The sequence below is a fragment of the Liolophura sinensis genome, chromosome 12 (genome assembly GCF_032854445.1).
Source record: "Liolophura sinensis isolate JHLJ2023 chromosome 12, CUHK_Ljap_v2, whole genome shotgun sequence".
Classification (NCBI taxonomy): domain Eukaryota; kingdom Metazoa; phylum Mollusca; class Polyplacophora; order Chitonida; family Chitonidae; genus Liolophura; species Liolophura sinensis.
In genome coordinates, this window is record NC_088306.1 from 29,892,816 (window position 1) to 29,964,904 (window position 72,089).

Sequence of the window (72,089 nt, forward strand, 5' to 3'; positions counted from 1 at the left end):
CTATCTAGTATTCACCCACAGGCAGCATCGTCCAAATACATTTGTGAAAGGGGATACATTTGTGGAACCTACTTACAGCGTTTATGATCTACCTAGTATTTACCCACAGACAGCATCGTCCGAATTAAATGGTCCTTTTTCACCGGTACCAATCCATGGATACAAGTTTCATATTCCACGATATATATTTACCCTGGGATACAAATGTGATACCCTGAAAGCCGGCTTATACTTACCATATAATCCATATCGACATCTGTTTTTTTTATTAGGGCAGTAGATATTGTTTTCTTCCCGATGTTTTGTTTCCTTGAATACCTGAGACTCGATCCCGATTACTTGGTATCAAGGGAACCTGTAAACTGTTACTGTTCGTTGTTGCTATCACTGAAAGTATCACCCGCATCCTATGTATCCTATATAATGTTTAGTGTTAACCTGCAACTCTAATAGCCTAGTAACCTCCAACCTCCACCATATATAGTTTTAGAGTGTACCTATATCTCATGTCATGTTCGATATGTGCCTGCAACAGTTTCTACCTACCTGTAGTATCCGTCAAGTGTTTTAGAGTGTACCGTTCCAGCCCATTTTCCAACTGTTTGCATTTATTTGCTTAATTGATTGGTGTTTTACGCCAATTCAAGAATATCCACCACGTTGCTGTCAGACCTTCCCACGTTCTATTACACGGAAAAGGACACCTATAAATAATTAGCCCTTGCTGTAAACACCAGTGAACCGTTTATTATTGTTTTATTATGTTTATCAGTGTCGTTTTTGTTGTATAGGTGTCGATTACTTCATCCCAGCGGAAGAGAACTGCAATGTGCAATATATATCTACATATCTGTACAAAATCTTCCTGACCTGACATACTTAAATCCATGCCCGCGGACAGATTCGCATTTCCTCCACTGGCCTAAAAACATAATTACAATTTTATAATGTCAGTATGGCAGTTCTTGGAACAACTGGAACTTTGGTCCAACTTGAGAAGTAATTATAACCTGGGGTTCTTGTTTTGGTTTTTGTCTTTTTTCTTAAATTTGATTTATATCATTGCTGTTTAACGCCATATTTCACAACAATTTGCATATTTTAAATGGTTAAACATTGGTCTTCATTATGTAATGCTATACAAACCTATTGTCTTGGAGTTGGAGCGGAGCTTTACACTTAGCAGTTAACTGTAAGGGGAATAGGATGTAAGACAACTTGTACAACAATGTACTTTACATAAAACCCACAACAATAAAATTGTTGTCACTATAAAAACAACAAGACGTTCTCCTCTATATTAAAAGTCGAAATATAGGCCTAAATGCAAATAAATACTACTAATACATGTAAAACGGCAGAACAGCACAGCACAGTACATTAAAATCAAGGATATGTGGTGACTGTTCCTATCATATGTGACACACTTATTAAAATAAAATACTGAGCGTACTAATCACCCATAACGTAAGACAAACGGTATAATCTGACATTCTGATTTATATGATTCACTGATAAATTGTTCATTCACAATTCCACGCCCATGCTGGCTACTCAACTATATCAGATAGCCAACGGGAATGAGTCTCCATATGTTATCCGCGCTACGATTGGCTGAAGCAGTGCTGCGTCATACGAGTGCTCAGGTTGGACTAGTCACCCTCTGTCAACATGGCGATTGCATGCATGATTTTGACCCAGTTTATTGTAACCTGGTCACTGTTTCTATTTCGCGTTAAGCTATTCTCATAGCAGTGCACTTAGTTTTGAAGATACAGATCCACTTTACACATTACTAGAATATATAGAATGTATCCATATATACCGGATGCCATGAAAACTATCTGAGGACATGTGCATTTCTTTTCAGTGTGAGGTCTGGTTTGATATGTTCTATAATAATAATAATAATAATAATAATAATAATAATAATAATAATAATAATAATAAATGTGGTTTTGCCTGAGGTTTTCCTATTTAATTAGTTAACATCATTTCGGAAGTTGTTACATTTTGGCTTTTGGAATTCGAAAGTTTTACATGGTAAAAATCTGACATCGCTGGAGAGTAAGGTCAAGGCCACCAAAGGTCAATAATCTGACTTTGTGTGTCTGTAAGCTCACTGGAGATCAATTTCAGGTACACACATTTGTTTCCGACAATGTACATGTGTGTTATTCAGAGCAAGGTGGGCGGAGCATTCGTCATGCCAATGATTCGAATAATAAAGCACTCACCTATCACCTGGTCTTTATACGTTAGTTCACGGGATGTTTGACCACACAGTTCACAAGATAAGTTCGAACAGTAAACCAACAAATCGTTCAACACTCTCTTTGCTGATTTAAACAAACAAATAAGTAAATAAGTAAATAAATAAATAAATACACACGCAATGATACAGAGCATCTAATGATTAACATACCAGATTTACGAATGTGTGAATAAAGAATCAGGATAAAGATTATGAAATCACGGTTGAACAATAAATAAATCACAAAATTTGGGCTACGTGTTACACTTTTTAAGACTATAGCTGCCTTACGAATGACAGTACATGTTATAAAATATTATAAGACAAGCACATCAACATTACACCGGCAAAAATCTCTAAATTCAACGAAACTTTTAGAAGTAAAGATGCTCGTTCATTTTTACATATATTGGTCATCTAAAACTAACTAATCCATTCAAATATTCCACTCAATAACCTAGCATAAAAATATTACAAATACAAGTAGGGAAAAAATTGCATCTAAAACAAGTCGGTCCAAACTGTGTACTTATTTCTGCTTCTGTGTAATACGTCACAGTGCCTGTGTAGTTGTGCACGTAAAATCTAGACGTAGTTCACAAGCATTACAGCGTAACAGCAGAGAAGATCTACCTTGGTTAGGCGGGAAAGGTTCCACATTACAGAGCTATGACACTTATTATTATAACTAACTATACCGTTTTTTGCTTTGGGGCGAAACGTTATATTTAACAAGAAAAACTCGAAAAAAACTGAACACAGCCAGATAAAGGTTTGAGGTCCTCTAACATCGCTTAGTGTGAATGAATCAAAATTGAAATGCCATCAATTCACTTTGTAGTAATTTATAAACTATATTAAGCTATAATAATACACATCAATCACCACACAGACATGAAATTGAACAGTTTGATTTCATAAGACCATAAAATTAAACACCTTTCTCTTTATAGACTTTTTACATTGTACTTTCATGTCGTTTCACATGAAGAATATTAAATAGGTTTGGACGGTTTGATGCGTTTAATACACATTTGAGGAAATTCACAACACTTTCAAGCTCTTTTTGTCAGAGCTTAATTCACTAATGCAACATAAGATAGATCACAACTCTCTCAGAGGTGAAAGTTCAACGGGCGGGGGAGGAGGCGTGTCTCTTTCTTCCAACGTTATAGGGGTCAAGGATACTTGACCCTCTGTGGAGGGTCTAGAGGAAACCCCTGTGTTTTTCTCGGTAGCCACATTAGTTGTTGGCGATGATGTCTCGTCGGGTTTACTGTTTTTCGTTCGGCCCATTGCGGCCTTTCGCAGGGTATTCAGGGCTCCAACAAGATCGGCCAGGTTTGCTTTGGATTTGGATTTAGGATTAGCTTCTCCTTCTTTGTTCGTGGGAATAACAGACGCCAAACTGGAAACAAAAACAAATAAATTCATGACAAATAGTTCATAATATGAAAAAAGAAATGATAAAAATAAACAAAAGTACACACACAGACACAAAACACACACATCCAACAACAATACAACAACAAAACAACACCCTAAACTGACCTGAAGATTATGGTTAAAACATGACACATTGAGCTCATTCATGGGAATGTGTTTTCGGACCTTGGTAACTTGTGGAAATGACAGACATTGCATATTGTGAAATTTCCACCTTTGTTCCTTTTAAGAGGCCAAGGGATGGCTAGTCTCAATTGTAGTTGAAGTTACAAATGTTGTACACTACATGAACACGTACATTAATCTGAGATAAAAAAAATCTATAATATCGTTATGGTTTGATTTCTTTATCTATACGTACCCATGATTGTCCTCGCTGAGATTTAAAAAAAAAAGACCACACGAGATTATGTTATTGAATACAAGAATGTTTGTCTCACGACAATGGCCTATCCTTTTAGCCCATAAAAACGGTTCTATTGCAATTCTTGACTAATACGGTACCAATTCATGACTAATACGTCACCAGCTCATGACTAATATACGTCACCAGCTCATGACTAAAACGCTACCAGTTCATGACTAAAACGTCACCAGTTCCTGACTAATACGTTAACAGTTCATGACTAATACGTCCCGAGTTCATGATTAATGCGTCCCCAGTTCATGACTAATACGTCACCAGTTCATGACTAATGCGTTACCAGTTCATGACTGATACGTCAGCAGTTAATGAATAATACGTCCCAAGTTCATGACTAAAATACGTCGCCAATTCATCACAAATAAGTCACCAATTCATGACTAATACGTGAAAAATTCATGACTAATACGTCACCAGTTTATGACTAATATGTTACCAATTCATGACTAATGCCTCAAAATTTCCTTCCATTTTAATTTTCGTGGTTTTCACTTGAGACAACTTTCACCTGAGACAACAGTCTCCGTTTTCAAAAATCTAGTTATAAATAACCGCTAGATGATTCCACAAAGCTAGTGAAATTTGAAAATTCGTCTGAGCACTTAGTGTTTGAACGTTGATGTTAACATTTTGAACATGTAACAAGTGTTTTGTTCTGAAAAATATCTCGCTACTTGGAAATTTCTGAGTAAATTTTGAGCATCGTAAGTAGGTATCCAATTCTGACATAATCACATTTTTCTATCAGGCTGCTCGATTTATCATTTATATGTTTGCCGATCGAGTCTTACCCGGCTTCTGGAGGTGCTGGGAGCGGCTTGTCGAATCCTTCTTTACCCGTAAGCCAATACGTTTTGTGCATTCCTTTGCCCTACAATAAATACAACGAGATGTTACCAGTACAAACATCAACAGCAACATTTCAGAAGACAAAAATGTACCGCACTCCAGACGCTTTATTTAACAGTGCCAAAAAATTTGTCTTATGTTCAAAAGTGTTTTTTTTTTGTTAATTATGAATTAGTGTAGAGGTAAAGTACGTGGCCTTTTGTCTGTTCATGTGTTTTTATGCATGAATTAAGATGGCTTTATAACTTAATCTGATGGACTACAAACAATTTCAAGCATACACTGCACAGAAACCAAGGTCCAATAAAAATTGATTTACTTATTTCCTCGACTGAGGATTAGCGCCATACTAAAGAAGTCTTCAGTTATACGATGGCGGTCAGTTTTATGGGTAGAAAAAAGCGGAGTGCCCGCAGAAAACCACCGATCATTGGCAAGTTACTTGGGAACTGTCCCATCTATGACAGAATCAAATAAATCATCAAACAACTTAGGAACGGTTCTTCGAAACGGTTTTTGAACATTGTCTGAAAGACTACAGAATGTATCTACACTCAAAATTTTATCAAAATGTAGCAATATATGAGGAGAGACGGACAAACTAAAACACCCAAAACCCATACTTACCTTACTGCTCATATTTACCCCGGTGCAGTATGCCTCACCCCCCCCCCCCCACACACACACACACACAAAAAACCCCAAAACAAAACCGGGTGTGAAGACACCATTTTATTGCTTGCCTGGTTTGTACAACGTGCAGCTTTTAGGAACCACTTAAATTTCACTGTTAACATGCCTCATGTTTACTCTTATGCGCCAAATTGTGTATCGACAACTTAACCCCACCTAACATAACAACCAGATACATGTATCACCATGGGATTTATCAATACTTCTTTATGACAGTCCATGAGGTGAAAAGATTAGAAATAATATCTCACCTTAAGTTCCACTTCTCCGCGATATTCTGTCTTATAGCCTTTCAGTTCATCAAGTTTATCTTTGGTGGTTTGACTAATGTGGACCCGAAATGCTTAAAAACGTAAAACAAGACAAAACATAATAGGAGTGCAAGAGTATATATTGTCTGATGTGGTACTCATTAAAGACAGAAGATTAACTCGTGTTAGTTATTCAACTAGAATTGCCTCTGTTGATTCATTAAGTCGGGGGAAATTAAGTTTACTCCTGAAAATGTTTTTAGTAAATAAATCCTCACTTGTTTTATGGACACTAAAAGAGAATAAAGAAAGTAATCTTGGCCAACATGAGGGACATTGATTTATTCCCCGATCAAGTAGCCGATAAGAGACTATTATTTCAGATATCCGCATTTTGACCAGTTGCTAAGACGTTATTAGCACAAAGTTAAAGTCTTCGTCCTGTTTTTTTCAGTGGCATGTCCTGATGATAGTTTTAACATAAATGTATTAAATAAAGGCGGCTATGTCACACAGCGGTTTCGAACTTAGGCTAAAATTGCAACCCGAATTTAATAAACACGTATTTAGTCACTCGGATATACGATACATAGAAATATATATCATTTCGATACAATGTTGGCCTCTGATTCCTTGTTGTAGTAATGCAATTCTAGTCAAATTTCAGCATCCGGCTTCAAATTTTTTTATATTGGAGAGGACTTGAGGCCAAACTGGCTTTGTAAATGCAACTCCAGATGTTATGTTTTGGCTCCAGAGCATATTTGATTGTTGGACTCAAGACGCTTTAAAGGGGAAGAAAACTTAAAAACATACCCTATGGGCTGAAAAGAGCACATTTTTTTTCTGTCTGGTGCATTTCGGAGGTTTCCGATAGCAATTCTCCCCCTAACACAGAAGACTTCAGTAATAGCTCTTAGGCAAAATGAAGTCGCCCACAGTGGATTTTGGCGCTGACTTTATTTATGATTTATCATCTTGAGGTACATATTAGAATTTTTATGGCACACACCTACTCTTTTCAATGGTATTTGTTTGTAGTTTAAGTTTTCTTCTCATTTAACTTTTTAACTTCGCGATCAGGAATAATGGTAAAGGAAGCCACAGCCATTCGCCATTCGTCCTTCGAAACACACATGAGTGAAATGAAAGAAAGCTAGAGCTGATGTCACCACCATCGCCCCGCCCCCTCCTCCCCAATAAAAACCGCAGGGATACTTTCATAGGACGAGCAGCGTGAATGCCGGCAATATCTAAGTTTGCGTTCATATTAATATCCACTAAGTTTTTTTTCTGCCGTTTCCCCTTGGAATTATAGCTGAGGCCATGTAAAGTTTCACAGATCACAAAGGCTTAAACAAAATAAAAAGTGTACGTTTTCATTTTCAAAAGTCACAAACATTTGCATGATATGGACGAAATTTGCCGGGAACATATGTAACCTCTAAGGGTTACAATGACCTATGATATAGGGAGAGGTGGTTCGGTTTACAATCACCACCCCCACTCCCATCCCAAGAACCATGTGCAGGGCATGTACCGCGCTGTACGCTCGCCTTACATCACTGCCACCAATAGCAATTAAAGTCAAGGTCAAGCCCAGAAGTGATGTCAGAAAAACACAAGAACTCTGCCTCAACCTTTGTTTTTATTAATACGTCAAACGCATGAATTCTGTTTATCTAATGTATACCTATGCACAACCTGATTCTAACGGACATCGGATATGATTCTGTGCTACAATACTCATAATAAGTCCGCGTGTGAACAACGTTCGACACACTGGCTTCGAAGGTCAAGCTTGTCTGGTGGTGGCAGTGATGTAAATCGAGCGCAGAGAGAGATGCAAACTCTGTAAAGGGTATGGAAGGGAGGACAAAGTAGTCTGTGATGCAGGTCTTACCCCCTCCTGTAGACTCCATCCTGGATGCCGTGTTGACTGTGTCCCCAAACAGACAATACCGGGGCATGGTCAACCCCACTACACCAGCCACACATGGACCTGTGGATTTGTAAACAGCAGTAACTTAAACAAAATTGGTTAGCGAACAGATACAGTATTGTATCTCTTCTACTGACTAGATGATGGAGGGAGAGTTATGGAGACGCGAGGCCAAAATCCAGAACAAAGCAACGTGGCGGATCTCATGTGGAGAGGTGAATATTAAAATGCCTGAAACTAGCTGGTGAGGCAAGTAGATGGGGAGGCAATTAGCTGGTGAGGCAAGTAGATGGGGAGGCAATTAGCTGGTGAGGCAACACAGAGCTGAGGTGACACAATGGAAATTTGAGGTTTACATAATACAATGTTTGGAAAGAAAAACCACATCATCAGAACGTTTTTTAGTTTATACGCATCGCGTATATTATTTGTAACAAGGTGGCATCTACAAAAGTATTGTCCCTTTCATTGATTTTCATGTATAATTCACATTACGAATTCGTGGCATGGCCAAGATCAGAAGCTATTTCGGGCTGCTTCCTACTCGCGTCAAGGCTTTTCTGAATCCATCTGTGATTCAGATGGATCTACTAAAATTTTCATTGCACGGATCAAAAATAAATTGTAAATCAAAAAGCTTTGTTCAATCGATGCTTAGGCCGGATATTACAGTACTTAAATCGGCTTAACTTTCCACCCACCACTATGAAGTCCAATGCGCAGGCGCAATGGCACTTCCGGCATGTGACGTATGACGAAGGTTCCGCATTGGCTGAGAAGATCGAGTGCCATGGTTCCCACTTCACCCGCGTGCCGATTTCCGTTTCGAGTGGGAAGTCCGCTAACTACCATGTAGGCGTCTCCTATCGTCTCTACCTGATAAACAGATGGTGAAAGAGGGTCGTGATAAAGAAACAGGTGAAATGCAGTAGACCTAATAATTTAATTTAATTCTTTATTTATTTAACGAGGATTTCTCACAGCCTAATGGCTACTACGGAGATCTCCTCAAAGCATCAATTAACAGCATAATAGCTAAAGAAGTGCATACATTTAAATATGAGAATACATATTTCAGATATAAGTTGAAATAAATTAATTATTATTTACAATGTTAACGTCGTTATTACCATTACCATGGTCATAAAAACTTTCTGTATCATTGATAAATTTATGCACATATTGAAAAACAAGTTTATTATCTTCGTAATTTAAATCTTTAGAGCCAAACAAAAGTATATTACATATATATCGTGAACATTGAGGAATAAAAACAGAATAATTTACACCGGGTAATGTCAGAGTATGTAGCATGTGGTTCCTACAACCATTAAAGGAAACGACAACAAGTAATATAACCTTAGTTATTTTCGAAGAGGCGGATGGACACGGATCTAAACGGCTACGTCTACTTTTCACAGAGGCTTGCTTTGTCCATAAATCAAGTATACGATGGAATTTTAACAAGGCCATGAAATGCGCCACATTACTCTAACCGGAAACATGATGTCGCGTCTTCTGTACTCTCCGCACATATTGCTAAAAGGCAGGACTCGCGTGACTTGAAGGATATGAAAAGGAACTTTAAAGCAAACATTTTAGTTTGAAGAGAAATAAAGAAAGTTATGCCAAATAATTTAAAAAAAAGCAAAATTCATATCTCTTAATTACCCCTCTGCTTTCTTCTGTGGCACACTTTACCGATTCTTTTAATATAAGTCTCTGCGTGGGCGTGTGTAAGGGAAGTAGATGCTGTAGGCCGGCTTCATTCTTGATTCTTTTATGTGCCAGTTTTACTATGTATATATTATACAGCGAAGTAAATGTATTACGATTTTAAATGAAAAAAAAAAGTGACTTGTGCAACGAAAATACATAAAGATACCCTGATATAAGCTGGCATCAGTATAGCTCAAAGACTTGTTCTGTGCCATGTAAATGATGCATAATGTATATAAAGAAACTGGGAATTAGTCCCGTTTACATAAATTTGGGGATTAGACTTTGTAATACGTTGTTCCTTTCCGTCTTTGCGATGATGTGTTGCGCCGTGTTGTTGTCTAACTGGTGGCGTAAAGCCTGCGCATTGGAATAAAACATGATCAACTAAGATTGGAAATTGGCGATTACGTAACCGTGATTATTATTCAAGGTGGATTACCTTATGCGACTTATCTGACCAGACAACAACAATAAAATCATTTTGAAAATTACAGTCGTGATATAAACGCTTATTGAATAACATTTCCCACGCAATGGTGATTCGGGTACAAGCCAGACTAGCCCTTGCTCTCCTGTGATACACGAGTACACGTGAGCAGTTTACCATTTCCCACGCAATGGTGATTCGGGTACAAGCCAGACTGTCCCTTGCTCTCTTGTGATACACGAGTACACGTGAGCAGTTTACCATTTCCCACGCAATGGTGATTCGGATAAAAGCCATGCTGGCCGTTGCTCTCCTGTAATACACGAGTACACGTGAGCGGTTTACCATTTCCCACGCAATGGTGATTCGGGTAAAAGCCAGACTGGCCCTTGCTCTCCTGTGATACACGAGTACATGTGAGCAGTTTGCCATTTCCCACACAATGATGATTCGGGTACAAGCCAGACTGGCCCTTGCTCTCCTGTGATACACGAGTACACGTGAGCAGTTTACCATTTCCCACGCAATGGTGATTCGGGTAAAAGTCAGACTGGCCGTTGCTCACCTGTGATACACGAGTACACGTGAACAGTTTACCATTTCCCACTCAATGGTGATTCGGATAAAAGCCAGACTGGCCCTTGCTCTCTTGTGATACACGAGTACACGTGAGCGGTTTACCATTTCCCACACAATGGAGCAAGGGCCAGTCTGGCTTGTACCCGAATCACCATTGTGTGGGAAATGGTAAACTGCTCACGGGTACTCGTGTATCACAAGAGAGCAAGGGCCAGTCTGGCTTGTACCAGAATCATCATTGTGTTGGAAATGGAGAGCAAGGGCCAGTGTGGCTTGTACCCGAAACACCATTGTGTGGGAAATGGTAAACTGCTCACGTGTACTCGTGTATCACAAGAAAATATTGCAGTTTACCATTTCCCACACAATGGTGATTCGGGTACAAGCCAGACTGGCCCTTGCTCTCATGTGATACACGAGTACACGTGAGCAGTTTGCCATTTCCCACGCAATGGTGATTCGGATAAAAGCCAGACTGGCCCTTGCTCTCTTGTAATACACGAGTACTCGTGAGCAGTTTTGCCACATATCCTCGTCACAGATAAAGGCAGGAATGGAAAATTTATTGTCATCTACCATCACAATGATAACTGACATTTGATTTTATTGCTGCAATATTTTCTGAATACAGTATGTCCGTTAGCATTATGGTAAGAGAGTCGAAACAAATCAATAAAATCCCTTGGTGAAAAACACTGTATCACTTCACATGTTCTTTCTGTATATTTATGTTGTGGACAGTTTTTGTGTCATCGACCATCACATTTAAAACTGACATTTTATGGCTTCAATAGTTCACCGATTTCAGTATGTCCTTTAATATTCAGGAGAGCCAGACAAAACAAATCAATAAAATCCCTTGGCGAAAAACATCGTTCCACTTCAACTGCACTTGGACAAAATCCTGGAATGACTTTAGTTTGTTGTCATTGAAAATTGACATTCGACTTTATGGCTTTAACATTTTACTTAATTCAGTTGCTCCTTAGCATTATGGCGAGCAAGACAAAACAAATCGATAAAATTCCTTGGTGAAAATCATTGTACCACTTCAGACTTCAAAATTCCCTCTTGTGTTACATAAACCCACCTTGTAAACGTCGTACATGTCAATTGTGGCGTCAAACATAGTGTAGAGGTCATTCAGAAGGTCTACCACCTGCAGCGGGGTGCTCATGGCGGAGATCGTGGTGAAACCTACAATATCGCTGAAGTAGATAGTCACTTCCGAAAACGTCTCTGCCTCTACTTGTCTGCCAACCTTCAGGCTCTCGGCAACGGTTCTGGGGATAAAGACAGACGAGACGTATGGAGACGTTTAAATCGGCAATCATACACCAGCCGTGAGCCAAAATGAACGTTCGGGTCATTTATGGCAAGACTTATTTCCAAAACATACGGTCATTTGTATACCAGCAGTGAAGCAAGCTGGATGTTTCATTTCAATAATCACACAAAAAAATTTACAAAAAAAAAAACGCTTCAAAGGACCGAAGAACTAGAAAAGTATATAAGGTAAGAAATTGGGACGGATTCCTGCAGGGAGAAGCGATCAACACTTTACAGTGATGATGGAAAGAGGCAAGGAATGTCTGGGCAAGGAATTAAATCAACATCCAAATGGTGTACCATGCTAGCTTATAAGATACCATTAATCAAAATATGTAAGTCATTTGCGCTTTGATTGGAACTGTTTACATGCCCGACGAGGTGGCCAAAAATTCCAGACGGTGGATATACCTCCGACTTTTAATAAAATCCCGTTTGTTCTGGATGCGTCAAGCACTACATGTAATATTGCAATATTCATTTCACCATGGATATATACATGGCTTACATGAGATTTAAACCCTGAACCATGAGTAAGTCAAGATGTACATTATATGATTGGACAAGTTACATTATATAACACGTATCACATTATATCACGTGAATCACATTATATAACATGTGTCAGATTATATAACTTACGCCGGTAACATTCTAAAGAGTAACTGATCCGTTTTCTTCTTCTCTTCCTCCAGCTGGGTTGTCCTGTTATGTACTATCTCCTCAAGGTCACTCGAGTATTTCTCCAACATCTTAAACATTGTGTCCACGATGTTCATTTTTCTGTAAGATAACAGGGGACGGTTCATAATTCAAACACTAGATTGATAGGACGGCCCACTCCCAACTGAAGTAAGCCGTAACAGAGGAATAACTGCATACGATCTTTACTTGTTTCTTTTTTTTGACAATAATACGATATTTAACGTCATACAACAGAATGTTTCACTTTTACGATTGCGGGCAGTTTCATAGGTAGAGAAGTGTCAAGTTAACGGTGATCTTTCCCAGGTTTGACGAACAGATGTGCAGAAAATGTCCTGTTCTACAATAGCAATGAACCCACGACCCATGTGTCGTTGCATCTGATGTATTCCAGGGATTGAAACTCAACCTTCTTCACCACTCGGCCACTGTACACATCTAACTATATGGACAGCATACGTGACAAAATTTGTTTTTGGCATTTATTTTCCAAATGGCAATCAGAGAAGCTATTGGGACATACGATAATCTAGGCGGAGTTTTGCGTCGGCTTATTGTAATTAATTCAATACATAATGGTATTAGTTTATTTTATTTATTTGATTGGTGTTTTACGCTGTACTCAAGAATATTTCACTTATACGACGGCGGCCAGCATTATAATGGGAGGAAACCGAGCAGAGCCTGGTGGAAACCTACGACCATCCGCAGGTTGCTGAGATACCTTCCCACGCATAATGGTATTAGGTACGGGTATACAAACACAGGTCGTACAGATAAGTATTACAGCATAAAAACTCAGCCTTAAGTCAGTTCGTTCTTTTTGGTCTCTTTAACAAGTTTTAATCCTTTAATTCTTTAAAATCCAGTGTACGCCCTATAGACTATATTAAAAATGGAACTGTTATCGTGCGCGACATTATCCACTGCATTTGTATACGTGTGCCTTCCTTCTTTTGCAACAATCAGTTTTTGGTTGTTTTTATAGCCTGCCGTAAAATATTTATTCCGACATTTTTTCACCTGTTTTAATGCTGTTTTGATGGTTTAGAATATCCCGCTGTTGTATATGTAACACAGCTCGTAAGAGATGACCGCATTAAGCGCTGTGTTTTAGATAAATCGGTACGAAGACAATTAGAACTTCGCTGAAAAACAAATATTTAGTTCAATCAGGCAGCTTCAACATCTGACTTTATTAAGTGACTGTTCCACAAAACATATACCCAATCAATTTTTCTCCTTATGAATATGCGCTTTTCATTGGTTGAATACCGACAGCCATGTTAAATAATCCGTTTTAAATAAATCGTTATGACGGCAATTAGCTCTCAACTAAATCAATACAAATATTTACTTTAAACCTTCGGCTGTTCAACTCAAACATTTGGCGGTATAAATTGAGTACTGCAGGAAAAATTCTTTAACAAAACAGCCAACAACCTTTGTGTAGAAATCTAACGATTTCATCTGTCGACATGAAAATGCTTTCAACAAGTGTGGTTGTAATGGTCACATACAAATGTGATCTTTCATAATTCCAACAGTCACGGGGTTTGTTTGTGTATTTATTTCTTTGATTGGTATTTTACTATTTCACTTATACGACGGAGGTCGGCATTATGGCGGAAACAAACCTTACGCAGGTTGCTGGCAGCTTGAGCCTTCCAACGTGGTGAGAGGCTCCTGTGTTATTGTCCTGCACTACCATTTTAACCGCTAGGTCACGGGCTTTGGTTTTGATGGAAACCGTTGACGCTTCAAATCACGACGGAAGACGGCCGTGAGTCGTGTGGCTTACACACTTAACCTTCGGCACTTGGGCCACAGAAATGGGTTCAACACCGTCCTCTGGTAGATTTGCTTTTTAAGGTTACCCTGCTTAGTTTGCAATACTAGGTCAACAGCGGGGTAGTTTTACATGGTTCACTAAACACCATGCACTTACCGTTCACCACTATGACACGTATTACACGTGGGAAAGTTCACCAGTACCTTTCCAAAGGTTGATGGTTTACTCCGAGTATTTCGGTCCCCTTAACCCATAACATACTGGTTATAATGCGCCGTGTATGAGAACAGTTTATGAGTATGATTTTAAAAATAATAAAAACAAATACAAACTTCAAATACAAACTTCAAATACAAACTTTAAATAGCTGGATAAGCAGATGAGGGAAATTCTTGGCGAAAAATATGAAAGAGGTTATGATGTGTTTAGGGGACAGGGACACTTTCACAAAACTTCGTACATCAATTTTGTCGTACAAAACTGTTATCGTTAATGATGTTGTTTTATTACATAGCGACATAAACAGATGTGAGATTAGAGGAATGCTAGGAACAACTGAGTTAGGAAAAGCTTGAATGAAGTATCACCCGACATCTAGGGAGCAGGGCGAAAAGCGGCACTACATCAGATATGCCTTATTGCTACAATACAGTACCCTCCAACTTATAATGTCACTTAAAGAGAAATGTTGTCCTCTTAGCCAGCTTGCTGGCGAAAGTATCAACCAAGGAGCCTTACCAATAAAGAAATCGAGTATTTAATGATTCAAGCCCTCTCAGCCACTTTCCCCCGTTACATGTTGTAAACAGCTGGTAGATATATTCCTCTCCTGGTATGTATGAACCAACTTAGCACACCAACAGAGCCATCAACCATTTCATTACTCTACCCTGAGTACTTACTTGCCGTGGTTGAATGCCTTAAACTGCTGGTAGATATGTTCAACGTCTGGCCTCATGTCGGGCATCTCCGCCCAGCACTGCTTCATCAGTTGTATGTACTGTGGCGGGGCCGCTTGCTGAGATACCGACGGCCGGATCAGAGGTGGGGGCTTTCGGACCTTCTGGATTATCTCTAAGAGGGAAGGGAAAAAAGTTGGCTTTATTTTGAAAAGCAAAAGGAGGTGGAATGTTGATGACGGTGTTTGAATCAAAGTGGGAGATACAATGGGGATTGAGAAACACTAACAGACAGAGAGAAAACCGCAAGGAATTGGGGGACACTTCTGGGAAGTATTCTTACGGCGATAATCCCCCAGTCACAGGTATTACTGCGCAAACAATCTCAACCGAGCCTTAAATTCGCAACTGAAGTCAGATATATATAGTGGCATATTGTAGTGAATCAGAACGCTGTTAACCAGCGGATGGTTGTGGGATTTACCCCCGGGGCTCTGCACGATTTCCTCCCACAGTAGTGCCCGCCGCCGTGGTATAAGTGAAAATATTCTTGAGTACGGCGTAAAACACCATAAATAAATAAATAAAGCAGAGCGTTGTTAAGTGAAAACTGCTGAGAACACATACTGTTTATAGAAGTGAAGCCGACAGTTGGATGTTATAAGCGGCAGTGAGCAGATACCTATTTTCATAAGTGAGAAAGGAAGAAGAAGACCGAGCGATACAGACACGTTGAACACTAACCTTCATGTGAGAGTCCCGTGGTACTGTAAGGACTGCTCCGTAAGATTACCTCCTGCATAATTATGGCAAAACTGAATACGTCGCCTTTCTCGTTACCCCTTTGTATAAGAACGGGGTCTCTTAGTAAATCCGGGGAAGTCCATAACAAATCTGAAAACGGCAGAAACAAACTATTATTGTTGTTGTTGGTGTTTGAGTATTGCGTTATTATACCCTGTTAAAACCACTTGAGTAATCTTTCTGACTGGTCATTTGATATTCTGGGCTTCCTTAACACTTAATCGGAAAACTGGTCCCATAAATAAGCTAAGGGGTGAATAAAGGGTGATATAAAACAGTAATTACTGAATCAATTGAAAAGTAATGAAGGACAGAACTTTCTGACTCACTGATTAAACAAATGAATCATTTACTTATTTAATACCTAACAGTGTTCAACACAGTTTTTGTGAGAAAACTATAAATGGGAACGAATCTTAAACGGGAGGAAACCTTACCTGGGATGAAACCATAATAGAGAGGGAACTATTGATGGGACAAAGGCCTAAATGTGTCAATTACTGCATTGTGACAGGTTCTTCATATCAAGATGTTGTTTGTTGTTTTCAAATATTCAAAACACACGAGATTTTTTTCTCTTAATCCATCAATGAATCAGTTTTACAAGCCGCATAGGAGCTACAACTGACCTCTGGCCTCAAGGTCCCTGCTTAGCTTGCACGTGGCGAGTATTCCCTGCATGCCGTAGTCTGTTATCTTGAGCACCCACCGACTGTCAATGACGCAGTTCCTGGACTTCAAGAACCCGTGGTGTTTTAAATGGCCGCCATGTATATAACGCAGGCCCTGTGGGACAACCATCAATTTCGACATTTCAACCTTTCGGATTCTCTATTGCTCCCGGTGTTTTTGACAACAGGCGACTTGACGTACTTAGAGCTTAAGGTTAACGACAGTCCGATAGTTTAGCTATCTGGAAACGTGTCTGTTAGCGTCAAGCTCTAATTTAGAGGATAGAGGTCGGATTTGGGGAGCTGATTAAAGCTTCATTTCTACACAGAGCGACAGGAGACCTTGACGATGATAGGAATTTAATGCATCACCTTTTTTTTTTAACCTTTCCTACTTTATAGCTAGTGGGCATGGCGGAGTAAGATCTCAACGTCTAAGCGTGTCAGCGTCGAAGAGCCAGCGTATTAAACAATCCCAGCCCCATTACCAAGAAGCGGAGGTTAAATATAGTCCTGGCCTTAGATGGGGAGGAGATTGTATCTTTTCAGCTATAAACCAAGGCTGATTTGAAATCAGGAGGGATCCCTACATCTAGTAAAAGCTACTAGAGGCTTTTTGAGTTCATTCCGAACTCATCTCATGTACATTAGAGATACGTATTGCGACATGCCCATAGACAAAGAAGCTAAAAAAGATAGTGCCACAACCGAAAATACCGAAAAAAAAACTCTGCGTTTTATTTGGGAAAAGTCAAGATGGCCATTTTAGTTGTTATCTGGCCAGAATTCTGAACGAAAAAATCTGTGTAGATAAGCGATATGCAAACAATGCATTTTGCTACAGATTTGACAAAGTTACATGACGACATGGTGAGGCGTTTAGATAATACAAAAGCAAAGATGAATTTCAAATGAAAACCAATTATTCTGGAAAATGTTTTAACCGGGAGTCATCCTGCCACTTATTCAGAAAGGTTGATGGAGTCACATATATATCCGATATCCATCCCAAAAAGACAAAGATGAGTTTCAAATGAAAATCAATAATTTATAATACGTTAAGCTGGAAGCTTTTCTTACACACCGATTATATATACAGACAGATATTCTCTTTGTATATTCAAGATATCAAGGTAAGAGACACAGAATACGGTGGAGATTTTGAAGGTTGTCATTCAATTGTCCAATACACAGCAGGTTAACATTTGAAAAAAAGTGATGAAGGATACTTACCCGGACCAGATCTGTCAGGAGGGACAACTTAAAATCCCAGTCGAGTTTTATATCTTCGTTTTGTATCACATCCTAGAGGAGCAAACAATGGATGGTTTAAAAAAAAAACGGTCTAAAAAAAAGATAGTTCTTTTTACACGGCAATCGGACAAATTGATCCAGAATATAACACGATAAAAAAATAAACAAAACAGTTTTGACATAACGGTTGTCATGGATATGGATTGGACTGAGCTGGTGTTATGATTCATACCGGGTACATAGAGGTGGTGGAAAGGCAGGCCACGTGAGTAAGGCAGGCCACACGAGTAAAGCACGTGAGTAAGGCAGGACACGTGTGTCTCTCCCCGCGTTCATGTGTCTCGCTGCACCATTCAGCTCACAGCAAGTACGAAGACTTTACTAACATCATAGTCACCGTCGTCACAACTACCTCATCACCTTAATCATTTTAGATCTTTACATCATCATTAACAATATGGCTATTTTCATCATTCGCATCATTAAATCATCTTTATATTTTCCTCATAATCTTACGCTATCAATGTAAAATACTCAGTGTCGAGATAATGAGTGAGTGAGTGTTTAGGGTTTAACGTCGTACAACAAACAAAAAAAAAACAAAACAAAAACGCTCCACCCGTGTCATTATACTGATATTGGCCAACCAGCCGTTACACTATCCCTTAATGGTGAACGCCAAGAAAGGCAGCTACAACTTCCTCTTTTAACGTCTCAGGTTGATCCTGGATCTACCATCCTCGAAGCACGCGTTCTATCAAGTGAGCCATCGGGGCGGGTCTCAAGATAATGATAATGATCACTGTCACTGTCATTAGCCACATCATCACCTTTATCGTGAGCATCACCATCATTATATTCATCTTTGTCATCACAAACATTTGGTTAACTATAGTCACTGTTGCACTCAACCTGCATCACTTCTATCACCTTGGCTGATAATCAAACATGGCTACAATGTTGCCAAAGTGGCGTCATTCGAAACTCTCATCATCTTATTCATTTTAATCTAGGGGCTTCCAGCGTTTGCAACGACTCATCACGCTGACACCTACAGCGGCCTTTGAATGCATGGGCGTATAATTTATCTTCTCAGTCATCAAGCCTATACGGGGTTAACAATATGGCGGCTTGACATTACCTGGTCAGAAGCCAAAATACATGAGTCGATGCTGGAAGGAAGCAATTTTCTGTTGTGGCGTTATTTTAAACCAAACTCTTTGACCTAAATTTCAAAATTTGCTTTAATCCGAGGGAGAAGTCAGGAAGAGACGTCAGTGGACTAAATGGATGAGTAAATGAGTGCTTGGGGGTTTAACGTCGTTCTTAACAATTTTTCAGTCATATGACGACGAAGGAATCCTTCTGGACTAAACGGAAAACGAGGATGAGCTGAAAACATGTCCATAAAAGAGAGGCTCCATTGACCAGTAAAGTCTTAAACTGGTTGCCCTTACACGTATTTTATTGGATTGGTGTTTTACGCCGTACTCAAGAATATTTCACTTATACGACGGCGGCTAGCATTATGATGGGAGGAAACCGGGCAGAGCCCAGGGAGAGCCCACGACCATCTGCAAATTGGTGACAGACCTTCCCACGTACAGCCGGAAAGGAAGCCAGCATGAGCTGGACTTGACATTAAAAAAAAAAGTATAACATAAAATACGTTATTTACCAAAAAACACATGCATTGAAATGTTTTTATTACTTTTTTTACGTTATGGAACATACTTCCTAATAATAGGATGATTAAATTAGCCTTACAAACTGCTTGATACAATAGAAATCATTCTTGTGATATATTATGTTTATTAGGTTAACATTTCTTACAATGGTTTAATTATGAGGTTGGTTTCGCTGGTTTTGATGATGAAGCGGGTGTTGAATTGACAGACGATAATACGTGCACGAGAGGCATTAGTCGGTTTAATGTACCGGAAAGGGTGAACAGGAAGATGGACAAAGAGGTATTCTGGGACATCTGGATTATTCTGCTGTGTCATAATCTGATCCTGAAACATTCGCTGAGCATGCCCAGCGTTTCTTTCAATCATGTTTGTCCAAAAGGGCGACAAAAACCAGGCTTAAGTAGCGTGGGGCGTGGGGAAATATTGGCACGCTGGTGCGATGAAGGCTAACATGTAAGTAAATGTAAAATTTTGCGTGGTCTACAGTCATACAATGCAGGCCACAGTGCCTAACAAGGCACATCAAAGCTTTGTTTCCATTTCTCGCGGGATTTCACGTGAATTATTCTCTCGGATCACATTAACCATCATTGCTTATTATGTAGCCGAGTAATCGCGTGAGAAAAGGCGTGCAAAAGTTAACCTCATTGTCAAACAGTTCGTAAAACTTCATTTTCCGCAGCAGGTGCCATTTACACCACAACAAAGCTCCGTTGGGAAATATGAAAGTCTTAGAGGCGAAGTCAAAGACCACATCAAACGGGGAATAGAAGTTTTCAGAACACTGTATTTGTAGCCTTAAAGCTCTTACACATTTCCCTTCTGCCGTACACCTATTTCCTCCGCTTTTAATTTGTCTTTGCGTAAAAAAGAAACAAACTCTGCCGGAATATTTTGAAAATTGTTGAAGTAACAGCCGGTAGATCATCAACTACCACAACATTTTCACAATGCCAAGTGCAACAAGACACCACGTGGCAGTTTTACTATCAAGACTGTCATCCTGTGAACTATAATTTGGAATAAGCATGCGCATTAGCAATTCAGAGTCTGAAATGAAATGGCAAACATGAGTTGGGCAGAACTTTGCTCGTATTTAATAGATTCACGGCTAATTTCGGAATGTCTCCATTCCAGCGCCTATCTTTCTAATGTTACTCATGCAGGAAACTCTTTAAAAAAGTAATCTACCTAATTCCTGTTTAAAGGATACGTGAAGAGGAAAAGGCTATGGTTTGTAGGAAAATGCAGAAAGTTATGCCCAAAACATGAAAATAAAACCCCTTTAAATTTATACATATTTCCCATCCGTTGTAAGACATTTTCAGAAATGACGTCATCGTTACACTTTATTTTGAAAGGCCTCACCATTCGCGTCACAACTGCTCTCTACCTAATTTCCAGACTGGCCACTGGGGCTTTTGGTAAATGCATTTTTACGCCTCAAGAAGGGAGCCGAGAAGACTTTTTATACGTTCGTATAACTTAGGACACATACTAGGCTGCCTATCACAACATAAAAATCAAACGTTACATTCATTAATGTACGGATGTTTTGGGAACGGTTGAAATGTGTACAAAACCGCAAGTAGAGTGATTTTATAACAATTGTAGGGACATTGCCCCAAAATCTTAAAATATGAGTAGATGGCAATAGCTTAATAGTTATAAACTATGATGACTTAACCCACAATTTTATACCCTCCTGAAGCATAATTAGACCATTTTTTCTCCTTTGAAGTAATTTGCAATCACGAAAAGATTTAATTAGTACATGGCTGCTATTAGAGGTTGTCAAAATATGTCATAAAATGTCGGAAAATGTCAATCTAAATTATATTATTGACGTTCGTAATGCCGATTGATTTATTTGGTTTATTGACTGATTGATTGATTACCAAAGTTGTAGTCAAGAACATTTCCATAAGACAATGGTCAGTCTCGGCCACTCTCCTCCAACTCTTTTCCCTTATGGCTTGTAACTTCACTATATCCCAGTGTTCTGCAAACATACTGTCCCCTGGTTTAAACATGTTCTCGTCATGATATGTTTGGTGTACTGCCGACATTGTGTCATCCATTTCAAATTAAAACGATTTCACTGTGCTTATCAACGCAGACGAATCTTGGTGATTAATCTGTCAGAAGCAAGGCTTCGTTTTTCAAACATTTACTTTTTAAAAATATTATAAATAATATTTTTGTAGTCAAATGTTGCTAGGATATGTGTTAGCAGACATCTGTGGCTCCAAAAACTGCAAAAAGGAAGTACATTGCTTATTTGATGAATTAAGTTTGGAAATTTGTGAGCCAGACAGAATGTGTACACCGAAGAGAACGCGTATTATTGATAAGGGCCATGTCTAACCGTTGACATGATGAGCGTATAACAAAGTAAGCTTCTACATCTGCTACATAACCGATACTTTTCAATACACGGCTTTCGCGCCAAGAAAAAAAAACAACTTCACCGCAAACTCAAAATAAATTTTTATTACTGGTTAGCATGAACTTAGTCCCAGCTCACGAGCAGTGACGTAATAAGCAAGACACCTGCGTTGTGACAGGAATTTCTTCGCTAACGCCCGGAAGTCAAGGTCAAAAGTCAAAGTGTGCAATGTTGTAGCACAGTCAAAAAACAGCCTCTGCTTTTGTGTGTCCCGGTAAACGAAGAGCATTCCAAACCGGTGTCTACTTTATACTAATTCCTTTCCAAATAAAGCAACGAGTTAGCTTGCTTGTTAGGTGGCGCCGATGGTCATGTCAGAACTCGAACAACACTTTGTCATATGAGGTGACTGTACCTAATGTCGAATTGTTTAAGGTCGGTTCCATGAAAATTGTCTTCACATTGAAGAAACACAGAACACTACTGAATGTTGCAAAGTGTAAAATCGGGTCCCAGCAATATTTCTTCACATTTGCATAAACACAGAATACTGCAGAATGTTGAAATGTATAAAATCGAGTCACAACAACATTTTGTTATATTGCACAGAACGACTTCTGAAGGTATATACTTGATTTTTTATAGCTCTGTGTTGAGGTTTTAGTGCAACCACACCCAGAACATGCTTCCTGAACGAATATTAACATTGTGCAGAGGCATGGTTGGGTGAGCACATTTCAACATTTGATTTCACGCCCGTTAATGACTTCTGACGGTGTCTTCGATGCCCTCAGTTATCATCTTTATTGCCTTAGCTGCAGAATCGACCAGAAGGCCATCCACCGTTGTGCGAATCAGTGATCTTCATTTCTTCGTCCAAAAGAACGACCAAATCGAGGCCAAAAAACCAAAACACTTTTAGTCCCCTAATTCTCTGGCATTCAAGCCTATGCAGGAAATCAGACTTCCAATAGAGTCAATTTACTGATTTTGGGCCAGGAAGAAAAAGTCCCGACGGCAAATTGGTTGATAAAAGGCTACAGACATGTTAAGTGTTTCTCAGAGGACTGGTGAAATGAACTGTGCATGCGGCCTCCCCTCCCCTTCCACGCACAAACGTACGTGAAAAAAAAGAGACGCTTCCATCCCGACCATTTCCTAGCGGCATCTTTCTGCTCTAATTGACTGGATGCGGTCAAGAAGAGCTCACAATGACCCCAGCACTGCAGTCTACCGCAGTGCCGGTCGAGAGCTAATAAGCGAATCCGTCTTTGGATCATGATCGACCCTCTAAACGTGGGGTTGTGGTCTCGAATAGCTTCCCGCAACACTCATCGGAATTACCACAGCCGAGTGAAACCAGCTCGTGTGAAGGTGCGGAAAAAACACTGAGCCGCACCGAGTGGCAGTTCGGATCGAGAACTGTGGCACGCATGTGGATTTATTTTATCGTCAGATCAACAATTGTGAGCCTGTTTTGTTTGGACTTGTTTGAAAAAAATCAACAACATAAAAAGAACGAAACACAGTCGTGATGTGATCCAGTGAAGGCCACTGAGACCAATGAATTAAAACTTCAAGTGGAAAACCAAAGAAATCAGTAAAAACAAATGATTTGAAACAGATGACAATAAAAATGCACTGTATAATACAAAAAATCTATTATGTACAGTTACAAGAGATGGTGTTTCTTGATAACTGTGTAATGGACAAGAGTGTGTTTTCTTGATAACTGTGCAATAGACAAGAGATTGTGTTTCCCTGATAATTGTGTAATAGACAAGAGATGGTGTTCCCTGATAATTGTGTAATAGACAAGAGATTGTGTTTCTTTGATAAATGTCTAATAGATAAGAGATTGTGTTTCCCTGATAATTTGTAATAGACAAGAGATTGTGTTTCCCTGATAACTGTGTAATAGACAAGAGATGGTGTTCCCTGATAATTGTGCAATAGACAAGAGATTGTGTTTCCCTGATAATTTGTAATAGACAAGAGATTGTGTTTCTTTGATAACTGTGTAATAGACAGGAGATTGTGTTCCCTGATAATTGTGTAATAGACAAGAGATTGTGTTTCCCTGATAATTGTGTAATAGACAAGAGATTGTGTTTTCCTGATAACTGTGTAATAGACAAGAGATTGTGTTTCTTTGATAAATGTGTAATAGATAAGAGATTGTGTTTCCCTGATAACTGTGTAATAGACAAGAGATGGTCTTCCCTGATAATTGTGTAATAGACAAGAGATTGTGTTTCCCTGATAACTGTGCAATAGACAAGAGATTGTGTTTCCCTGATAACTGTGCAATAGACAAGAGATTGTGTTTCCCTGATAACTGTGCAATAGACAAGAGATTGTGTTTCCCTGATAATTGTGTAATAGACAAGAGATGGTGATTCCTTCATAACTGTGTAAAAGACAAGAGATTGTGTTTCCTTTTTTAATTGTGTAATAGATAAGAGATTGTGTTTCTCTGATAACTTTGCAATAGACAAGAGATTGTGTTCCCTGATAATTGTGTAATAGACAAGAGATTGTGTTTCCCTGATAACTGTGCAATAGACAAGAGATTGTGTTTCCCTGATAATTGTGTAATAGACAAGAGATGGTGATTCTTTCATAACTGTGTAAAAGACAAGAGATTGGGTTTCCTTGATAATTGTGTAATAGACAAGAGATTGTGTTTCCCTGATAATTGTGTAATAGACAAGAGATGGTGTTTCCCTGATAATTGTGTAATAGACAAGAGATTGTGTTTCCCTGATAACTGTGCAATAGACAAGAGATTGTGTTTCCCTGATAACTGTGCAATAGACAAGAAATTGTGTTTCCCTGATAACTGTGCAATAGACAAGAGATGGTGTTCCCTAATAACTGTGCAATAGACAAGAGATTGTGTTTCCTTGATAATTGTGTAATAGACAAGAGATTGTGTTTCCCTGATAATTGTGTAATAGACAAGAGATTGTGTTTCCCTGATAATTTGTAATAGACAAGAGATTGTGTTTCCCTGATAACTGTGTAATAGACAAGAGATGGTGTTCCCTGATAATTGTGCAATAGACAAGAGATTGTGTTTCCCTGATAATTTGTAATAGACAAGAGATTGTGTTTCTTTGATAACCGTGTAATAGACAAGAGATTGTGTTCCCTGATAATTGTGTAATAGACAAGAGATTGTGTTTCCCTGATAATTGTGTAATAGACAAGAGATTGTGTTTTCCTGATAACTGTGTAATAGACAAGAGATTGTGTTTCTTTGATAAATGTGTAATAGATAAGAGATTGTGTTTCCTTGATAACTGTGTAATAGACAAGAGATGGTCTTCCCTGATAATTGTGTAATAGACAAGAGATTGTGTTTCCCTGATAACTGTGCAATAGACAAGAGATTGTGTTTCCCTGATAACTGTGCAATAGACAAGAGATTGTGTTTCCCTGATAACTGTGCAATAGACAAGAGATTGTGTTTCCCTGATTATTGTGTAATAGACAAGAGATGGTCTTCCCTGATAATTGTGTAATAGACAAGAGATTGTGTTTCCCTTATAACTGTGCAATAGACAAGAGATAGTGTTCCCTGATAACTGTGTAATAGACAAGAGATTGTGTTTCCCTGATAATTGTGCAATGGACAAGAGACTGTGTTTCCCTGATAACTGTGCAATAGACAAGAGATTGTGTTTCCCTGATAATTGTGTAATAGACAAAAGATGGTCTTCCCTGATAATTGTGTAATAGACAAGAGATTGTGTTTCCCTGATAACTGTGTATAGACAAGAGATTGTGTTTCCCTGATTATTGTGTAATAGACAAGATAATGTGTTTCCCTGCTAATTGTGTAATAGACAAGAGATTTATTTATAGGTTTATTCAATCGTTGTTAGTTTATAGTTGCCAAATAGTAAACGCAGGTTCAACGACCTTGCTAAAATAGGCACTACGGTTGCTAAAAATCAATAGGGCTTTTCTACATGATCTGGTGCATATCTCTTGTAAGATTTAGTGAAAATCGCCAAGCCTGTCACAAAACATAGCTAATAAAATAAATTACCCAATGACAACGTCACAGGAAATGAAATAAGCATATAAGTTTGTTATACCTTGAGTAAAGCCCTCAAGAGATAGCATGTTTTTAAAGCAACGGACAGCTACGGCAATATCCCTAGGTAAATTCTGATCCAGGGTTAAAATGATATAAGTTGTTTCTGTTTCTAATATTTCCCTCAAGTCATTCGTCAAATAGTCATGGGTCAGAATTTAAAGTATAAGTCCCATTAACAGTTGATGTATGGTGCCTTGTGACGTGTATTGACTGATGTCTCTAGACCATGGTGTTTTAGTGACATAGCACTAAAACCGACGATTGGTTGAAATAAGCTACCCTGAAGCCATAGAAGATAAAGCGACCTCTCCGCCATACATGGCAACTATGCAACTTAGTCCATATGCTGTCCTCGCTTGAATTCATCCTCATGGCTCAGTAGAACTACGTCATTCGTACGTCTGACGTCGCACCCTCCGTTTTCGCATGCACACAATATTAACGAATTCAGTGTAGTCTTCACTCGTCAATTTCCGTGAAAAACCATACTATTATTGACTTCGGGTCGGTACGCAGATTCTCATTGTATATGTTCGGGAATCTTTGTAGTGAAATACTTTCGCCGAAGAGAGATTGCCCATTTATTCATCAAAACATCGAAGAGTTATGGGTACATGTATTTAAACTGAAAATCTGTCAGGGAATTTCTCATCTCGACTTTGCTAAATCACACGCTTCCATGTAGATCATCTATCAAACCTTTGATATTATATCTTTTTTCCAGAAGACTCCCCAACCGTATTTTGTTCTATGAATTTTGTTTTCGTATAAAGCTTTGATTTACTAATATTTGCCGTCACCATGGTGACGGCGTTCATGTTTACCTCGAGGCTGCCTCTGTTACAGAACTCTGTAATAACGGCAGGTCTTGTAGACTCGTTCAGAAAGCCAACAAAGGGGTTGAGATTCTCGTGTCGGAGCTCTCGTAGCTGTGAAGGAAAAAAACAGCCAGAATACACATTCACAGAAATAAAAACACGTCAAAGTCATCACATTTGGATACCCTGATTCAATCAGATCGGGATATCGAGCAATTAGCTAAATATCGTCCCCCCCCACCTTTCCCCCGGGTGTGATTCCCGCGGGGTATAACATGGAGAGATTCGCTTAATCTGTGGCATATACAACAAAAGGGATGACTCAATTGAGTTAGGCACAAAAGATAATTCTCATCCCCTATAGGGAAGACATGCATATTTGAAGAGCTATGCCTCGTTGATTTAATACATGTGATCAGACGTGATGTATAATTTGGGTTCGTTTACAACAACAGTGGAGGCCGGCTGGACTGTGGATGGAGACGAGTTATTAATGTTACATAAGGAGAACCATTGTTTTCCTCATTCAAGGCATACATTCAGCATAGATGGTTTTGTATTTTATTGTTTAGATGTCAACGAGATAACCTACCGTAACGCGTGATGACTACCAGGTACAACGAATATTGCGCACCAAATACCCTTCAAGTATTTTCTTTACCAGTCGTACTCGACAAACGTAGTTCGAGATGGATCCCAAAGGTGGCTAAAATGCAATTGTCTAGGGTTTCTAGTTTATTTATTTATTTACTTTCCACCTTTTTCTCGCGAAACGACATAAAGAGACTTCTTCATGGAATTGAACGCATCATGAATTATTACCTATCTGTATTTTTTTTCCTCAAATTTTTAGATGTTAAAATTTCATACGTGGAAACAGCTGAAGATCGATTTGATAAAACGCAAACGTAATATTTTGGATTTCCGACGAGTGATAAAGCACCACCTTACTCCTCAAGTAAAAGTAGGGCTCGGTGTGAGGGGAATTGACAGATGATTTGTGTTATTCTAGCCTGTTTCAGACCGATCAAATAATGTCCATTTTCACTTTTCTCAGCAAATGTTCCAGTCAGCTGTATCCAGTTTTGAGTGTGTGGGACGAGGTGCTTTAATAGCTCTTAGGGATTAGAGAGCTCCAGCCCAGAAACAATAACCCACTGACATGATGTCCTGTCGGTATACTACTTTCTGTCACGTGCCTGTTTCTGCACAAAATTCATGCAAGTCACGCTCGCGAGCGAGATTTTCAAGTTGTACCAGTCCTATCATTTTTAAGAAAAATATGAACATCTCTCTTGTTTAATGTTATTGGGATGAGCTTGCAAACATGGTCTCTAAAACATACCGATACATTTTAAATGGAAGTATAATTAAAATTTGCTTCCATTTCTTTTAAAACTACATGTGTATCAACACCAATCAGGGAGCTGTTTCCATATTGAGCATGGTGTCATCTACGAAATGTCGATGATTCCGATTGGCTACAGAAAATCTCCACGTGGAACACAGCAGAGGTCAACGGCTAGGCCTCTGAAATTGATGTTTCCTGACCGATACCGAGAAACTACACACAAATAGCGCTTTATAATATACCAGGATAAAGCTGGGGCTAGAGGTTTTTGGTGTTTTAGTTAAAGAGGCGATGCATGGTAATAGGATAAGGCCGTCAGTTTTATATAGGCCTACTTTCTTATATATGTTTTTGAAAATCTTCTCCCTTCTCTGTATTTTTGTACATGAATGTCTCTCACGCCACATCGTCCTCTGTACAGTTCACCAAAGGTGATCTTTAATTCGATTTACGGTCTAATGATGAAATTGTGTTGCGTTAATTGATTGTGCTGAATTTCATACTTTTTTGCAGCAGCGGCGCGATGGGGTTGCTTCTATAAATGAAACATTCGGATAAACAGCTTTTACTAGTATTTTATAAACCCCATAGAGGGATTTTTATTGTACAAAGGCTCTTTATGTAACTAAATTCGTAATCGATAAAGTAATTACACAACACACCGTCCAACGGTCTATCATGTGGAGATATTAAATTGTCGGAGTTACAATTTTATCCGCATTGATAAAACATTGCACCGAAAACTCACATGTATTTATGATCGGTAATGAAAATTTAACGCTATGCGAAAACGATTTTATAGCAGGTGGATTCGAATCTATTCCCGGAACAGCTATGAAGTAATGCCTGTTAAGGTTTGATCTATGTATTTATGTATTTAATCTAAGAATTTTTCCCTTAAAAACGATGCCGGTCAGGTTTAAAGTGTGAAGGAATAAATAAAAACCCTTTCCTGGTCAGGACAAGTGCCGAGTAGATAGGTTAGCAAATCATCTCTGGATAGAGACAAACGTTCTTGGGTAATCGACTGGACTAGGTTTCGAAATCATGCATGAAGAATGACTGCCTTGGTGAATAGGGCTCGTAACCCTTCTATGAACGGAAGCAAATCTTGCCTCTTGAATCACGAATACCAACAATAATTATTTACAGTACTGTTAATGAAACACCTTGTATTGTTAATGAAACCACTTGTATTGTTAAGGAATCCACTTGTATTGTTAAGGAATCCACTTGTACTGTAAATGAAACCAACTGAATTGTTAGCGAAATCACTTGTATTCTTGATGAAACCACCTGTATTGTTACTGAAACCCTTGTATTATTAATAAAACTATCTGTATTATTATTCAAGTAGGGCACAGATTGCTTCCCTTTGTTGAGGGCTGGAAAGCCGTACTGGCCATGAAAAAAATGAAGCAAGCAAGTCATAAAGGAAGCCGGCAAACATTCCCGTCGTTCCGACACAATTGTGCACTGCTTAGAATATCCATTGATGCAGAGGCAAACCAAGGCTGAAGTGGCAGAGATAGGTAGATGAGGATGTCGAAGAGGGGTGGGGTGTGGGGTGGTTGGTTGGAGGCGAATGTTTGCTGACAAAAGAATAGCAACCCCTTTAGACTTACCATTCGGAGATACGACATGAGTTTTCCTTTCATTTCGAACCCCTTCACCTGGATCTCTTTAACATGCACAAGATCGCCCTGTGGTAAAACAAACAGAAAGGCGGAGGAGCCGTATATAAATAGACGGCATGGTAAGCTGCAATCTGCAAGCTGACACGATATGAATCTTTCATCAATTATTGATTCGGCAGTTGTAAGCATGTAATTAGCACAGCGACATTCTCAGGGGATATCATACAAGAAAACAATAAAAAACCGTACATAAGACTAGATCAGCAGCTCACATCGGCTTACTTACAGCCGTATATAGGCTATACTTATAATACAGCGGCGAGTACTTATACTGTATGACTAGTACGCCTTGCTGAGATACGTTTCATACATTCATATGGGTTCGGTACACTCAAAGGGTAGAGGTTCTAAGTAGATTTTTGAACTTTTAAACATGAAATATGGAAAATAATGAGAAATTTCACTCCGCGCTGTCTATATTTCTTTAGAGGTGAACGTGGGCTGAATGTCACGGTTAAATGGAACCTATTCTTGTTCATTGTCTTAAAAGTCGCGTGACGAGGGTATAAATAAGGCATGATGGAAAGAAGTGAAAACTAGAGCGTTTGTCATGTGTTTCAGGATATAAGGCTTCCTGTCATCAGCACTATTTTCAGTAATACACTCCCGAGGAGAGTCACAAAAATAGCGCACCCATTTTTCACTCCGGTGTCCATTCTTGTTTCAGAGCGGCTGCTCTGGACAGAATTCAAATTAACGTTCGCTACAAAAAAAAAGACCTGAATTTTTGTTTAAACCCATCGCCCGTTACACCGTCCTCGCCTCAACACCAACGAAGGGATTCATTTATCCCTTCAACAATTACGTCAAATTCCAGCGTAAACATCATTAAAGGTCTAAAAATAAGTCTCATGTATAAAACAGAATTCAACGAGTTGAACATTCCCTCAGAAGATCATCTTCATTATTGAAGATTTCCCGAAATTACGTTTGCCATTTGTGCTGCCTAAAGGCCAGAGTTTGTCTTAGGGGCTGTCACTTCTTCACAAACGGTATTAATATACAAACCGTATAAAATATGTTTCAGCGACAGTACGATAGTGATTAAGACGACTCGTTGGCTCTTTGCCTCAATTCACTGTGATATGTTGATAAACAAAGGGCGCGTTGGTTAAGTTTTGAGGGAAATGTGTATTGCTGTCTTTTGAAATGGAGTCAAACTCTTCCGAAAGTAAGTTTAAACTTAAGCCTTGACAGATTTAGGTAGATATGATATTCTCATTAGGCATATCATGCAGTGCACACTTGTAATAAGACGGTCAAGTTTTACACGCCATACCCAATCTAATGTGTAAGATGGTAGACCTAAGGTGTTTTGCATGACGTCAAGAAATTGTTCTAAAGGTCAACAGAGGCGTAATGTTTCACGAAAAAAAAGGAAAAATAATCAGGCAAAATAAAAAAAAGTGTTTGACAATAAATAAATAATAGAAGGAGAACTTTCAATGCGAAGTGGTAGTCGTCAAAAAATGTATCTATCCTGAAAGACAATACAATAACACAAAAGTTCGTCACCATCAAAAACGCGGAGAAGGAAATAAAAAACAGCCCTTACATTTAAGAATGACATATATTAAAAGAGACCTGAAGAAAACATTTCGTGCTGAAGAAAACCAATTAGTATTTTATCTGTGAATTTCTTTTCATTATAAAAAATCAAACTTTTCATTATTTCCACCCTCGGTCATGAATTTTTTAAGAAGCACCGATAATTAAAAAAAAAAAAAAAAACAGAATACGAGAGCAAAAATCAGAAGTCACTAATTATGTTGAAGTTGACATATTGCCAAACCGAAAACAACGATAAAAGATCGAGTAGAATCTTGTTTTTCTTTAGTCCTCAATAGTTCATTTCTTTTGCTAAATCAAATGGATTTGGTGTTGCTAAACAGCCTAAACGTACGTATAAATGATGCGGATGGTTTTCTGATAGGATAAATTGGTGCAATGAATCTTTTTTGATTTAAAGGTGGATGCATCGGTTTGATAGAACCACTATAAGCGAGATTTAAATTTAAAATTTAAAAGACCACTTAAAATTATATACCCAAAATTATGTTTACGTGATGTTTTAGATTTTATGACTTGAAAAAAAAGCTCGATCAAATGTTCAAATTCTAAAGTCCTTCCTTTTTTCTCACCCACACACCATACTTTCTCACCCACACACCATACTTTCTCACCTACACACCATACTTTCTCACCCACACACAATGCTTAATAATGGAATAACCCGCAACAATTAAACAATTACACTAGGATTCTTTCAAAGGTCAAAATGGACCCAGAAAAAGCAAGGCTTTTCCTGCCTCTCATGCTTACAACATTTCCAATACTTCCCATGAAGCCTATCATGCTCTTTGTTATTAATTTGACTGCATTCAGTCAAAAAGATACATTCAGTCAAAACATATATAGTAAAAAAAAGGTAGTGTCTAGTGTAGTTTTTATTGTTCTTATCAGCCGATACTCACTTATTTTTCTGCTTTCTTTCACTTTCAGACTATGGTTAGGTTTGTAGATGGTTGAGATATGCACGTTGAGCTTCACATACAGAACAGCAAATGAAACATTTGATCCGAAGTTTAATCTTTAATCCAAAGTTTAATCCGAGGTTTAGGCCAGTTTTCAAAAAGAGTTAAACCATATATTGCTTCTCATAACGTATTTATTAAAAATAAATCCCGTCGGTATGAAATTCTGTTGTAAACTATTGATTGCTGTTGACAAGAGTTCTCAATTGACCGCAGTCTACCGGTCAATTGAGATAGCGCCCATACTCGACTGTTACAGTCTTTTCAGTACCATGTATGCCCTTTCCCCCCATGAGTTTGCTCACAGGCCGATCAAGTTCTCTTCCCTGAGCCCACAAGGGTCTGGATCATGAACTAAGGGTTGCCGTTCTTGCTTTGACTTTGAAACGCAACCCAGATGAACTGATCTTGTGCAGGAGTTGTCACCCTTGGTCGTCCACATGGGGGAGAGCAACAATTAGGGCTCCTGTTTCACTGAGCTACATCGATTAGACAGTCTAACCTAATCACGGTGCTAGGAGGCGTGTATTTTGCTACTATTTACGCATTTACATAAACAGTTAGAATAAAACCTTAACTGAGGTAAATTGACAAGGGACCATATTTCACTGGTTACAATTTGCCAAATATCACACTATCGTTGCAGCGCTGGCTATTGTCTCTGTACTGAACGTCCATCACACTGTAGTTGCAGCGCTGGCTATGGTCTCTATACTGTACGTCTATAACACTGTCGTTGCAGCGCTGGCTTTGCTCTGTATACTGTACATCTATCACACTGTCGCTGCAACACTGGCTATGGTCTCTCTACTGTAGGTGTATGACATTGTCGTTGCAGCGATGACTAGGCTCTCTATACTGTACATCTAAGACACTGTCGTTGCAGCGCTGGCTATGCTCTCTATACTGTACATCTAAGACACTGTCGTTGCAGCGCTGGCTATGCTCTCTATACTGTACATCTATCACTTTGTCGTTGCAGCGATGACTATACTCTCTATACTGTACATCTATCACTTTGTCGTTGCAGCGCTGGCTATGTTCTCTATACTGTACATCTATCACTTTGTCGTTGCAGCGATGGCTATGCTCTCTATACTGTACGTCTATGACGCTGTCGTTGCAGCGCTGGCTATGCTCTCTATACTGTACATCTATCACTTTGTCGTTGCAGCGATGACTATGCTCTCTATACTGTACATCTATCACTTTGTCGTTGCAGCGCTGGCTATGCTCTCTATACTGTACATCTATCACTTTGTCGTTGCAGCGATGACTATGCTCTCTATACTGTACGTCTATGACGCTGTCGTTGCAGCGCTGGCTTTGCTCTCTATACTGTACATCTATCACTGTCGTTGTAGCGCTGGCTATGCTCTCTATACTGTACATCTAAGACACTGTCGTTGCAGCGCTGGCTATGCTCTCTATACTGTACATCTATCACTTTGTCGTTGCAGCGATGACTATGCTCTCTATACTGTACGTCTATGACGCTGTCGTTGCAGCGCTGGCTTTGCTCTCTATACTGTACATCTATCACACTGTCGTTGCAGCGATGACTAGGCTCTCTATACTGTACATCTAAGACACTGTCGTTGCAGCGCTGGCTATGCTCTCTATACTGTACATCTATCACTTTGTCGTTGCAGCGCTGGCTATGCTCTCTATACTGTACATCTATCACACTGTCGTTGCAGCGATGACTATGCTCTCTATACTGTGCGTCTATGACGCTGTCGTTGCAGCGCTGGCTATGCTCTCTATACTGTACATCTATCACTTTGTCGTTGGAGCGATGACTATGCTCTCTATACTGTACGTCTATGACGCTGTCGTTGCAGCGATGACTATGTTCTCTATACTGTACATCTAAGACACTGTCGTTGCAGCGCTGGCTATGCTCTCTATACTGTACATCTATCACTTTGTCGTTGCAGCGATGACTATGCTCTCTATACTGTACGTCTATGACGCTGTCGTTGCAGCGCTGGCTTTGCTCTCTATACTGTACATCTAAGACACTGTCGTTGCAGCGATGGCTATGCTCTCTATACTGTACATCTAAGACACTGTCGTTGCAGCGCTGGCTATGCTCTCTATACTGTACGTCTATGACGCTGTCGTTGCAGCGCTGGCTTTGCTCTCTATACTGTACATCTATCACACTGTCGTTCCAGCGCTAGCTATGCTCTCTATACTGTACATCTAAGACACTGTCGTTGCAGCGTTGGCTATGCTCTCTATACTGTACGTCTATGACGCTGTCGCTGCAGCGCTGGCTTTGCTCTCTATACTGTACATCTATCACACTGTCGTTGCAGCAATGACTATGCTCTCTATACTGTACATCTAAGACACTGTCGTTGCAGCGATGACTATGCTCTCTATACTGTACGTCTATGACGATGTCGTTGCAGCGCTGGCTTTGCTCTCTATACTGTACATCTATCACACTGTCGTTGCAGCGCTGGCTTTGCTCTCTATACTGTACATCTATCACACTGTCGTTGCAGCGCTGACTATGGTCCCTATACTGTACGTCTATCACACTGTCGTTGCAGCGATGACTATGGTCTCTATATTGTACGTCTATCACACTGTCGTTGCAGCGCTGGCTTTGCTCTCTATACTGTACATCTATCACACTGTCGTTGCAGCGATGACTATGCTCTCTATACAGTATGTCTTTTACTGTAAACATCTTCTGTGTGAAGTGTACATGTTGTAGCACAGCTCTGTTTAGAAAGGATTTTCTTGGAGGAGACTGTTCGTTTTGGACCCATTGTCTCATGTGCAAGGAGAGAAGCCGTTGTTTTGATTCATTGAAACGCAAAACTGTATGATATTACTTCATCTGGAATCATTAGGTCGTTTTACGATGAAATTTTTGAACATGGGAGGGGTTACTTTTACGATATTAAACTTGCGTACTCATTCATATTTAACACTAGTCGTATTTGAAAACTGAACTACTCTTTCATACTTACGTTGTATCTGGCTGTCTCTGAAAAGTCCACATACTCGTTCAAACTCGTCATGGAGTAACTTGGTTCAGATGCCTTCAGTATGTCAGGTTTCTCAAACATGGTGCTCTTGGCAAGTGTCTGAAACGGGTGAAGATACCATTACAAACATTTCCATTTTTGAGGGGAAACAGACTCATCTAAAATAACCTTTTAACCCACATACAAACTGCAAACGGAGTTTATTTTGCACAGATTGATAATTGCAGAGCGGCAAGAGTGTTTGGGACCTCCCTGGATTAGACGATTTAAGCACAAGCTCACCGCGATTATCAGAACCTGGGCCAGTGAGGTCACTTGATTAATTTCAATTCAAGATTTTTGTCAGGTAACTGGCAAATGTCAGTGGCCTCACGCTGTACTTTGAAACTACCTGGAGCTTAGCGAACTAGACTGATTGATGGAGAATAGCTTAACGCTGTACCCAAGTATTGTCCACATATACGATAGTGTTCTGTTTCATAAGGGTGTAGTGACGGGACTGCCACCTATAAACTATCGACCTTTGGCAAACTGATGACCAACCTTCCCAAGGATGACCTAAAGACTTATACGCAATATTGATGGATTAAACACATAACATAAGCTCAACTTGGACTAAAATAAAAAAATAAAATGGGGCATAACTGACAAATCTGATCTTCAATAGAGTGAATTCGTAAAAAGTCCATTACTTTGCTCTACAGGAAGAATTCTACCTCCTCCCTCTTTCTCCCCCCTATTCCAACATTCAACACACAGTCAAAACCGCCACATTTTCGAATGACTAATTTCGTCGATGTGGATTTGTCGACGTGGCGTGAAGACAACCTCATTCTTTTATTCCACTTTTCACACTGCGTAAATGTTATGTAGACTGTCTTAATGACATAGCTGAGCTTGATTTTAAGCAGCACTGTACTGAAAAGAGCGTGGCTATTTGGAGTGCATTAAACATGATAACGGCGTCAACCAGTCTAATGCTATTTTAGCGAATCCAATACAAAAAGTCTCAAGCTATACACATCGCGTGATACATAGTGTAGTGAATAGAGCATTGATGTTTAAAAGCCACATGGGCATGATTTTGAATTCATTCCGTGGATTGCAAAACGGGCAATTACAAAAAAAAAATATTCGATTGAATCTACGCCTGTTTGTTGGACGCGGGCTTGATTGTTGGTGCTATGCCGCCATTGTGTCTTCTAGAATTGTTACCCATACTATACGAAGTCTCACAGAGTCTAGTTTGTCTCTAAAGAAATAAAAAGGCTGCCAAATTAAAGAGGACTTGTTTCACAGATAGGACTGGCGTAACAATGCATAATGTAAGCCAACTGGAAGTAAAATTTAGTAAGTTTTTATTCTAAAAAAAGCTGTCCACATTTTTTTTCTGGTATTATCTTGATAAGAGTTTCTACTCAAGTCTTTAAACCTTTAAACAGGTGAATACATTTTAAAATCTTTACTGGTAATTACCTCTTCTATCATAAATATTAAACTGACCAGTTATATGAAATCCAGAACGACAGTCAGACAATTGGGTCATCCACGTGAAAACCTTGCGAATTCACCGGTGATGAAGATAGACATTTAGTCATTGTCCCTTACACAGCTTAAACTAATACCCCATGAAAAGGTAATGTTTCCTTGTAGATCTTAATATCTCAATAAAATAAGTAAATACATAAATGTATACAAATATTATAAATTTTAAAATACATATATAAATAAATATTAATACCTAAAATGGTATAGTGAAACGAATGACCCATTTCGTTTTAAAGGATGACACCCTTGAGGCTAGATTATAGGAATAGCACTTTCTAATTTACAGTTAAACTTATACCGGTATATACACTGTCATATACACTATTTACATGTACTTAGGTTTCCTCCGGGCTTTCCTCACACCAAAATGCTGACCGCCGTCGTATAAGTGAAATATTCTTGAGTACGGCATAAAACACCAGTCAAACAAACAAATAAATAAATATATACTACTTAATCAAGGGCCTGATGGTCACTGCGAGCCTGCAGTTTAACCATCTGATGCAGCCATTATATACACTTGTGTCGTTCCAAACATTATACACAAAATGGAATGAATGAATGAACGCCTTGGGTTTACCGTCGAAACTGTGCTGCCGCCACTGAAGTATCACGCTAAAGACACCCGATATAACACCACACCCAGTCAGATTATACTGGTAACGGATAAACCAGTCTTATTTCCTTGCTGTAACCTCTCCGTGCTGAGCGCCAAGCGAAGCAGCAACAAGTATCATTTGTTAAGTCATTGGTTTGATCCCGGATCTCTCGACATCGATACGGACGCCCTAACCATTAGGCCACGAAATGGCTCTCACATATGAGAGGTTTGTGAGTTAGACCGTCATCATATGACTAAAACACTGTTAAGTACAACGTAAAAACCAGACATATCAAACATTAGTCAGCCAGATCGTCCAAAACCAGGAATATATGCCTTTGTCAGCTACATCAGCATCATATGATTAAAACATTGTTAAGTACGGCGTAAAAACCAAGCTTTTATACGTTTTGCAGCTAGATCACCGTCATATGACTAAAACATTGTTAAGTACGACGTAAAAACCAGGCATATATACGTTTGTCGGCTAGATCATCGTCATTTGACTAAAACATTGTTAAGTACGATGTGAAAACCAGGTATATATATTTTCGTCAGCTAGATCATCGTCATATAACTAAAATATTGTTAAGTACGACGTAAAAACCAGGCATGTAACCAGCTAGAAATATTGTACTACACCATTTCCACATTAAGCATTATTCAATGTGGTACAAGCCCTGGGCTAATCATAGCACCAGTAACGGGTGGTGATTATAACTTGGCCTGGTGGATCCGGGCCCGGGGTGTGGAGTGATTTACTGGACGCAGCACCTAGGGAATCTTGGTTAGATACAGATTGGCTGTGTGACCAAGGTTGAGGTCGTTAGACGGTTTCCTTGGGCAGTAGAAATTGATTATCCCCCTTTTCAGACCAAGGTTGGCTAACGACTACTCTCATTTTGAGGCACGTCTGGGCTTTTAGCTGGTAGACTAGACTGAGGCCACAGCTTGGACAGCTTTGTAAGCAGGAGAAAGGGCTAATTTAAACCCCTAATGAGGAATCCTTGACAGGCGGTCATATGTTGTTGCTGACAGGCTGTAGGCTTCTGTTACAGATGCTTTGTTACGTAACGCATTTTTAGCGCGAAATAAACAATGTCTCAGCACGATTTTTTTACCTACTTTACGAATGGATGTTGTTGACATCTAGCCAATCTGTTGCACCATAAATCTGCAAGTTTACTCTCATCCAAGGTATAACTGTGTGTATTATACACATGCGGAGTCTAGACGTGAAAACAGAAGCCTCGTACACCAGCTGGCAATCATAATGGACGTTCAGGGTCAATAAAAACCAATTCGCAAAACGGGGGCCTTGTGTCCGAGTTGTTAGCGTGCTGCCTCGACGCAACAAGCCAGAAGCCACTCAACAATGCGGTTCAGCTCATGCTGGCATCAAGCCAATTGCGGATGTCCTCCGGGCTCTGCCTGGTTTTCTCCCACCATAATAATGGCCGCCGTCAAAGTGAAATATTCTTCAGTACGATGGTCGCGTGACACACTCCAAAATAAGACAGGGATAACAGGGGAGTGAGATATCAGGCTATTCAGGAAGAAATCGCCAACAGGATACCCCCAAAAGATGTGTAGAATCCTAAAACTGAACTTCAGTTTGACGCCTACATTTGACATTTTATTGAGCCATTTTCAGTTTGCTCAGAAAAGAAGGAGGATGTAAGGAACTTCATGCGTTCAGATTCAAATCGTAGTGTACCGCATTAGATTGGTCGGTTCGCTCATGATGGCATATCTAAGGGAATAAACGCTCTGTTTCATTTTACTTACACTAGAGGTTTCTCTTAATCATTTTCCCACCAAGACGGCTGCCAAGGAATCATGCCACAAGCCACAAGTCAGGCCACACAGTTCAAACTAGTACCACAGTAGTCACAAATATATGTTTACTCTGAATTCAACATTCCAGCATTTGAAAACGGCTGCGGTATATTTCACCATAGAAACATGTGGTGATCATTGTAGCAAGATATTGCTACATGTTAGTCAGTCATGTTAGTTGACATTTATTAGATGTCAGTGGTCCAGAATTACTCAACATGTGTTGTCCTCACATTAAACATACAACAATTAAACTGACGGCCAAAAGAAACTTTACGACTCCGTGAGTTAAATTTAACCAGCCTTTTCAGCAACTTAATACCAAATTATTGTAGGAAAACATTGTATGAAGCATATTCTCATGTCCCATAAGCGTCATATACGCTCACAAGAATTTCTTTTGAGACAACGAAGAAAGCTGGAAAATCACGTGACCCATGGATGACCACACTGCACATGTAATAAGTGTATAAAACGTTACAAACAGTGTGCTGGACTTGCACGCGGACTTAAAACCACCAAATTACGCCTCGATTGACTCCAGAACAATGCGAGAGGGCCCTGGGTATGATATCCATCGGAGCCATCCATGCCCACACTGCAAGGACCTTTGGCTGCTCTCGTGTAACTGTGTCAAACTTGATGCAACATTACAGACAGATAGGGCAGACATCAAACAGGCCAAGAACAGGCAGGCCTAGGGTAACTACGCCCGGTTACCTGCGCACCTTACACCTGAGGAAGCGCTTCCTGACAGTGACTTCCTGACAGTGTCATCGTCAATCAATGCCTTAGGTCACCAGATCAGTCGGCAGACGGAGTCAAGGAGACTCATGGGTCACGGAATTAGGGCCTATCGACCATTCAGAGGGCAGTTGTTGACAGCCGAACATCGTCGCCAATGGTTGCGATGGATCGAAATGTACGCTGTTGGCAGCAACGTGATTGGCAACGTGTTGTTTTCAAAGATGAAAGCCACCTCTGCCTGTTCCGAGCCGATGGCAGACAGTGGGTTTACCCTCGAAGAGGCGAACGAACAGCTGCATCATGCGTCCAGCAGGTGGTACCTTTGGTGGAGGTAGCGTGATGGTTTGGTTGGGATTTGTGTAGAGGAACAGACACCACTGGTCATCTACGGGAACCTAACAGCTCAACGTTAGGTTCTACGTCCTGTTGTCCTGCCATTCCTTCAGCAGCAGCCACGTGGTGTCCTGTACCAGCATGGCAACGCCAAACCCCAGGCAGCTCGAGTTCTGCAGAACTTCCTGGAGGCCAACGAGGTCAACGTCTTGCCGTGGCCTGCACGTTCCACAGATATGTCCCCATAGAACACATTTGGGATATCATGGGTCGTCGAGTAAGACAACGGCCACACCTTGCAGCCAAAGGATGAGAAATGGCGTTTGCTCTCCAAGATGAATGGCAACGAATCCTACGTCATCTCATCAGACGACTGACTTTTTCTATGCGTCCGAGAGTTTTTTCATGTGTTGAAGCAAGAGGTCACACACGATATTGATTGGTTTTAATATTGACTTATTTTGAAAATAATCCACTTTTTTATACTCTGCCCATTGTTAAGCAAGATGGAATGGCTATTTTTCTACACCTGCTCTGTTTGTTCACTTGTAAAATGATTTGAGGTCTGCTTTGGTCCGTCCTTACTCAAGACTCAATACCTAAAGTCATTGGTCTTTTCAATACATTAAACTTCATTCATCCTGTTTTTCACTTTGGCAAAATAAATTGATTTGAACTCTTTGTAAAGTTCCTTCTGGCCGTCAGTTTACATTAAAACAATGCCAAGAGGTCAGAACTCGGGGATGCTTAGTCCTCTGGCAGAATTCTGGTTGGTGCAGGAATACGATATAAAAAGACTATCGATCAAGAAGCGGGATAAAAAAATGCCGCTTAAATACATACATTTTAACATCCAGAATCAGATAATAACACTGGTGAACGGTTATCCTAGCTTTGTAGCGGAGGGTGTGGAAATCAGATACAACTGCAGATCATACATTGAAAAATCCTTATAAATCACAAAGAGAAATATGAAATCACCCACGTAATCACGAAAACACACATATTTATGTCTTAGTGCTGTTTGTTCTTGCATACAATACTTGGGAGGGGGGGGGGGGCTGTAATAGAAGTAAATTATCCCACATCGAGCAATGGGGGAGCAAACCATAAATGTGGGCTGGCTTATAGCAATACATATATGTATTTCTGTCACTGTATGCATGAACATATCTTCTCCTTTTCAGTTTTGGTTTCGACAATGGCGTTTCATTCATTCACGCTCCCAAACATGACCAGATGAAAAACCATTATTTCATAATTGCAGACGCGAGATGAATATCAAGTTAAGCTTATCAGTTTACAAAACATATTTGAAACTTTAGAAGAGAATACCTGTGTAGATAGACGATTAGAATTTTCCATGTTGTTTGTTTTGTAAAACGACGATTAGTGACACCAAGATGTCAACAATGTGGAATAATATCTTCTGAACATCCAGTTTGTTTTACGGACACTCAGCTTGCAGACTGGTCTCAGGGATTAATAAATGAAAATGACATATTTCAGCCATAAAGCCAGCACACGTTGAAACCAGGTGACAGTAAAAGATTTTAGATCCAATAAGAAAACATCAAAAATCAGACACGGAGAAGAAAAAAATACGGACATTTATACAAGAAAAGACAGCAAAAATATTACCCTGGTCATTCAGGATGTAGTGAGGGGAACAGACTTAAATAGCCACAGCCGTGTAAGATATCCGGTACACAATTGTATATAGAAATGTATAAGGTACCTCAGTTAGGTCGTAGGTTCGAATCCAGCTCGCGCCGGTTTATCGGCATAAACGGAACTGTTTCAGTAAAGGTTCTTCTCACAACAATTCTTCTGAACAGTGATTTGTGAGTGTCAAAGAGTGTCAGTCTATTATCGATCCAGGAAATGTTCTTAGTACTGTTGATGAATGACATGGGCTTGTACCGACGGAACGGATGTTAAAATTTCATTGACGAGACAAATGTATGGTAAGGGGCTCAGATGTTTTGTTGGGTGATTGATGTTTAGAACTTGATGTTTAAGTCCACGACCAGCTGTTTGAAGTCGGTGTGTTTCTACTGATAACGCAGGAGAAGGGCCACTGTAGACACAGCAAAGTATCAACACGACTGGTTACCGTCAAGGCTTGTTGTTCGCAGTTTATAGAACTGGTCTGGACAAAGTGCTACTTATCGTGCAGGGGGAAGGTTTGATCTGTGTCAGATCCAACCGGCTGCAATTTTAGAACGACCTTTTCTCTTACCCAACGGAGCGTTAATTGGCATGTTAGAAGTTCCACCGGAGTGATTTGATTTTGATTGGGCGCTGCAAAGAAACAAATTTCCCTGCACGGTCTTACACCCTGCAAGTCTGAACACCTTGAAAAAAGAAGAATAGCAGAAAAACGCATGGAGAAAGAAAAAAGCGTTACTAAACGAGAAATTGTTAATTGCTTTTATATATCCCGTCCTGTCACATAGGCCGGCGTTTCCTTGGCTGTAATGGACAAATGAAGGATTCGATTTCTTCAGTTTGTCGAACGCTTAGCTCAAATGTGTTCCCGGAGAACCGAATCCTGTTAAAAATAGCTGAAATGGCCGCAATGACCTCACTGGTGTCGAGGTCAACAGAGAGAAGAAACCCTGCGGCTTCCGGTTGATGGATGGGTAAGATATTATCCAATAGGCTAACCACAAAACCTGCCACAAAGACCAACCGTTTTTCGTGCAATTTGGTGGAGCGCTATGCAGTTATTGAGCAGGCGCTTGAAGCCTTCTATACATAAGCAAACCATCCACCTTTGAGCATCCACGCCTGGCAAACGGCCGCCGCGTAGAAGTCGTTGATACGTCGAGCAAAGGCGACTATTGACACATCTGCTGTTCGTAAATGATGTGTTCGTAAAACTCTGGGTATAAGTTGTGAACATGCCGGAGTTTGTCCGGACCAATTAAGTTTGCATGACCATCTGTCTCTCGCGATCAGCTTATGTTATGTCGCCGAGTTTGAAGAAAGCTTTCTACTTGAAAGATTCTTCCTGACTAAAGAGGTCTCTAATCAGTTTGATTTTTAGTTGGTCATCAAAACATTCAATGAGTCAAGCAGCAGGGTCATACGGTAAAGTAATCATGCATCCAGTCATTCAATAAGGCAAACAGTTATTTATCGATTTATTTCATTGGTAGTATATGCTGTTCTCAAATACGACTTCTCTCTTATACAACGGAGCAATGTTAATTGGTATGTTAGAAGTTCCACCGGAGTGATTTGTATTTTACTGGACACAGTGAAACATAAATTCCGAAAGAGGACCTTACGCACTTAATAAAGGAGAGCAACAGAAAAAAAACGCACGGAAATGGAGAAAAAAATGTTACTAAACGAGTAATGGTTAATTGCTGTTATATTTCTGGTCCTGTCACATCGGCCGGCGTTTCATTGATCATTTCATTGAGAGATGATCGATTTCGATTTGAAGCACAGGCTGGCAGTTTGTCGAACGCTTTGCCGAAATGCGTCCCGGAGAAGAGGATCCTGTTACAAAGAGCGGAGATGGCGGCGATAACCTCACTGATGTCGAGTTCAACAGGGAGAAGAAACCTCAGGGCTTCTAAATGTGTTTCCGGAGAAGAAAACTCTGTTACAAAGAGCGGAGATGGCGGCGATGACCTCACTGGTGTCGAAGTCAACAGAGAAAAGAAACCCTGCGGCTTCCGGTTGATGGATGCGTAAGATATTATCCAATAGGCTAACCACAAAACCTGCCACAAAGACCAACCGTTTTTCGTGCAATTTGGCGGAGCGCTATGCAGTTATTGAGCAGGCGCTTGAAGCCTTCTATACATAAGCAAACCATCCACCTTTGAGCATCCACGCCTGGCAAACGGCCGCCGCGTAGAAGTCGTTGATACGTCGAGCAAAGGCAGCTATTGACACATCTGCTGTGACTGATATGTTCGTGAAACTCGGGTATAAGGTGTGAACATGGCAGTATCTATCCGAGACGGAACCAATTAAGTTTGCATGATCATCTTTCTGTCGTGACCAGTGTTTGTTATGTCGCCGAATTTGATGAAACATTTGTACTTGGAAGACTATTACTGAGTAATGAGGTCTCTAATTGTTTTGCCTCTGCAATTGCCATAAAAAATCACTGAGTCAAGCAGCGTTGAAACAAGTAAAAGCACTCATGCACCTAATCAGTCAATAAAACAAATGGTTGGTGAGTCAGTAGATACAAGTAAAACGACAATCAAATTAAACGACAATCACTCAGTCGACCACTTTTCTGTCTTAAAAGCGCGCAGAAGTCAAGGAGGCAGAGCCTTTGTGCTTCAGTCGGCTTAATCGTTTTTCTCGACTAATAAACTGTGTCCTAGAATCGAATCTAATTTCGCTGGTAAGGATGAGGCTTTAATGAGGATAACTCGGAAACAGCGGTAATTAAATATGAGTCCAGGGTGTGTCGTTAAACATCAAGAAAGAAAAACATATAAAATCGAGGAGACTATAAGCCATCCAGATTGTCAATGAACTAGGTGTTACATCTAATGGACAGCCCAGTAATCAATAAAAGGAAATAAGGAAGTAATTATCAAAGAAAACCAATCGGCCAAGTAGACAAAGGTATCGGAATGTGCACATCACCTTAATAATTCGAATAAAGATCAGAAAAGTAAGTTTCTATATTTTAACACACATCTGCACATACGGGAAATCGATATTTTTTTACATTAAATCCGACTTTTACGGTTAGTGGGGAGATATTCACCCTTGAAGAAACATTCAAACACAAGAAAATCTCCACACGTTCCAATATCAAACCAGTGTTCCACAGGCTATTGGTGTGCGTTTCAAATTTTTATTAAAATGTGTCTTCGCCGGCAAAGAAAACGCCGAACAGTGTATCACTGGAATAGGGTAGTAGTGACAGGAAGTCGTGCGAGGTTTGTAAATCTAATCTGGCTTCATACTGAGAAGATAACCTTATCGAGAGGACATTTCCACAAAGGAGTTATTTTTAATTCCGATTTCAAACTTGATTTATGGACTTATTTTTAGATCTTACAGGCAAAAAATGGGAACGTCGAATAACATGTGTGACAAATGTATCACAGTTTGAATTTCAGGTGCTATCTCATAAAGTCTTATATAATGAAGTTTATCTGTTTTCCACATGTCAGTTATAGTGAGACCTTAAGCTTTAATACAATATTTTACCGAAGCATCCTCTTGGCTAAAACTATAGGTGACCATTTACACTTTTTACTGTGGACAAACAAAAACTCCAGAACCTGTAACGCATTACCATGTATCTAATCAGTGAGACAAAACAAAGAAAAGACAAAAATCATTACTTCTTGTTTGTCGCGATTGATTTCGCTTCGAAAATGAGCTTATTCCATGTATTGACAAGTCTGTGCCTTCTAAGTGTAACAGGAGTATAAATCGTGAATAAAATATGGGTTTTTGAAAGAGAAGAGGCCAGCCGTGCAGAAATCAGCGAAGGAAATTGGAAAAACTGATCATCGTTCAGCTTGTGTTTAGCTCGTTATAGCCTTGGGGTACGGGTTGGAGATTTCTAACAGGGGTTTGTCAGGCCCCGGAAAAGTCCTTATTGATCAATTCTGGGTGGACCAGAATAGCACTTGGGTGTTTCCATAGTTTTGACCTTAGGCATGCTGGGGTGGCACATCTGAATATTAATTGAGAACCCAACATCCTGCACCTCTTTGCTTTGCGCCAAGTTCCCTGAAAGTCGACCAATTGACATCGTGTACGCAGTGAGGTGTCACAAGTTCGTTCAATATCGAGCCATTCATATCACACGGTTGCAATGTTGGGTTCTTTGCACAGGACGTGATTGAGAGGAATGTCAATCTATGCGTCAAAACAGACATCCTTCCGTCCACCATAGAGTTTATACGGCAATACACGCAAAGGCCAATTCTCATCACGACGTTTAACTCAAACCACCAAAGTGAAAGGGTTTGACGGAATAGCCTTGGTACAGTGATAACCTGTAATTGCACAGGGTAATACGAAATAGACGGTTGATTTGGTGCCCTTTGGTTGTCTAACTTAATAAATCTGGTTCCATGCCAAATGCAAAATTGCCAGATGCTTCTTTTCATATAAAATCTTTGGCAATTCTGAATTTACATCAAATTTTTAAGACATCATTTGCAAATAAATGACACCAAAAATGTTTTCGGGGAATTATTAGTTCTTTTGTCGATTTGGAAATGACATTTTAAAGATGTTCCCACAGGAAAGGATATTTGACGGCGCGACTTATTACATCACTGTGTTAAGAAACAGGATAGACACAGTTTACTGCTGGAATCCAGATAATATGAAATATTGGAGGAATTAATGGGATCTGCGGATTCTTCCAATGTTCGGCAGATCGCTTCTTAAAGCTTGTTCATTCGGTGTTCACCCATTTTTCTATCGTGCTTCACGAAATTGAAAACTACGACATGAATTAAGGAGACGAGATATTCGCTCTTGCTCATGAAAATTTAACCTATCTGATGTCGTAGTATTATCATAAAAAGACGGAATGAGAAAAAGATCAATTTCGAGGTCTTTCTGAGCAAACGAAGCTCGCAAAATAGTATATCTTTCTCAGAGTTTGTTGAAATTGTACTTCGAGTTCTAACCTAAACGAAAATTTGAGACGTGATTTAAACGAAATACATTTGACTGGGGTTTTACACCGTACTCAAAGAACTGTCACAGAATTATGGTGACAAGAAACCCAATCAACGGGGCAAAGTAATGAACATTGTGTGATGCAAATATACCAAGATTTCACCCCCTCCCCCTGCCCAAACCATAAGGTAAACATTGTATTGAAGTTTAACAGTTAGTTTTAGGTTAGAATTCGCTTGACTGACGGCAACAACGCTTTGCACATCACACCACCGTGAACAGAAACATATGCAGATTAGGCACAGAAAAGATGGATACAATTTCGTGTTCGAAACGTAAAAGCCTTGATAATAAATTACAGTTCTTGTCATCCTCCGTTACCTTTGTCCTAGTAATATGTTCGAATAAGCTTCAAGGCATAAATTTTATAAAGTAAACATGAAGGACTGAATGAAAAAAACCTAACAAACAAAAAAACTCCCTTAAATGGAGATCTAGATACGTACGCTGTGCAAACAGGGACACCTGCACAAAGGAAAGACGATCCCGCCTCATTCTGAATTCCAGTGTGGTATAACTATAACGGATTACAGCACAGAGGTCAAATTAAAGCGGCGTCAACCATGTGATAAATGGTCCCACGTAGCCCGAGAAATCCGGCTTCCTGTCAGTTCATGCAATGAGAATACATATATTTCTAATTCTTAATGCTGATATCTATGTGTTTGTTTTGACATCATGATTATTCGCATGATATCGTTCCACCCAATCAGCGATGCAACATTACAAAAGAGTAATGCGCCTTGGTTATGTAAACCCCCTGTTAATTATTTAACTAGCAAAGCCAGTTTATGAGCAGTTGCAATGACGTGCCCACTGGAAACCCAGTCGATACTGTTTTTTCTGTATCAAATCAGCAGGGAAATATCAACTTTAGATTAAACTAATCCAGGTTCTTGCGTGAAATAAATTATGAATAAGCTCATCAAGATTTAATTTTAAAATCTTAGAAAGATTGATTATAGAGATATGATTCAATTGGTAATAAATTTCTCCCATACTATTTTGGTTCTTCGTAAAAAAAAGCCAATTATGCTCTCAGAGCGGATGAGAACATTAGATTATCACCCCACGAACGGACGAATACCAGAATACACAACTTAGATTATCACCCCACGAATAGACGAATACGAGAATACACAACTTAGATTATCACCCCACGAATGGACGAATACGAGAATATACAACTTAGATTATCACCACGCGAATGGACGAATACCAGAATACACAACTTAGATTATCCCTCTACGAATGGACGAACACGAGAACACATAACTTCTATGCACGAATTTGTGTAGAGAAGAGAAATACAGTATTAATCCTTTTCCAGAAACTTATCGTAATTTACGTCAAAAGATCACCGTATTTCTGTTCCAAACACTCGGTGTACTATCACTTTACACGCTTATAGCAAACATATTCCGCAAATTTACGATCCTAATCTACAATTTATCGCAACCATTTCCCGCAAATCTCCGTCATCTTTATTTCATAATCTGTACTCCTTATTCACAAATTCACTGTTCTCTTTATCCACAAACTCACTGTTCTCTTTATCCACAAACTCACTGTACTCTTTATCCACAAACTCACTGCACTCTTTATCCACAAACTCACAGTTCTCTTTATCCACAAACTCACTGTACTCTTTATCCACACACTCACTGTACTCTTTATCCACAAACTCACAGTTCTCTTTATCCACAAACTCACTGTACTCTTTATTCACAAACTCACTGTACTCTTTATCCACAAACTTACTGTACTCTTTATCCACAAACTCACTGTACTCTTTATCCACAAACTTACTGTACTCTTTATCCACACACTCACTATACTCTTTATCCACAAACTCACTGTACTCTTTATCGATAAATTCGCGGTACTCCCTATCTACAACCTCACTGTATTCTTTATCCACAAACTCACTGTACTCTTTATCCACAAATTCACTGTACTCTTTATCCACAAACTCACAGTTCTCTTTATCCACACACTCACTATACTCTTTATCCACAAACTCACTGTACTCTTTATCGATAAATTCACGGTGCTCCCTATCTACAAACTCACTGCACTCTTTATTCACAAACTCACTGTACTCTTTATCCACAAACTCACTGTACTCTTTATCCACACACTCACTGTACTCTTTATCCACACACTCACTGTACTCTTTATCCACAAACTCACTGTACTCTTTATCCACAAACTCACTGTACTCTTTATCCACACACTCACTATACTCTTTATCCACAAACTCACTGTACTCTTTATCCACAAACTCACTGTACTCTTTATCCACAAACTCACTGTACTCTTTATCCACAAACTCACTGTACTCTTTATCCACAAACTCACTATACCCTTTGTCCGCAAACTCTCTGTACTCTTCATTCACAAACTCACTGTACTCTTTATCCACACACTCACTGTACTCTTTATTCACAAATTCACTGTTCTCTTTATCCACAAACTCACTGTACCCTTTATTCACAAAATCACTGTTCTCTTTATCCACAAACTCACTGTACTCTTTATCCACAGACTCACTGTACTCTTTATCCACAAACTTACTGTACTCTTTATTCACAAACTCACTGTACTCTTTATTCACAAACTTACTGTACTCTTTATCCACAAACTCACTATACTCTTTGTCCACAAACTCATTATTTACAAACTCACTGTACTCTTTATCCACAAACTCACTGTACTCTTTATTCACAAATTCACTGTACTGTTTATCCACAAACTCATTGTACACTTTATCCATAAACTCACTGTACTCTTTATTCACAAATTCACCGTTCTCTTTATCCACAAACTCACTGTACTCTTTATCCACACACTTACTATACTCTTTATCCACAAACTCACTGTACTCTTTATTCACACATTCACTATACTCTTTATCCACAAACTTACTGCACTCTTTATCCACAAACTCACTGTTCTCTTTATCCACAAACTCACTGTACTCATTATCCACAAACTCACTGTACTCTTTATCCACAAACTCACTGCACTCTTTATCCACAAACTCACAGTTCTCTTTATCCACAAACTCACTGTACTCTTTATCCACAAACTCACTGTTCTCTTTATCCACAAACGTACTGTACTCTTTATCCACAAATTCAATGTACTCGTTATCCACAAACTCACTATACTCTTTATCCACAAACTAACTGTACTCTTTATCTACACACTCACTGTACTCTTTATCCACAAACTAACTGTACTCTTTATCCACAAACTCACTATACTCTTTATCCACAAACTCACTGCACTCTTTATCGATAAGTTCACGGTGCTCCCTATCTACAAACTCACTGCACTCTTTATCCACAAACTCACTGTTCTCTTTATCCACAAACTCACTGTACTCTTTACCCACACACTCACGCTAGTCTTTATCCACAAACTCACTGTACTCTTTATCGATAAATTTGCGGTACTCCCTATCTACAACCTCACTGTACTCTTTATCCACAAACTCACTGTACTCTTTATCCACAAACTCACTGTTCTCTTTATCCACACACTCACTGTACTCTTTATCCACAAACTAACTGTACTCTTTATTCACAAACTCACTGTACTCCTACTTCGCAGTGTTATTCTATTCTACAAAACCTCTCTGCTTCATAAACGAACAACAATTCCATCCCATAAACTCACGGTGTTCCTAGTCCACAAACTCAGTGTCATTATATTCAAACTCACTTCAGGGCCTACTTCAATAACTTCACTGTTATACAATTCCGAGTTGGCACTTTATCTGTAATGACTTTTTAAAGGGGTAAAGAATCAAGAGTGGAAGTATGATTTCCTGGGAACACATTTTTATGTTCGAAACATAAAAGCCTTGATAATAAATAACAGCCATCTTCCTTTAACTTAGTCCTAACAATATGTTTGAATAAGCTTCAGGACATAAATTTTGGAAAGAATACAAGCAGAGTGAAAGTTCTAGTTAAGTGTGATGTACCAAGGTGTCACAAAGCTGCCCGTAGAGGTCAGGAGAGAAGCTGGCATCATGTTGTAACAGCGCAAAGGAAAGGAAAACTCGCCTATTTCGGAAATTTATTGTGATATAAATATAACAGATTAAAACATAGAGAGCAAGCGACGACAATGTGATAAATGGTCCCACTTGACACTCTACCTTCTTAATGGGATGGAGAATCGGGTGGACTTTCCCATCTCCCTTTACGGACCTTTCTTATCGCCATGGCGCAATGTCATCATCGTCTTAGGGGAACATGCGCTAATTCATACACAGGAACCTACTCCGCCCCTAGCTGGAACTGAACTTGTGACCTATGGATTGGGAATTAACGCTGTACGTAACACGACCTTGCTCTGGTGTACGCCAGCGGCGTTTGTCAAGACTAGAAGTGTCGGATTGTACTGCCTAAGGGGACAGGGTTAGGACGTAGCTTTTGTCTGGATATACGGAATTACCATCAGACTTCATAATCAGGAGGCAGTCACATCATCTCTCAGGGGGCCACGTAAGTAATGGGCATGGGCTTAGAATGAAACCTTTTCCCACCAAGGGCGTTTATCGACTTGGAGATATATACTTGACAAACACACCACTGAACTGTTCGATCAGAAAGAACTTGGCGAACTAATGCCACAAGGGGCATGGATTGTGGCTTGTGCTTGTCACGGTCTTAACTTCAGAACTGCTTCTGGCGACTGACCATTGGCGTGTCTATTGTAAGACAAAGAATGGTTGTAAACTGTTGTGGCAAAGATGAAAATTATAAGTTCTAAGCTTGCGGATGGTCGTGGGTTTCCCCCAGGCTCTGCCTGGCTTCCTCCCACCATGACGTTGTCCGCCATCGTATAAGTGAAATGTTCTTGTGTAGGGCGTAATCAAATAAATAAATAAATAAATAAATAAATAAATATTTATTCTATAACGTCAAAGGTAAGAGCAGGAATCAAGTCCAAAAATTAAGCGCTTGGAACTCCATTTCCAAGGCTTGTAGATTAAATAGGTATAAAAATATTCCCTAATCATTATGATCTACCTCCTTTTCGTATTTTAAAGGATCGTACAGAAATTAAAGTTTTCTCTCCCTTACACTTTTACCCGATGTTAACTCACGCAATAACGCATCAGGTCACCCATATTGCTAATACATGTAAACAGCAATGTAGCCACCTCAGATGTTAAGTATAAGAGTAATCAAATGAACCAAAATGGCTACAAGCCTCCCACATGTACTACACATACAATGCCCAAATTGGCGTCCCATATGTTCTACAATTACAATACCCAAAGTAGTCTCCCATATGCGCTACAAATACAATACCCAAAATGGTCTCCCATATCTGCTACAAATACAATACCCAAAGTGGCCTCCCATATGTGCTACATATACAATACCCAAAGTGGCCTCCCATATGTGCTACAAATACAATACCCAAAATGGTCTCCCATATCTGCTACAAATACAATACCCAAAGTAGTCTCCCCATATGTGCTACATATACAATACCCAAAGTAGTCTCCCATATCTGCTACATATACAATACCCAAAGTGGCCTCCCATATGTGCTACAAATACAATACCCAAAATGGTCTCCCATATCTGCTACATATACAATACCCAAAGTGGTCTCCCATATGCGCTACAAATACAATACCCAAAGTGGCCTCCCATATGCGCTACAAATACAATACCCAAAGTGGCCTCCCATATGCGCTACAAATACAATACCCAAAGTGGCCTCCCATATGCGCTACAAATACAATACCCAAAGTGGCCTCCCATATGCGCTACAAATACAATACCCAAAGTGGCCTCCCATATGTGCTACAAATACAATACCCAAAGTGTGCCACATTGAACGTATTTCTAACAGTATTGCCTACGACTGATCAAACGTGTGCCCTTGAGTGCCAATTTGGAAAGGCGTAGTGCACTGAGTCCTAAAACTCAAGCGGGCGACAAATCCAGTCTCTTTACATCAGTGGCGTGTATGCTTCAAAGGAAAAAATATAACAATATAATATTGCGCTACTCCATATTGTGCATGACGCAACAATTCACTATCCTAGCCATTTCATCTTCCCATGAGCCGTGGAGACATTTCGTGGAAATTAATTGGCGAATGCCACTAATGAAAGAAATTTCACAAAAATAGTTTAAACAGTTTTTTGTAACATTCATCCTGTAACGCGTTGACTCCGGTGATACAACATAGACAGGACTATTCTTGAAGAAGTAATAATTTTGGCTTATAGTCACATCGGCAATATTCCAGGCATGTCGTGGCGACATTCACTAAGAATGATACGTGAAACTGAACTAACTACATTTCGTTGAATGTGTCGTTTTGGGTTATTCCAGCTATTACATCTTGCTACTAGAGGTGTCATATACTATTTCCTTCATGACCCAAAATTAGACTTGTCATGCAGATAACATTCTCCTGTGACGATCATTTCGATTTTAGAGATGCGTCTTTGTGATATGCTGACACGTTTCACACTTCTACCTATCCTGTTTGTCTCTAACAGATCACGCTTCTAAACTGTACAAGTAATAATATATATTACATTCCAGCTGTTCTGCGATGTAACTTCTCATACATGCAGACAATAATGAGACATGATAACCTTGGAGACAATGACAAGGAAAGTCGATTCTTTTTGTCTGTTTCTCGAATCTCAATCACAGATGGCACATGGCGTGCAGTTTCAATCTTGGCCTTGTACAGCTATGTATTTTCCCACTCTCATTATTTGTTGGAGGAGATGGCGACAATAAGCGATCGATGTTGCAAAAGCAAATCTGTGTAAAGTTCGACAGTGACTAGCCGAAGGCCAAGAGATAACCTCCAGCACATCAGTTTCCTCTATCCATAAAACTGCCCGCTAAAATGTAAGTGAAACATTCACAATATGGCATTAAACAACAGATAATTAAATAAATGGATGGTTGATGTTCATCCGTGCATCCGTTCCATGCTGAGAATTGTTTGTGTGTGTAATCAAATCCTTCAGCACGTGGGAAGCTAATGAAACTCGCGGATTTTAAAAGCAGACATTTTCAACATAAACTCAAGATCTTCTATTTGTGCCACAGATCATTGTTTTGGCAATTTATAAGATTTTACATCTTTTTTAAAAAAATGCACCGTTGACCTGTAATATAGATTGTCAGAAGGGTTGCTTGAAATGTTTCTGAATCAGCACTGCTCAGTTTTCTCTTTGCAATTAAATGGGCTGTGATGAAAGCATATTTGGACAAAATTGACAAACTTACCTTGGAACTCCCTTTCATATGTTTCCGGTGGACGAACACAATATCGGTGGAAGTCAGAAGTAGCTTATTGGGGCCTTTCTCCATTTGTTTCCTTTCCAAATATCTCCTGAGGGAAACAAAGGAAGAAAAAAAATTGTATTTGATGACGGATGTCTCGATTCGCATATCCATTATCTTTGTAATTTTATATGTCTATAAATGCCACATGTTTTGTTCTGCTTGCGGAGCATGTCATTACTGAAAGAAAACCAATCTGCCGTTGTAATACCGCTCTGTATCTTCAGCGATATGAGTAGGCCAAATGACAACCAAAAAGAACCGGTGGTCTGTCAGTATTTTGATGTATTAACATATGAAACGGGACAGCAAACCATATTAGGAAAAAAACTGCATGTGTACTGCGAAGTACTGCATACAGGCGGTGATAGCTTTACTTCCGATCATAAAAAAGCCCAGATTGGCTCGGAGAAATGAAAACATTGTCGTCATAGCAGCCGATTGGCTTCTTGACAAGGGGGTCACAGGTTCGAATCCAGTTCTCGATCGATCGTCAAGGTGCGATTTAGTGACGGGTAGCGGGTTACTCCGGGCACTCCGGTTTCGCGCAGACATTAACCTGATCGATGTTGCTTTAGTGAAAAAATGAATCGAATGAATGCAGTTTCATATATAATGTCATAAATAAAATATCCAAAAAGGCATTTCACAGATCATCAAACTGTTATCTGGCTTAGCCTGTTAGACTGACTCTTAGAAGTTGGGAAGGAAGTACACTGGCAAAGTCTTTTTTATGGATATACAAATTCTTGGTTTATTCACACGACGTTTACGACGATAACGATGCTAGTAACTACATCGAAACGTCGTGCTAGTAAACCAAGAAGTTGTATATCCATAAAAAAGACTTTCCCAGTGTCAGCTGGCTTATTGTGTACAAGAAAATGTGTGCTTGGGACTTACCGAACCATGTAAGCGATGAAGAGGCCGACACACGCCGCCCCAACCAGGCCCAGTAATATATACAGTATCAACTCGGCCTCATTTTCTAGATAAAAACACATACAAAAAAAAACATGAGTATCAACGGTAAAGATCATTTTGAACAAGCAAACAAGAGTGCTGAGCTCAGATTTGATTCTGGTACCAATTCTGTCACCACACATTTATTAATCTGAGTAATAATTGTCTGCCGTACTAACTTAATGGTCGTAAATCATGGCGGAGACACTTATGGATAGAAGAATCTGATAACCTTCCCGATTTAAGATCGCAGTCAGACAATAGCACAGCTGGATTCGAGCCTTACACCTGTAAGCCACATAGGGGCCAGATGAACATAACCCACTGGTGTGTTTTTAACCTGCTATAAAATGTGAGTTCATGCTGCACGTCACACTTTCTGCATGATACACCGTCTGCAAAAATTTATATACAAACACAAAGCTGTATAATAAACTTACATAAAAGCTTACTATAAGGAATGGAAAACTTTAACATTCCTCACTGATGTTAACAGTCAACGTTTGTAACAGACTACATCACGTCGGTCAGTGACAAAATTGGTACCTGGAATATGATGGAATGTGGTATGGAAAAACTTCCCCATTCCTCATTGATATTAACAGTCAACGTTTGTAACAGACTAGACCACGCCGGTCAGTGACAAAACTGGTACTTGGAATATGATGGAATGTGGCATAGAAGAACTTCCCCATTCCTCATTGATATTAACAGTCAACGTTTGTAACAGACTACACCACGCCGGTCAGTGACAAAACTGGTACTTGGAATATGATGGAATGTGGCATAGAAGAACTTCCCCATTCCTCATTGATATTAACAGTCAACGTTTGTAACAGACTACACCACGTCGGTCAGTGACAAAACTGGTACTTGGAATATGATGGAATGTGGCATGGAAAAACCTCCCCATTTCTCATTGATATTAACAGTCAACGTTTGTAACACACTACACCACGTCGGTCAGTGACAAAATTGGTACCTGGAATATGATGGAATAAGGCATAGAAAAACTTCCCCATTCCTCATTGATATTAACTGTCAACGGCTGTGACATTTCTGAGCTCAGCACTTTAAGTGAGATAGACTACCATAAGGACAGTGCGACAGACTATAAAACTAAGGGCAAAAATACCACAAATTGATGGAAATTGCACTATTGTTGGATGGAATCCAGAATATCACGTTTCATCTACGTTTAAAAGAGAAAATGTCGTTCCTGTTATTTTCATGCTCGTTCGAAAATGATCTTTCGTTTTTGCTTGTTCAAAATGATCTTCATGGCGTTATATTTCAGATGGACAGTCCACATGGTGCGTTGTTGTATGTTACTGTGGATAGCGCTCACTTAAGTTCCTGAGTCTTGATGTATGTTAAATGAAAAACAACAGCAAGAGAGCAACAGAATGTTCGTGTACCTTACAGACCTGCACAAACCATAGCCAGGAAACAAAATAATGACACAAGAATACTAAAACTGATACAGGAATACGAAATAGTGATTATTAAACAGTATGCACAGTAGTGAAATCGAATCAGCAAATTAAACCCCGTGTTCTGTCTTAATTATGTACAACAGAAAATGAAATCATCGTTGCATCGCTGTGTCAAACAGTTAATTCGTTTGAGATGTTACGCAGACTAATTAAAGATGTCATCAGCCTCTCTACAGTAGTTTGTGAACAATGACTAAGGGAGCTTTAGTTGCCTTGGTGACTAATGAATGCGAGGTTGTTGGATCTCCGCTCTCTAATTTAAGGGATTTTTCCAAAGGAGTAGTTTTTGCCTACAGTTTGTAATTACTGAGCTTTGGGATTGGTATTTTTTCCAAGCAAGTGTTTCTTCCACTGAGATGGGTATTGATTTTGAAGAGTGGGGCATAGTTTGGCGGGCTGATGGCCAAGACGAACCGAGCTGGTCTCAAATTTCCGCGTCTATCCATCACCAGGAAGGGTTAAGTAACAGTTAAGTGACAGCGGGTTGACAAAGGACTTTCGGCGGTTTTCACCCGGGCAGGCAATACGGAAGTTTCCTAGGGTTTACACGGGTTTCAATGGTTCCCAAACCAAAGAGCAATCATCTGTGTAAAGGGTAACATAACGGTATATGTATGACAACCTAAAGAAATTCAGTTATAAACCGTCGGATTCTGCCGACTCCAAACTGCATATTAATATACTAAGAGACTTACAGCATGCAGAACCAAACCAGGGCAGCTACGACAGGCAAATGGTTACACGTAACCAGTGAAATACCGCCCCTTGTCAGTCTACGTTAGTTAGGATTTTTTAGTCTAACTATTCACGTATATGCTTATGAAGTAGCAACGTACACGCCCCTCCACTACTTTAACTTAAAAATAATACTCTGTCCTTAAAGCAGGAATTATTGCAGCTACCGAACCCTTCTCATTCTAACAAAACTTTAATGTAATTAAAGATTCATTTTAAGTAATTGTACTTCGCCTCTAATATGTGACCATTCATCTCTAGATAACAACACTGTTATTTTCTGCCACACATTTGCTATATGGTATTTCTCAGATTTAATCTAATCGTTAGGTCCACCATTCGTTAACCAATCGTACATAACAAAATGACGTTGTCAGTCAATACATGCAATATAAAAGACTACAGAGTAGGGAATAAATCCAGAGTACTGATGTCACAGTGATAGCTGGTAAATGGTTACACATATTACCGTTGAAATCCCTCCACATGTTAAATTATCATAGGTAGGGTTTATTTCTGTTCATGTCGATATATACTTAAAAAGCAGAAAGGCATAAGATATATCATGTGATGTTATTGAACACGATGAATATATCGCCTCTAGCTCCGGTTAAGAGGAATTCTGCAGGGTTATGAGCCCTAGAGATGCAGCGCACTGCGCTCATATTTACTGAGAAAAGTATTATGATCATTATAAAATTTATTAATATAATTACAAGAAATTTAAAATTAAACTTTGATGGACAGACATGACTTCAAATGCTAAAAGCCATACATGCTCCTCTTGAACATAGGCTTATAGACCCATGGAGTTAAGCGTTAATGTTACGACGTTTCAGAGGTTTATGAATGTTGGCTCAACAGCAATTTTATCTGCGCCGCAGGATTCTCCTGTTTTATTGCAATAAAACTCTGTGGCATCTCCCAATACACTATGTTCTCACAGGTGGGACGAAGTCTGGATGGTATGAAAATATAATATACATTAACTTGTTTCCAAAACCATCGGAAACATAGATACTTCCGAACAAAACTGTACCATTTTATTCAAACTTGCTAGGAAGTATCCATTGGTCACAAATGTTATTCACTGGCACAAATCACTTCCATGGGTGTTAAAAGTGGACAGAGGCAAACTTCTTGGTCATCTCTCGCGGAGTTTTAAGTAGATGTGAGCCTCGTGTAGAAGGATGATAAAGCTTTCCGTCCACCTTCCCTCATCACCGCTTGTTTTCCTCTCCGTCACAGACTGAAAGGCCTGGAGCCCTTCTGAGACAGAGGATGATTGCTCCTTCGGACACGGGACGTCACGGGACTTAAAGATTTCCGCTCAGACGTAGTTGTTATCCTTAATGGAAACGCCGCTAGTAATCCTGCTTATTAACTAAAGATAGCTACATTACAGGTAAATTCCCTTATCCGAGGAAAATTTACCTCTCTCAGAGCCCTGTCTTACTTTGAAACGATCCGTGGGCACGATCCTTAGCGACCGCATTAAACCTTAACACACCATTTCTTTTTGTCCACTACATTTAATAAGGAGTCTTCTAACGACATTGCCGCCGAATGTATTACTCCATATAAAAGCGGAGTCGTAGCGCTGCCAGTACATAACGGTGATGTCGTCCTCCCAAATATGATAAAACAACCATAAACCGGATGATCTTACGGGTCTTAAACAGGGCACACCGTCTCTGCGAGGAACGTGACAGTAGTCAACCCATCCATTGACCTTGACAAAATGACCTTGGGAATTGTAAATCCGGAAGTGCAAATGCCTGTTACATGAATATTTAACTCGTTCTTCAAAGGAATTTTTCCAGTGATGCATAAACGGACGTGAAACTACAGGAAGAATGAAGTGGTGCATGTTAGAAATATGTTAAGTGCTGAATAAGATAGATATATTGAGCCTTTTCCCTCCGTTCACAGAAGAGCTTATTATACGTACTTTGCAATTAACGGCGTCTTCAAAGGTAATTTTAGATAACCTATGTTACAAGGTGTAAGTTTAAACCGAACATCGTAAAACGTCAGATGTAATTCCAGCTCGTTTTATCATTATTTTTTTGGCTTTGCCATATGTTTTAACCTTTCTGTTTTTGATGGGTGTCATTTTATATGGCAGACTTTAAAGTTAAGTACCTATTGTGTTTTAGTCATTATTAGGAGGAGTCCTAGCCAGATGCACACACTTGGAAACAGGATAAAATTTCCGCGAATTTGATGTCAATTTAAGACCCAGGGAACCCTTTAATATTTTAGATTTATTTTATTTATTTATTTGGTGTTTTACGCCATAAGGAGAGGAAGCCAGCATAAGCTGGACTTGAACTCACAACGACCGCATTATTGAGAAAAAAAATCATTCACCGGAAATTATCATCATGAAGATTTTCTTCAGTAATCTTTCACAGATATGTCAGCAACAGATGAAAGGTGTGTGTGTGTGGTGGGCTGGGGGAGGGGTGTGGTGGATTGCTCAGGGGTAGTGAATGTTCGTTCACTTAGTATGCAGTAAGCGGGAATTAAAGGGATCACGGCTATAATGGATTCCGACTGTCAAAATACATAAACCTGCTGCACAAAGGAATTGGTGAGGGAATGTTCTATGTTAAAGGTTGTGTTTGTAGTGGCCAAAACTTTTCTTACCTTCATGCTCAAAGAGTTCGGCAGTTAGCAATAACAACACGTGCAAAATTTACAATCCGTGTAATCTAAACGTGAAAGAGGTGGTCGATTAAAGACATGGGAACGCTCGAAATCTTAGTGGTATAAACTCCTCAACATCTTATGACCGAATCCACCTGCAACTGCCTCTGCAACGGCCTTAGTGTAGAAAGTTTCCTAAATTTAAGTTATCTGCGGCAGATAAGTTAAATTATCCTCCAGGAAGTTTTTCTTCCGATAAATTTACTTATTTAACTGGTGTTTCACGTCCTATTGAAGAATTTTTCTGTCCTAATCATACGACAACGTAAATAAATGTCAATTACTGGCAAGGGTCAGCTCGGGTAATAGGATTTAGAAATATATGTTTTTTCCCCCACTGTGCTCTGACTTTGGAGCTCTTCTCTTTAATTGATGTTGAACGTTATACTGGAGGATTTCTTTCCCATACAACGGTTGAAATAAATAATAATAATAATAAAAACAAATAAATAAATTACGAGAAATGACATCCATTCCAGAATAAACGGATATGAAAACATATGTGTTTGCTTGCATTGTGGCCTGACTTTGGTTTGGGATTAATCTGATCGCCGAACTGAAGAATATTTCACTTATACGACGTCGGCAAGTATCATGGTGGGAGGAAATTGGGCAGGCTTAGAGGAAAACCTCGACAATCCTCAGCTCTGATTTTGGAGGTCTCCTTTTTAAATGCTTATGATATATGTGTTATGTAATCATTATTATGTCAAATCCCACACAAAACACACCGGTTTTATTTTGTTTTGTCTAAAGACAAAAGGGACCGCGCTAAGGTGCTTATGTTTCTTCAGCAACACAGCGTTCGAAGCTTATTCTCCTGATCTCACAAAACAACGCGGTAATTTGAAACTGTTACGAGAGTGAACAATAGACCATAGCTTTGATTCGAATTACCTTAGGCAGGAAGTGATTACCATTGGACAAATACCGCTTTTCTGTAGCCAGTTGGCGATCTCATCAAAACAAAGCCTGGCAGTTATTGTTATGAGAATCCGGAAGTGCTAAATGTTATCATAGAGTCTTCGATCCAATATTCATACCCGTCTATATATTCACTGCCGTACAATATGATGCTTTATCAAGCGAGATGATAATGAATTATTTAACATTTAGACGTCATATACAAACCGAAAGTAAGAGAAAAAGAATGTATCAAAAATCAATAAGGAGCGAGCGTAAATATTGTAGGTAATTAGCTCATGCGTTAGTTCCAAACTACATTACTGCTTAATGGTAAATGAATAAGGAATACGGTCTGACTTTTAATGCAATCTACTTCATGACTGTGCCCAATTTCCTCTTATTAAACATGGGGCTAGGGGTGTATATTCATCGCGCTCAATGAGGTCGCCACGATGGATATATGAATACTTGGAATCAAAACGCAACTGAAATACATGTTTTGATTAAAGACAACTTATAATCTAGCATGGTACACGATTTGGATATGTATTTTATGGTTCGCCATGAACATTCCTTGCGACTTTTCTAGATCGTTGATTAAATTCCTAGTGCTTCTCTGTGAGTAAATCCGTCCTGTGTTCTTAATTTATCTACTTTCTTAATATTTTTGCGATTTTGTTTTGAACTTTGTTCTGGACATTGGTCTTGGGATTATTGACCCAGAACGTCTACTCTGGTTGACGGCTATAATACAAACGCCGCCTATATCCACTTCCAATAATTAATAGGCTGTATAAACATATCACATGACTGTTTCTCACGGGCGTATAAGCCGCAAAATCTGATTAGGACGGCATCTCCTATGTAAACGTGCATGTTCAATTAACCAGGTGGTATGTATAAGATATTTATGGGAAGTTGTTTCTGTACTGAACGGATGATCAACCACATCTACCAGCATACACATCTGGGCACAGTTCACAAAGCGGCGTACGACGTTCTTGTATCGTACATTTGTCGCCCGATATTTGTACGTCACTATTACCTTACCTTTGTCCTATAAATCTTACATGTACGTCCTTGTCAAACTTGATGCACAGGGATTCCGAGCTCGTGTTTATTGACCTTGAACGTCCACTTTTATTGACAGCTGCTATACGAATGTCTATTTCCAGAACCATTCATTTGACCTACTAAATCTAGACTAAGACTTGCTAGCATATTGTCTCCTTCACCGGAAGTCTCCGTGTTATTGATAAACTCTTGATATAATGTTTTTATCCGATCAATGAACTATAGCTCATCTATGAAGAAATGCCCTACGTTGTGAGTAGTGTACGTTGTGGGATATAGCGGTGTTAAACGATGCGTGAAAACTTTGGTTAATATTTCTTAATATGGGCTTTAGGATTTATCCCAGCATGTAAAGGTACAAAACGAACTTCTCACATCCATTCCAGGGCCTTATAAATGCCCTTAAGCTACAGTTTTTCTCAGGTCCCAGCGATCAATCCAGAAATTAAATACATGTAGCCTGCTGTCGTGACGTCAACGGTGATAGCTGTCAAAACCCACCTGTGGGGGGAGAGGGGAGGGTGGGGGAAACCTGGATCTTAATAAGTTCATCGATGACGTCAGTTCCGGATATTTCTGACCCTGGACGCATATGTACAAAATAGAGATATTATCAAGAGACGCTTCAAAAATGAAAAAAAAAATTATCACACTTTGACAAAACTTTTCCATTTCCCTTAAAACCATAATCTTCGTTTTCGAGTCTACCACTAAGGATGTTCCAGGTCAATAATCGCACGCCCATTTCCCAAAACAACGTCCAAGACAAACCACCAAAGACCTAAGACGGTAGATAAAGTACAAACATAGAAAGCGAATCATGCAAAGAGAAAAAATCAGCTGTTTTCAGTGATCTTGGAAAGATGCAAGGTATGTTCTAGGCGACTGAGTGAAATCAGTATTCAAATCGTGTACCATGCTAGAATATCAGTTCCTCTTCATGTATATTTTATTCATAACGGAGTAAAGTCGGAATGATGAAAGCAATCTCAACTAGTCTCTGCTTCATCTGATTTGGCTTGGGATGAATTAATATACATAAATAAACATTGCTTCTATTGTGAAGTTGTTTGTGACACACAAACTAATCCATCCTGAGAGAAAGCAGCCTGCTTAAAAAGTATAAATTTACACGCAGCCTAGCACTATCACTTAAGCAGAATTAGGTAAGAAAAATGCAATGATGTTAGTTGCAATATATGAGAATTACTCAAAATGCTGTATTGTCATCAGATTTAACATACAAAACTTCAGCATTCTTCGTGCAAAGTTCATCATAGAAAATGTGCCTGGCGTGGAATCTCTTGAGCCTACGCGTCATATACCAGCCGTCAACCAATAAGGACGTTCCAGGTCAATAACAGCACGGGCAATTCCCAAAACGACGCATAACACAAACCAACCAAAGAACTAAGAAAGTATATAAAGTACAAAAATAGGACGGAATGACGCAAAGACAAGTAATCAACAGTTTACAATATTGCACCGCTCTTTTGCACAATATTTTACCATTTTTAAAAATGGTAAACGGTATCTAACAGTAGTTTTCTTGCTAAAGTAAGAAAATGTTATGAACAGCCTGAATTTATGCGCTGACAAAGGTATTCGTATGGAAATCAGCCGCAATATACGTTCTATGTTATTAATTACAAGAACAATTTTCTAAACAACGTTAAATGCAAAGTCAGAAGTTTGTGAAGTAAGAAGTATGCGAATTTTGAACTTTGTGAAGAAAGAAGTATGCGAAGTTAGAAGATTGTGAAATAAGAAGTTTGTGAAGTAAGAAGTATGCGAAGTCAGAAGTTTGTGAAATAAGAATTAAGAAGTATGCAAAGTTTGAACTTTGTGAAGTAAGAAGTATGTGAAGTTTGAACTTTGTGAAGTAAGAAGTATGCGAAGTTTGAACTTTGTGAAGTAAGAAGTTTGTGAAGTAAGAAGTTTGTGAAGTAAGAAGTTTACAAAATTAGAAGTTTGAAGTAAGAAGCCTGTGAAGTGAGAATTTAGGATGAACTGAAGCTAAGAAAAGCAGTCAAAAGCAGCGCGGTCATCACTGTCGTGTAGTTCAAGGTGACACCAATATGCTGCGTGCTAATGGAATGTCCCGAGAGATCCCATAAACTCGGCCAATCTTATCCTCGGTCATTAAGTATAATTACAGGTAAATGGACAGACTACAACAATACGAAGCCACAAGCCATTATTTGCGTCGGTGGCGAAATCAAAACAACCCCCACTCCAATCCAAAACAAGATGACCCCACACGTATCATCCCCGGTGCAATTACCTTTAATAAAAGCTCAGTCGGAAGATGATGCTGATAAAAGGTGTGGTCGATGTGTACCAGAAGAATTCAGACGCCAGTATGTGTCCCTGATCGTGTCTATTTCTCTCGAGGTAAATATGTCGTCCTGAAGCACACGTAGTCGTGCTAAACACTGTCTTCCTGAAGCACACGCGGTCGTGCTAAGCACCCTGTCTCCCTGAAGCACACGTAGTCGTGCTAAACACTCTGTTGCCCTGAAGCACACGCAATCGTGCTAAACACTCTGTTGCCCTGAAGCACACGTAGTCGTGCTAAACACTCTGCTGCCCCGAAGCACACGTAGTCGTGCTAAACTCTCTGTTGCCTCATTTCTCAATGTTTGTAGATTTATAGTTGATCATACGCTCAGTATATAAATAACTACCCATAAAATGTCGTGTATAATACTACTTAAAAATAAAATGAAGACGTACAGCATGAAGATAAAAAACAGAGCAGCCACTACAATGTGATAGCTGGCAAACGGTCAGATGTACACGGGAAAATAGGCCACTTTTCAATTTACCTCAGCTAGGATTTTATTCAGACTGATCAAGTAAATACATAAATAGTAGAAAATTACACCCCCACCTCCCTAGTACCAAGCTTTAAGGAGAATCAGTTAAAAAAATCAGTGATGTTAATTGTAATTGATTAGACGTCACTGGTCTAAAATGCTCAAAACCTGGCTAATTTCACGTGCGTTTTTGTTAGGCACTCTCTTAACTGATATTCTTTGAATTTGGTGGTTTCAATGTGGCTAATTTGATCGGCTCTTCAACTTCTAAATTAATCCCAAAATTTCGTCGATTTTTCATTCTGTATTAACCACTATGGACATTGACAAACTGACGTGTTTACCTAAATAATTAGTATATTTACTACATTTGACAATGATGTAAAACTCTATAAAGACAGAACTAACTCAGAATACAAGGAACCGTTAGAGAAAAGGCAAGTTAGTCTAAAAGACATTTGCTACTGTATACTACAAGAATGGCACATGATGATTCAGAACCGCCACAGATTCCTGGTGGTGCCAGGGGGATTTCAAGACGCTTCCTTATAACAGAAAGTCCAGATATCTTGATTAAATTTTCGGCCAATTTTAGCCTCTGGATCAGTGATGTCTAAAAAATTTCAATTAACATCAATGTTTTTTTGTAGACTGGTGCTGGAGAGCGAGTAATTTGCTAGTTTTTGAGAATATGCGTGACCAAATGGAATAAAACCTGAATAAACTTAACAATGGGCTAGATTTCACCATTTGTCAATCATCACCCTGCCGTCAGTGCCGTGGTTTTACTCTCTATGATACCATTAAATCAAAAGACGCGTGAATGGTTAGTCAGCAAGGAATTCAAGGAGACGAGGTTAATGCCTAGATTCGTGTTGTTGAAGAAATCAAACCCAAAGCGAATAAGCCAAAATGGGCGGGGGGTCGCCAAATCTACTAGGCCTAATGGAGAGAGGAATTCCTGAAGGCATGAACTTAGTCCGAAGACACTGCTGATAAAATGAACGGTCTGTGTCTTATTTATAGAGTTTGTTTCAGGTCATAATTATTCCCCCCATGATAATTCTATGGACGTGAAAAACACGCGTCAGAATACCACTGCTGGTAAATCTCACTGCACACGCATTAAGCATGGGAAGAACTCTTCATATACATCTTAAATGTAACTTCTTGGTTAACTTGTTACAATAACACAACCTTGTCAGATGGGATTTTGTGGGCAAGTTGCCTATCAGGTTCAGTTATGGGATTTGTTTGTATTTCCTCTGACTGAGGGATGGAAACCAAATGTGGTGATGTGTCGGAAAATAACAGACAGGTAGTCTTTGAAAAGTAGGTGTCAGCGATAAAGCCATTGGATCAAATCATCATCGGGTAGACCAGTTTAACCGGTACATCCGTTGATAGGTGGCAGACGCCGGTGTTTGTTTTCTGTAATAGACCGACAGGGATTCCCTCGCACTCTGCTAATTTGATCCATCAACACAACTCTTTGATTTTAAGTTAATGCAGTTGACACCTTTGACGTCCACTAAGCCTGTCTGGACAGTTGACACGCGATGGCCCCCAACCAGGCAATAATGGCAAAGTTTTATGGGCGGAATTTGTGATTTTACGCTCGGTGTTTCCCACCCCTAAGCACAGGCAGGCACCGCCCCCTGTTTTCCATTGGGCGAGACATCTTTTTTAGATCGTTTCACATAATTCTGTTGAAAATTTGAGGAAATTTTGTCCAAAATTTTTTTTGTTTTGTCTGGAAAAGCCTAAACAAACCGTTACTTTATATAAATGTCAATTTACCGTGGGTTTTTCCCTTATGCCTGATGAGACATCAATTATCAAATGATCGTGCATGTCTTTTTTCACTCCTCTAAGCTTGGTTTGTAAATGTACTATATTCCGTTTGTCTTAGTCGCTGTCTGTAAAATCAGTCACACTAGCTTCCAAAGTTCTAAAATTCTAAAACACCAATCAACACAAGCTCTACACATCGGTATGTGGAAGTCCATATTCTTGCACAGAAAATGAAGTTAGAACACTTTTTCCAATTCATAATATTACACTGCATCAGTTTGGTTTCAATGGCAAGACCTTATTGCCACGGGTCACGTCATAATTACTAAAAAAACGGTGGCATGCTGGATGTAGAGCGGAGTTCATTATGTTTTGACGAAGGGCAACAACTCCGTGTGCTCCTATACTGCTGTCGACTTGCATGCAAGCTAAAACCGTTTCTGACACACCCATATTTCCCATTGTGCGCATGTTTTAGTATAATATAACCTTGATAAAAGAGTTTGATTTCATCTCTTGTCTAGTATATGATCTTACTGCAGTATGGTTTTAGAAATGGATGTCAGGAAATTTTGTTATAAAAAACCGTGAAGTGTATTCGCTGAGACAGTAAAGTAGGTTGTATAACTGCGTGGGGTTTGTTCTAACCGCATGTTGGTGCATCAGTTCTAAAACAAATTACTCTCCACATCCATTGTACAGCATGCCACTTGTTTTTGAATGATTCTGACGACACCGGAGGCAATGAGTTTTAAAACCAGGCTTATGGAGTTTAACATTATGAATTAGAAAAAGTATTCCAACTGCATTTTCCTTGCAATAATATACATGCACAACATATCAATGTGTACAGATTGTGTTGTTACGTGTCACTAACGACAGGCAATTTTGGTAGCTAATATGACTTACTTTACAGATAGCTGAATAAAGGCGGCTGGCTAAATGAAATAGACTTTATAGTGGATGTATAACAAGTGCATTTGTGTGTCTCTGGAGGCTCATTGATGATTGAGGTCATTGTGTCCGTTATACACAGATTTACTTTATAGATTGGCGGGCATGATTGTTAAAGGTCACCATATTGTGCACTTGAGGTTCGAGGTGATACAAGGAGGTGATAAACTCGACTAATTTTATCGTCCATTGTTAAATGTGTATGTGTAATTACATATAAATGGAAGGACGGCCAGAAAGACAAGAAGATGTTGACTTATGACATTACCTTACGTCGGTGGCCAATTGACTCGAATCAAACACTAAAAGAGCTATTAGCATTATTGGAGCAAAGATTCTCGGACGAAATGATCTTAGTCAAAAGCCCATTCTGTAGATAATATTGATAAAATTGGATGACCAGTATGTCTAGATAGCATTCATTCAGCCATCTTTGTTTCCAATCGTAATTAACTATCCTGCGATTGTTCTGTGGTTCTGGGAAACACGATATACGAGTCCCCATGTATCTCACACCTTACTTCTTACAGGTATGCTAGGACTCCCCATGCATCTCACACCTTACTGCTTACAGGTATGCTAGGACTTCCCATGCATCTCACACCTTACAGCTTACAGGCATGCTAGGACTCCCCTTGTATCTCACACCTTACTGCTTACAGATATGCTAGGACTCCCCTTGCATCTCACACCTTACTGCTTATAGGCATGCTAGGAATCCCCTTGCATCTCACACCTTACTGCTTACAGGCATGCTAGGACTCCCCATGCATCTCACACCTTACTGCTTACAGGCATGCTAGGACTCCCCTTGCATCTCACACCTTACTGCTTACAGGTATGATAGGACTCCCCTTGCATCTCACACCTTACTGCTTCCAGATATGCTAGGGCTCCCCTTGCATCTCACACTTTACTGCTTCCAGATATCCTAGGACTCCCCTTGCATCTCACACCTTACTGCTTACAGGTATGCTAGGACTCCCTTTGCATCTCACACCTTACTGCTTACAGGTATGCTAGGACTCCCCATGCTTCTCACACCTTACTGCTTACAGATATGCTAGGACTCCCCTTGCATCTCACACCTTACTGCTTACAGGTATGCTAGGACTCCCCTTGCATCTCACACCTTACTGCTTCCAATACGTTAGGACTCCCCATGCAAGGATTCGCCTTGCCACAAGAAGACACAGTATATGTCACACACCTAATGACTCCTCGACAACAGATGACTGAAAAATTGTTAACTACGACGTTAAATCTTAAGCATACATACATATACATACATACAGCACAGAGAGTAAAACAGTATGATAGCTGGGTAATGGTCAGGGTATCGTTCTAACTGTTCCTGCCCATGATTACATAGTAGCAAATTACATGCACCCTAGCACCATGGCCTTAGCAGAATAGGTAAAAGAATGCAGTAATGTTAATTGTAATTTACTATAAGTCATTGATCTAGAATTGCCCAAAATGTTGTGATGTCATCACATTCAGCATACAATAACAGTGAAACAATAGTCTTGTATATATGAAGCGAATTTATATGGGTAATTGTCAGCGATAAAGCCATTATGTCAATATATATCATTATATCAGGACAACTGACGATAGGTGACAGACGCTGTGGTTTTTGTTGTCTGGTACAGGCCGACAGAAATTCGCTCACACTCGCTAATTTGATCGATCGACACAACTCTTTCATTTGTAAGTTAATGTAATTGATGCCTTTGATGTCTTATATACCTCTAGCTGACCGACAAAAGACGCGCGATGGCCTTGAGCCAGGCAATGATGGCAAACTAACCGTGTTTTGGCTACGATTGGACACAAGCGTTTTCTAGGTGGACGTTATGATCTTACACACCGTGCATGCTACCATAGGTACAATCTGACACGGAATCCTGTTTACCTGTGTTATGCTAACAACATAACTCATCTCCTAAATAAGTGTCTGGACATGAAATGCTAGATTTCATTTAAGTGTTTTGTTCAAAACTCCCCACCTAATCTCATCCATACCCTGAACCACGACACAAACCCTGCTGAGATAAAAGATGAGATGATTTAACCGTCATGTGTGTCCAGAGGTCAGTTATTACACGCTTTTCACTGCTTTGTTTTTTACTTAATGGGTTAGTCTAGCATTGTACACAAAACAATTGTGTTTATCTCTAGAAGCTAAATGGCGCATGCGGTGATTGTTCTTGATGTACAGATAACATTACTTTACAGTATGGCGTATATATAAAAAAAGGGGGACAGCATATTGTACAGCTGTTTTGTCCAAAGTGATACGAATACGCTTACACCTAATAGAGTTTCCGGAAAGAGCTTCGATAAACTTTCCTAATTTTACCCTCCATTTTTTCTTCCATTTAACGATAACTGGTAAGACGGTCAGAAAGATAACAGATGTGGACAGAAGGCATTATTTGCGACAGTAGCGAAATGAAAACGACCTCAACTGATCAACTGGCATGGACAATGTGTCTCATAATCGTTGTTTTTCATCGTAATTATTTCTCCCATGGTGGCTCTGAGGAAACACGACAAAGGAACCTTAGTACACCGCAGATCTCAGTGCGTGTACACCATAGAAACAACTGCTAAGAATTATATTATTTATGTAACTTGTTTAATTTAACGTGCACGTTCACATTCAGATCCCTTTTAAACTGCAATTTAGGAATATTTTGTCCGCGAAGGTCAGTCATGTGGTCTGATTATAATTCCTCTCAAGTATTGGACGTGAAAACCGGCTGTTTGTGAAGATTTCTGAAAACAACTAACATGTATAGGTTTTGGTATATCAGACACATTGATAATCGTAGGCGCCAAGAGTAAAGCCATTATATCAAATCATCATTGCACAGACCAGTTTAACCGGCACATCCATCGATAGGTGACAGACTCCAGTGTTTGTTGTCCGTTACAGACCGACAGGGATTCCTTCACACTCTGCTAATTTGATCGATCTACACAACTCTTTGATTTTTAAGTTAATGTAAGTGCTGCCTTTGCTGTTGTCTAAACCTGTCTCTGACCCGATACAAGACAGGCGATGGCCCTGAGCCAGACAATCATAGTGAATTAACCGTGTTACGGCGACGTTTTGACATAAACGATTTTGAGAACGCGATGATCTAAGAGACAAGAAAACTGTATTGACTATCGAAAGAAAAATTCAAACAACGACAATCTCATTTCCGCCATGCGTCAAGGGAAGAAAAATTGGCTCTTTCTCAATTTGTTCATGGTGTCTAGCTGAAAAACGTCTCCTACCTGTGTGTTTAGAGAAGATGTTATGCAGTCATTGTGCATAACGTTTCGAGAACTAAGAATTTTGAAGAATTTTCCTCTTATATGACTGGGGTAGAACATGTAGAATGTTTTTACTTCACACAATGTAAAACGGGAAAAACAGACTTCCGATGCCTTACACATAAGAATGTACAAAATCGGAGAAATGTAAAGAATTGATACAGCACATATGTATCTATATCCACAAAAAGGCATTGGCGTGTAAATTATGATTACGAATAGCGTTGGCGACAATCAAACTCAACTATGTTAAATACAGTTGGGCGAAAAGTAAAACTGTTTTCTTGTTTTGTCTACAATAACACATCTGAGAACAAACGTTTTATAACGGTACCAAGATATACGAAGCAAGGTGGTATCCATGATTAAAATGACACCTCTCGTCGTTTTAATTAGAGTGGATAAAAAAGTGCTGTGAAGTGGCGTATCGGGCCCCCACTATATATATATATATATATATATATATATATATATATATATATATATATATATATGATTTCTAGGTTTGCTGCCCTGTCCTGTCTGGTGTCTAGGTGTGTTTATTCAGTTACAAAGC

General features: G+C 39.5%; 1 protein-coding gene across 1 annotated transcript; it reads right to left on the reverse strand.

Annotated features, from left to right (window-relative positions):
- Positions 1 to 3,358: 3,358 nt before the first annotated feature.
- On the reverse strand, positions 3,359 to 54,864 carry LOC135479878 (retinal guanylyl cyclase 2-like). The gene is made up of 17 exons (XM_064759784.1): positions 54,702 to 54,864; positions 40,223 to 40,239; positions 35,620 to 35,724; positions 30,024 to 30,101; positions 27,054 to 27,158; positions 18,021 to 18,092; positions 16,746 to 16,902; positions 16,057 to 16,206; positions 15,316 to 15,487; positions 12,559 to 12,699; positions 11,678 to 11,870; positions 8,561 to 8,735; positions 7,821 to 7,919; positions 5,918 to 6,009; positions 4,916 to 4,995; positions 4,062 to 4,076; positions 3,359 to 3,662 (listed from the first exon to the last, which is right to left on the reverse strand). Exons 1-17 carry the CDS (start codon positions 54,862 to 54,864, stop codon positions 3,359 to 3,361), a joined length of 2,118 nt encoding a protein of 705 aa, XP_064615854.1.
- Between the last annotated feature and the right edge of the window lie 17,225 nt (positions 54,865 to 72,089).

What these genes read in the sequence shown, in the direction of transcription:
- LOC135479878 (XM_064759784.1), bottom strand. Translation starts at nt 54,864, where the DNA reads ATGGATATGCGAATCGAGACATCCGTCATCAAATACAATTTTTTTTCT. An exon ending in TCCTGACAGATCTGGTCCGG is followed by an intron (nt 16,903 to 18,020) that starts GTAAGTATCCTT and finishes GTTGTCCCACAG; the next exon opens with GGCCTGCGTTATATACATGG. An exon ending in ACATGTACGACGTTTACAAG is followed by an intron (nt 8,736 to 11,677) that starts GTGGGTTTATGT and finishes TCTGTTTATCAG; the next exon opens with GTAGAGACGATAGGAGACGC.